The following is a 70,730-nucleotide window of genomic DNA, read 5'->3' on the forward strand; positions in this document are numbered from 1 at the left end:
ACTGATGCCTAGCCGCAGCTGACCCTAGCAAATCTGTTGACCAACACAGATAATGTTACTCCAGAGGAAGGCGAAAACTCTAGCACTTTTCAGCCAATTAAGTGCTATGAGAAAAATTCCTTCCTGACCCCATCCAGGCGATCGGTCGTAACAACCCTGGAGCACCTTTTTCTCGACTGGATCCGTCTTACCTAGAGAGGGAGGGTGGGAAACAAAAAACCAATACGTATGAACTCTTCACAAACCACATCCTCTTAAAACCCCTGCCCTGCTCAACGCTCCTCCTCTGTTTCCACCCCCAACCCGCCCACTTTTTTCCCCCTTTCCATTGTTCTTACCTGGGGGCTAGCTGGGAATGGGGTGGGGGAGGCTAAAAGGGCTGCACCTTACAGGGAAGGGGGCCTTGCATAACCCCATTTCATCCCTAAACGGGCTTCATCCCCCCTTATGTTCTAAACGCTTCCCTCTATAAATAAGGGCACACCCAATATTGTCACATTCTCTCAGGGTATGTCTAACCCAGACTTTCCTCTAGGGATTTCTGTCAAATTCTCTCAAGATTTGGCCTTATAAGTTTGTTTCTCCATCTAAACCAGCTGTTTTTTTGTCTAACCCAGACTTTCCTCCAGTGATTTCTGGTGGGACCTTCCAGTGGTGAAAACAAAACAACCTGACTACAGTATATTCCTTTACTAAATGGACACCCTTACTCTCAGTGCAACAGTTGTGTGACCAGTATAACATTCCCCAAGAGGAAATATTTCGATTTTGCAAATTTTGTAGCGATTTTTTTTGGTGAAGGGAAACGGGACAAATTCGGCCATCACTAGTGTACAATACCAGGTTCAGACTGGGGTGTGCAAGGCCTGCTGGGGCTGCTAATCCAAATGTCCCCATGGCCTGTCTGCTCACCACCCCTTCCCCTCCGCCATGCGTGCTTACTTTTACAGGGACTCTTTCAAGTTTTCAAACAGGGGTCGCTGACCCCATCTAAAAAACAAATGCTCTGTAAAGCTACACATTTATTATTACTGCTACTTTTTATTACTCCTCTGTCTATTCAGGCCTCTCCTATTCATATTCCAGCCTCTAATTCAAATCAGTGCATGGTTGCTAGTTTATTTTGGACCCTAGCAACCAGATTGCTGAAATTGCGAACTGGAGAGCTGCTGAAAAAAACGCGAAATCACTCAAAAACCACAAATAATAAAAAATGAAAACCAATTGTCTCCGAATATTACTCTCTACATCATACAGGTAGGGGATTCGTTATCTGGAAACCCGTTCTCCAGAAAGCTCTGAATTATGATAAGGCCCTCTCCCATAGACTTCATTTTATCCAAATAATCCAATTTTTAAAGAACAATTTGCTTTTTCTCTGTGATAATAAAACAGTCCCTTGTACTTTATCCCAACTAAGATATAATTAATCCTTATTGGAAACCAAACCAGCCTGTTGGGTTTATTTAATGTTTACATTTATATTGATTTTCTAGTAGACTTCGGGGCCACATTTACTAAGCTCGAGTGAAGGATTCAAAGTAAAAAAACTTCGAATTTCGAAGTTTTTTTTGGGTACTTCGACCATCGAATAGGCTACTTCGACTAGGACTTCGATTCGAACTAAAAATCGTTCGACTATTCGATAGTCGAAGTACTGTCTCTTTAAAAAAAAATTTGACTACCTACTTAACCACTTTAAACCTACCGAGTTACAATGTTAGCCTATGGGGACCTTCCCCATAAGTTTTCTAAGCTTTTTCTGATCGAAGAAAAATCGTTCAATAAGAAACAATAAGAATAACTTCTTAATTTGACCTGAGTTCTGAGAATATTTTGGCACGGGATTAGTGATCGGCGGTAGGATTTAAAGCGACATTGACATATTCTCGTGATAATGTGGATAACCCAGTAGAGCTTGCAAACTAAGGCCTTTATAACAGTGGCGTGGTTTTATCAGGAATTAACCTGCCTGTATTATTTTGGAAGGTGGGAGGAAACTGGGAAACCCATACAGACAAGGAGAGAACATATAGACTCCTTGTTAAAGAGTCTTTTGAAAATGACATTTTAAAGCAAGTTCAGGGGGCTTTGTGAGGATGCGGAGATTGGTGGAGACTCAGCATCTGGAGGGTTAACAGCTGGCCAAATTATACAGGACATGGAACGCTGATGGGCATTATGTAACTTTTGTCATTCAAATTCTCGTACATGATAGAAATAGGGATGTACTTAATATATAGGGATTTTTATTATAAAAATGCACTTACATTAATTCAAAACGTTAACATATCAGAAAACCAACAACCCCACCCATTCACCCTCCTGCCCCCAGAGTCCATCCCTCTGTCCATAGGCAATAGTCCAAACCACCAATTCACAAGGCCAAACTTGCAAAGTCTTGTTTTTGTCCATATGGCCTTTGTACCACCCCAACACAAAAACAATAACTAAACTCCCCCACCCTTCCAGAAATGCATGGAGAACAAAATAAATCATTTCCAGGACATATCTCTGCTCGTACATTGTGCTGGGCAATATCTCTGCCATCACCCTGAGGATAAAAGGAGAGCAGTATCAGAGTGTGGGAGACAATACCAATACCAATACCAATACAAACAGAGTGAACAGATGTCTAATAAAACAGCCAGAACACGACTTGAAGGGGGGCAACATGGTACATTTCTGTTCAGTGAGTTTGCAATTGATCCTAAGCATTCAGCTCACATTCAAAAGCAACAGTTATGACCCATGTGGCCCCCCCCTCAAGTCTCTGATTGGTTACTGCCTGGTAGCCAGGGTAACCAGTCAGTGTAAACCAAGAGAGTAGTAGTAGAGAGTAGTGTCCTGACTGACATGTTATACATCAAATCACTCCAGCCTTTATACATTACATTTGTGCCTAACTAGCTATATTAGAAACATTTTTTATTTTGCACAGCCTATCTATTTACCCAGTTTTTATTTTTACACTGAACAATTCAGTTAAGAGCTGCGGCTAACTGACCATACACGTCTCTAGTCACAGGGCAACTGACCAGAAAGTGATCCTGGGTCTCTTCCTCTTCACACTCCCAGGGGCAATTTTTGCTGCCAATACTAAGATAATTTAAGTTGCCCCAGACATAGAGTTTCCCTTGGAGTGAAAGCCAACAGTTGTCAAAGAACTTAGGGGGGAGTCTCTTGCCATTAAGATAGCGAAGGCTTTCCTGAAGGATGTCACACACACAGTCTCTCAAAGCGAGAGAAACAGCAAAATAGTCCCTGATCACCCTGTGATACAACTGTACTATCCGAAATCTCTTCATTCTACCGCCTTGAAACCATGTTCCTACAAAAGGCAATACCCAATTCCTGATACAGACTTCCCACAGGGAATCATTTCCTTGGGCCAAACCGCCAAAGTTAAACTTCAGGAAAAGTGACCCAAAGAAAGTCACTGGGCACAACATGCCCAAACCACCCTCCTTCCGCTACCTAATATATAGAGACAAGAGGAAAGTGTTGGAAGGGTTAATGTCTGCTCTCTCTCATTTCCCTACAGAAATAGGGATTGGAAGCACTAGATAGGTGCCTTTTATTCAAGGACAGAGACAAGTGACTGAAAAGACTCTGGGGGGTAGGTATGTGCCTCCCACAATTCTCTGAGACACAACAGATAAGGACAATAACAGGGGCAGTACTTTACTGGGCTCGCGGGCAGTATAGGAGCTGCAATTAATGAGTCTCTACCTTATAAAAAGGAGAGAAATATTTTAGCAGGAAGTAGGAAGCAGGAAGTTGTGTGTAGCTTGTGCAGTTTTTGAGAGAAGTGTGTGAGTGGAATATCTGTAATTTGCATTCAGTAAAATTGCTCAAAATGTGGTTGAAGCCCCATCAAGTTTCATCGAAATACTTTGTACACAGTGTTACACCCAAAAGGGGTTGGGCTAAAGGATGTTTTGGGCGTGGCTATCTTTTCCTTGGATAAACCTGATAAACAAACAGCGGCCATTTTCCCTTCTCTGCACCAGAATCGCATCTATGTCTCATTAACCTCCTCTCATCCAGCGCATATTAAGGGGCTACAGGTTTCCCTCCCCCAGCGCTCCTTTTTATTATTATTTTTTTCCTTTTTGCAGACCCGTCATTTCTGCCCACACCACAGAAAAGTAGGACAGATCAGATCTGGTCACATGTTCTGTTCGTCCTGTTCCTGTGCTGAGAGTGTTAGAAAGACTAAGCCACCATTTTACAGTGTGCTGTTATATGTTGCTGTGTTAACTCTTAGTAAAAGTTAATTGATTCAAAGAAATGGATTCCTGTTCTGACTCTGCTTGTCAAATTAGTATCTACATTACTGTGCAGACTTTCAGTCGAAGGCCCCTATCAACACACACTAGTTAAACTGTTTTTTGGGGGTCTGGAATAAACCAATACAGACACAGGGAACGTCTACAAACAGCTTGAACATAATGCTCACACTGACATCAATATATCTATGTCCATAAACCATAGAGATGACCATTGAACAAGGCCATAGACCCTAAATCTGTAAGGTGACCCACTGTACTATCTTGGGATGTAGTGTACACAAGGAAAGTCCATAAAAACACTGGCCTTCTTGTGGGCATGTTCGAAATGTATAGGCCAAGGAACCCCCTATCCCCCAAGTTGTGCCTTTACCATTCCATTAAAACACAGAGACATATTATGGCAAAATCGGTGGAGGTCACAGGCTTTATTTTACACTTAAAGAATCAAAGTTAAGGTACACCCTGACCCCAGTTGCGGCTCTTATTCTCCAAACATGGGCTCCCTGCCCAAACAATGTGCAACTCAAAAAAACATGGGATCAATGCCCAAAAAATTTCCAAACATGAAGTAGACCTAGAGCTGCACTGATGCCTAGCCGCAGCTGACCCCTGACCCTGTTGACCAACACAGATAATGGTACTCCAGAGGAAGGCGAAAACTCTAGCACTTTTCAGCCAATTAAGTGCTATGAGAAAAATTCCTTCCTGACCCCATCCAGGCGATCGGTCGTAACAGCCCTGGGGCACCTTTTTCTCGACTGGATCCGTCTTACCTAGAGAGGGAGGGTGGGAAACAAAAAACAAATACGTATGAACTCTTCACAAACCACATCCTCTTAAAACCCCTGCCCTGCTCAACGCTCCTCCTCTGTTTCCACCCCCAACCCACCCACTTTTTTTCCCCCTTTCCATTGTTCTTACCTGGGGGCTAACTGGGAATGGGGTGGAGGAGGCTAAAAGGGCTGCACCTTACGGGGAAGGGGGCCTTGCATAACCCCATTTCATCCCTAAATGGGCTTCATCCCCCCTTATGTTCTAAACACTTCCCTCTATAAATAAGGGCACACCCAATATTGTCACATTCTCTCAGGGTTTGTCTAACCCAGACTTTCCTCTAGGGATTTCTGTCAAATTCTCTCAAGATTTGGCCTTATAAGTTTGTTTCTCCATCTAAACCAGCTGTTTTTTTGTCTAACCCAGACTTTCCTCCAGTGATTGCTGGTGGGACCTTCCAGTGGTGAAAACAAAACAACCTGACTACAGTATATTCCTTTACTAAATGGACACCCTTACTCTCAGTGCAACAGTTGTGTGACCAGTATAACATTCCCCAAGAGGAAATATTTCGATTTTGCAAAGCTTGTAGCGATTTTTTTTGGTGAAGGGAAACGGGACAAATTCGGCCATCACTAGTGTACAATACCAGGTTCAGACTGGGGTGTGCAAGGCCTGCTGGGGCTGCTAATCCAAATGTCCCCATGGCCTGTCTGCTCTCCCCCCCCCCTTTACCTCCGCCATGCGTGCTTACTTTTACAGGGACTCTTTCAAGTTTTCAAACAGGGGTCGCTGACCCCATCTAAAAAACAAATGCTCTGTAAAGCTACACATTTATTATTACTGCTACTTTTTATTACTCCTCTGTCTATTCAGGCCTCTCCTATTCATATTCCAGCCTCTAATTCAAATCAATGCATGGTTGCTAGTTTATTTTGGACCCTAGCAACCAGATTGCTGAAATTGCGAACTGGAGAGCTGCTGAATAAAACGCGAAATCACTCAAAAACCACAAATAATAAAAAATGAAAACCAATTGTCTCCGAATATTACTCTCTACATCATACAAGTAGGGGATTCGTTATCTGGAAACCCGTTCTCCAGAAAGCTCTGAATTATGGAAAGGCCCTCTCCCATAGACTTCATTTTATGCAAATAATCCAATTTTTAAAGAACAATTTGCTTTTTCTCTGTGATAATAAAACAGTCCCTTGTACTTTATCCCAACTAAGATATAATTAATCCTTATTGGAAACCAAACCAGCCTGTTGGGTTTATTTAATGTTTACATTTACATTGATTTTCTAGTAGACTTCGGGGCACATTTACTAAGCTCGAGTGAAGGATTCAAAGTAAAAAAACGTAGAATTTCGAAGTTTTTTTTGAGTACTTCGACCATCGAATAAGCTACTTCGACTACGACTTCGATTCGAATTAAAAATCGTTCGACTATTCGATAGTCGAAGTACTGTCTCTTTAAAAAAAACTTCGACTACCTACTTCGCCACTTTAAACCTACCGAGCTACAATGTTAGCCTATGGGGACCTTCCCCATAAGTTTTCTAACCTTTTTCTGATCGAAGAAAAATCGTTCGATCGATCGATTAAAATCCTTCGAATCGTTCAATTCGAAGGATTTAATCGTTCGATCGAACGATTTTTCCTTCGATCGTTCGATCGTAGCATTTGCGGTAAATCCTTTGACTTATGTACATGCCCTATGTACATGCGGGGCCCTATGTGCATTCTGGGAGTCACAGTGCCATTTGATGCTGGAAGCCACTGTGCCATTGGGTGTCACAGTGCTACTTTAAGCTGGGAGTCACTGTGCCATTGGGAGTCACTGTGCCATGTGATGCTGGGAGTCACTGTGCCACTTGAAGCTGGGAGTCACTGTGCCATTGGGAGTCACCATGTCGTTTGATTCTGGGAGTCACAGTGCCATTTGATGCTGGGAGTCATATTCCAGTCTCTTATTCAAATCAGTGCATGGTTGCTAGGGTAATTTGGACCCTAGCAACCAGATTATAAACTGGAGAGCTGCTGAATAAAAAGCTAAATGACTCAAAAATTGCAAATAATAAAAAATGAAAACCAATTGCAAATTGTCAGAGAATATCACTCTCTACATCATACTAAAAGTTCACTTAAAGATGCGAAAAGGTGGCTTTAGACTTATACTATGATCCCTAGATGAAGGAAGACCTTTGCAGACATATTGGTATTTAAATTCCTATCCTACAGTGGAGAACTACTTGGGGGGACTAGGGGTGCCACTGTTACCCCATGGACCCTGGCAGGAGGACTATAGGACTGATAAAGAATTCAGTAAATTGCAATATCTGTAAGGAGGATGCTGGGTAATAAAGGGGTTACGGCCTGGTTAATATGGTCTCACCCAGGTCTGTAGGGCTTTAGTTCCATTTCTGCATACTCGGCCAAATAATAAATTGCAGTTTAATAATTTATAGGGAACAAGACAAATATGTGTAGAAGCAGACAGAAACCCCATAGGCTGACTCTGTATAGGTCAAGTTTTTCAGGGCAGGAACTTTAAGAGCTGCGGCTAACTGACCATACACGTCTCTAGTCACAGGGCAACTGACCAGAAAGTGATCCTGGGTCTCTTCCTCTTCACACTCCCAGGGGCAATTTTTGCTGCCAATACTAAGATAATTTAAGTTGCCCCAGACATAGAGTTTCCCTTGGAGTGAAAGCCAACAGTTGTCAAAGAACTTAGGGGGGAGTCTCTTGCCATTAAGATAGCGAAGGCTTTCCTGAAGGATGTCACACACACAGTCTCTCAAAGCGAGAGAAACAGCAAAATAGTCCCTGATCACCCTGTGATACAACTGTACTATCCGAAATCTCTTCATTCTACCGCCTTGAAACCATGTTCCTACAAAAGGCAATACCCAATTCCTGATACAGACTTCCCACAGGGAATCATTTCCTTGGGCCAAACCGCCAAAGTTAAACTTCAGGAAAAGTGACCCAAAGAAAGTCAGTGGGCACAACATGCCCAAACCACCCTCCTTCCGCTACCTAATATATAGAGACAAGAGGAAAGTGTTGGAAGGGTTACTGTCTGCTCTCTCTCATTTCCCTACAGAAATAGGGATTGGAAGCACTAGATAGGTGCCTTTTATTCAAGGACAGAGACAAGTTACTGAAAAGACTCTGGGGGGGGGTATGTGCCTCCCACAATTCTCTGAGACACAACAGATAAGGACAATAACAGGGGCAGTACTTTACTGGGCTCGCGGGCAGTATAGGAGCTGGAATTAATGAGTCTCTACCTTATAAAAAGGAGAGAAATATTTTAGCAGGAAGTAGGAAGCAGGAAGTTGTGTGTAGCTTGTGCAGTTTTTGAGAGAAGTGTGTGAGTGGAATATCTGTAATTTGCATTCAGTTAAATTGCCCAAATTGTGGTTGAAGCCCCATCAAGTTTCATCGAAATACTTTGTACACAGTGTTACACCCATAAAGGGTTGGGCTAAAGGATGTTTTGGGCGTGGCTATCTTTTCCTTGGATAAACCTGATAAACAAACAGCGGCCATTTTCCCTTCTCTGCACCAGAATCGCATCTATGTCTCATTAACCTCCTCTCATCCAGTGCATATTAAGGGGCTACAGGTTTCCCTTCCCCAGCGCTCCTTTTTATTTTTATTTTATTCTTTTCATTTCTGCCCACACCACAGAAAATTAGGACAGATCAGATCTGGTCACATGTTCTGTTCTTCCTGTTCCTGTGCTGAGAGTGTTAGAAAGACTAAGCCACCATTTTACAGTGTGCTGTTATATGTTGCTGTGTTAACTCTTAGTTAATTGATTCAAAGAAATGGATTCCTGTTCTGACTCTGCTTGTCAAATTAGTATCTACATTACTGTGCAGACTCAGGAAACTGAGGCTTTTTTTCCACCCAGTTTTTATTTTATATATATGTGTTTCTGTGTGTGTGTGTGTGTGTGTGTACACAGTGCTTGGTAAAGTTTTGTCATTATTTATATCGTCACAGTGGAGCTTTCAGTCGAAGGGCCCTATCAACACACACTAATTAAATTGTTTTTTGGGGGTCTGTAATAAACCAATACAGACACAGGGAGCGTCTACAAACAGCTTGAACAGAATGCTCACACTGACATCCATATATCTATGTCCATAAACCATAGAGCTGACCATTGAACAAGGCCATAGACCCTAAATCTGTAAGGTGACCCACTGTACTATCTTGGGATGTAGTTTACACAAGGAAAGTCCATAAAAACACTGGCCTTCTTGTGGACATGTTCGAAATGTATAGGCCAAGGAACCCCCTATCCCCCAAGTTGTGCCTTTACCATTCAATTAAAACACAGAGACATATTATGGCAAAATCGGTGGAGGTCACAGGCTTTATTTTACACATAAAGAATCAAAATTAAGGTACACCCTGACCCCAGATGCGGCTCTTATTCTCCAAACGTGGGCTCCCTGCCCAAAAAATGTGCAACTCAAAAAAACGTGGGCTCAATGCCCAAAAATTTTCCAAACATGAAGTAGAGATCACAGGGCCGGGCGCACTCAGTGACCGCCTTTTTGCCCACCCCCTGCTCCCTCAATGTGCATAAAAGGCACTAGCCCAGTCACTTGCATGCATCAGAGAAGACCGTGCAGTCCCAGTCTGATGCACACTTGTGACTCACTCAAGGTAGGCCTGCACTGTAACCAATTCGTAGACCTAGAGCTGCACTGATGCCTAGCCGCAGCTGACCCTAGCAAATCTGTTGACCAACACAGATAATGGTACTCCAGAGGAAGGCGAAAACTCTAGCACTTTTCAGCCAATTAAGTGCTATGAGAAAAATTCCTTCTTGACCCCATCCAGGCGATCGGTCGTAACAACCCTGGAGCACCTTTTTCTCGACTGGATCCGTCTTACCTAGAGAGGGAGGGTGGGAAACAAAAAACAAATATGTATGAACTCTTCACAAACCACATCCTCTTAAAACCCCTGCCCTGCTTCAACGCTCCTCCTCTGTTTCCACCCCCAACCCGCCCACTTTTTTCCCCCTTTCCATTGTTCTTACCTGGGGGCTAGCTGGGAATGGGGTGGAGGAGGCTAAAAGGGCTGCACCTTACGGGGAAGGGGGCCTTGCATAACCCCATTTCATCCCTAAATGGGCTTCATCCCCCCTTATGTTCTAAACGCTTCCCTCTATAAATAAGGGCACACCCAATATTGTCACATTCTCTCAGGGATTGTCTAACCCAGACTTTCCTCTAGGGATTTCTGTCAAATTCTCTCAAGATACGGCACAGATTTGGCCTTATAAGTTTGTTTCTCCATCTAAACCAGCTGTATTTTTGTTTAACCCAGACTTTCCTCCGGGGATTTCTGGTGGGACCTTCCAGGGATGGGAACAAAACAACCTGACTACAGTATATTCCCTTACTAAACGGACACCGTTATTCTCAGTGCAACAGTTGTGTGACCAGTATAACATTCGCCAAGAGGAAATATTTAGATTGATTCGAATACAACACTGCATTAAGTCACTATGAAACTTTTCCACGTCCAACCACTCATGAGCTAATGTGCCTCCTAGATCCTGTATGTTCCATATGTTCCATTTAACTCCTACAAAGGACTTGAGATTTGTCCAACCGTGGGAGGGAGACCTGCGAGTTAGCTTTGATCTTAATAACCGGTAAACAATATCATTTGAATCAGGAATAAATGCTTTATTTGGAGATTAATAATAATCTCTGCTGAGATTATTTATAACCATTAAATGCAAATGTATTGGTTTATTTTATGTCAAATTTTATTATCACGTCGATTAGGTTCATGGGGAGAAACTGCTGCCATTAAACACCTGAAATTGTAGCTGACAGTTTCATATTCTGTCAGTCACAATTACAGATGTAAGGTTTATTATCAGGAACGCTTGGGACATGGGGTTTTCTGTATAAGGGATTTTTCTGTAATTTGGATCTCTATAATTTAAATCTGCTTAAACATTAAATAAACAAAATAGGATTGTTTTTCCTTCAATAAGGATTAATTATATTTTAGTTGGGATCAAGTACTAGGTCCTAGGTCCCAGACCTGTTATTTAGAATGCTCTGGACCTGACGTTTTCCAGATAACGGATCTTTCTGTAATTTGGATCTTCATACCTTAAGTCAAATTCTCTCAAGATACGGCACAGATTTGGCCTTATAAATTTGTTTCTCCATCTAAACCAGCTGTATTTTTGTTTAACCCAGAGTTTCCTCCGGGGATTTCTGATGGGACCTTCCAGGGGTGGGAAACAAAACAACCTGACTACAGTATATTCCCTTACTAAACGGACACCCTTACTCTCAGTGCAACAATTGCGTGACCAGTATAACATTCCCCAAGAGGAAATATTTAGATTTCTTCAAATACAACACTGCATTAAGTCGCTATGAAACTTTTCCACGTCCAACAACTTATGAGCTAATGTGCCTCCTAGATCCTGTATGTTCCATATGTCAGTCACCTAATGATTGTAAAATGTATGTTATATTGAATAAACAGTATTTTAATTCTAGAAAATCAATTTTTTTTATAAATAAATTATTAATTGGTGGTGAAATTCTCAGAAAGAATGACTTCTGGCTAAGAACGATCAGTGCTTCTTGACTTTGGTCCGTGGTTTGATATATTGAGCCTTGGTCTTTCCTTGTGGCGATGGAGCTCCAACATCAGGGGTCAAAATCTAAGGGGAAAACACATAACACTGGATCAATATACACATGAGACAGTTTCTTTAATGGCCAGTGACTGAACTACCGGAGGAGCAGTGGGTGCAATTCTAGCAGGGCCCGCCCTGTGAGCCCGCCTGCAGTTTGTGCCGGCGAAAAACGTTGAAAAAAACGCTTCCGGATAGAGGCTGCAGTCTGCACCCGGGCCTGCCTCCCTCCTGTTACTGTTTATGCCAGTGTCTTTTAAAGCTGAAAATATTCTAGCACAGATGATATTAACACAATAGAGTGTATGCCACTTACCCTCAATTGTAATTTCACCCGGATTTCACTATTCTGTTCAGTTGATTCAAGGGGCAGTCAGTCCTGCAAGGTCATTTCCGAAGCAGCCAGAAGGCGAGATAGGCGCACAGTAATACTTCCGATGGGCTTATTGTGTTCATTGTGAACCTGTGAAAATACCGGTCATAAGTGGGTCAGAAAGCAAAGAAACACAACACAGCACCCTACATGGGTACAACAGCAGCCGCAAGAAAAGCCCATTTGTACTCACCTTAAGCTTCAGTTCCTCATTAAGTGGGTTCCTTATCAAGAACTGGAACCTCTTTTTCCACTCTGCTTCTCCGTTATTTATTCTGCTTTGTAAATAGAAATAAGATGTATTCAGAATGGAATCTGGCACGGCCATTTAATGAAACAGATATTTTCACAGGGTACAAGGAAGTGCCAATCAGCGCCTCCCCTTCCTCCATAAGTAACACATATTTGGACAGTTCTTCTAATACTTACTCCAATTTTCTTTACATTGTCTTCAACGCCAACCTGCACGACAGCTAGCGCTTTCAGATTGTCCTTCTTCACCTGTTGGACAAGAACAGATGTCGATCAATACTGGTGTATAATGGGAAAAAGGGAAACTTTCAACTTGGTGTTGGGAGATATTTTACACCTATTATATCTTAAATACTCGAGTAAGTTATTAAGATAATAACAGGCAGTAGGGACAGGAATGGCAGTTAGAGGGACTTTTAATCTGACTCACTTGTAGAACAGGCAGACCCCTTCCTTTTTCAATATAGGTGTACAGAACGGCTGAAGCAATCTCATTATCTCTTTTTGGCCGAGATTGTTCGTTTACTTTCAGCACCTGGAAAACCCAAAAAAAATTTGATGCACCAACAAAACATTCCAACGTATTTCCACGGCAGCCAGCGTAAAGGAACAGAGACTTTACCTCTTCCAGTTGGGTTGGGTCTGAAAGTAGCCTGAGACGTGTCACCTTGATATGAAGCTGGCCAGACTTTACGTTCTCCAAATCTATCCACTAAAATAGTAAAGTAAAAAAACATAGTCAGATGCCTCAGAAAGCTTTGTATTATTAGTATTACTATTATCATTATATATCAACATGACTGGCTACACTTACCTTGTCTATGAATCCTCTCTCTGGCACCTCTTTTATTCTAATTCTGCAACTAGATATGGGAAAGGAAAAATAGTTAGAAACTGTATCTACAGATTCTACAGCTGCTTATTGTTATTATAGGGTCACATATGGACATACTCACCTGCCCAATTGCTGGTTTATCTTAACACCTTTGTCAGAGATGAGATTAAATTCTATCTCCTGGTCTGGGAGGTCAGAATATAATATCTAAGGATAAAACGAGAAATGTGGTTATAATATCTAAGATGCAATCTACTGAATTTACTGTACAGATAAATATCTGGGTACGTGATGCGATACCTCAAAGGTCTCATTCCACTTTGGATTCAAGTTCTTGTGTATCACCCTTGTCTTTGCTGTTGTTCCTCCTCCGCATATCACAACATAAGGGTTCGATGATTTGGTTAAAATTTCCTTGGCAACAAGGTTTTTGGCTTCTATGACTCGGATATGAAGCGCATTCTAAAATAAAGTGAAAAACAAGTTAAACATTTTTCTAAGTCCCAAAAAACACTGGTGTTTTTTCTTATTTCTTTTTTATGGGTGATAGGCTGAAAAAGATTGAAAATTTTTTTTGAGGCTACCCTCCTTCCCCCTACATTTCCTAACTCATGGCACCTTAACTATACAGTGGGCACATGTGTAGGGCAAAATAAAAATTTTATTTGCTGTTTTGAAGGTTTCCCAGGCTTGTGTAGTGCTGCTACATATACCTCCATTGTAACTTCAATTTGGCGCCGTATGCAAATTAAGCATCGCTAGTGTAACTTTGCTTTGCTTGGCGAATTAACGCTAGCGCATCTTCACAACCTTACGCTTCCCCTGAGCGCAACTTCGGATTTCAGTGAATTTGCGTAGCGCTGTCAAAAATACGCCAGGCAAAGTGCGGCGAAGCGGACGCTGGCGCAACAACGAATCTTAGTGAATTTGCCCCCTTGACTCTCTACAGGGAAGCAGGAAGGCTATAAAATACAAACTAGGCCTTACCCAGGGTTCTAAAAACTGCAGCTTAGCCAAATCAAATCTGGCTGCAAGGGGATGGCTGAAATGCTGCGGCGCAATGATGATCTGTCCGATTTGGTTCACAAGCTCTTTTTCCGACAGCGTTCTGAAGGAGATGGGAGAAGGAAATATGTATGTTATTCCAATGTACAAATAAGCTAGATAGAGCAGGTAGGGAATTGGGAGAGGAATAAAGCGCAATAACGTTTTTGATTAAAGACAAAAGCAATAGCTGGGAAAGGAAGGGCAGAGTATGAGTACATATAAGTCAACTTACTGAAGTCCAGGAATATTCAGTAGGTGGGCAAATCCGGTCCATTGTAGTTCCAATACCTGCAATAAATGCACAGTCACATTGAAGAGTTCAGACTACAGAACTAGAAATATCGACGGTTTCCTAACTACATATGAATTCTACCTTCATCTTACCAGCTCCAAATCTTAACTTACTGGACGATGAGGGAAATAAACGATCAGTGCTCCAAATATGGGTGAGTCCTCCATCAGCGGTGCCAAAATTACCCGCAAGATTCCCTCCAGCTGCAAAAGAGAAAGTAATGTTTATATATATAATAAATGCAAAGGAAGCAGCTAACGTACGCGATATAAGACTGGTAGACTCACCTTTATAGATTTGATGCCGGCTATCGGGTTTTTTCCGTAAAACCAGCATCCACCTTTATGTCGGCATTATAACTGAAAAAAGGAGCAAAAGACAATTATGTAAGGAAGGGACATTTCAGAGTGGGCAAAGGAAATAGAAAAAAGATGGGTTTGAAATGTACCTGATATCGAGATCCAACATTATTTGCTTTTTTTCTGGATCCGCATGAGTTTTCCAAGACTTTACCTGTGGGGGCTGAGCATAAAGATTGGGGTGTTACAAGAAATCTATTTACAAGAAGAGGAATAACCCAAGTACAGAAAGAGATCATTACCTTCGTGCCAAAATCGATATTGATGAAACGGAACGAGGCAAGATAATTGCTTTTGGCGCGTATGTCAGGCTGAATCCTCTCTCGAATCATCTTTTCCACGTATTTGGAAAGAAGATGCCATATATCCTTAACAATCTGCCATTGAAACAAGTTGAAAAGGCAGAGGTTAGAGATTTAGACACGTACATACCCATGCAAGCCCAAATTTCCCATGTACAATCATCCAGTGACAAAGAATAAAGTGTAAATAAATCTATATATGTAAAACTTACCACATTCAGGGACTCGATTTTCTCAAAGTCTTCACGTGGAACCTTCAGGAACAGAGAGGAAGAAGCGTGTTACGGTTCATGTTCCATTATTGTATTTAAAAGTCTACATTTTTGCTCCATAATAAACCAAGTCTATTTTAAGTAGGGATGCACTGAATCCAGTATTCGATCGGGATTCGGCCAGGATTCGGCCTTTTTCAGCAGGATTTGGATTCAGCCGAATCCTTCTGCCGGGCAGAACCAAATGCGAATCTTAATTTGCATATGCAAATTAAACATGAATTGATAAATAATAAAAAGTAACAGTAACAATAAAATGATATTCTTCAATACAAACAATTGAAATGTCTACCCCTTTAAGCAGAGAACACGGGAGCCTTACTGTTTTTGGAGACTTTTTTTGTTCTTTGGGTTCATCCTCTGTCTTTTCAGTGGGACGGCGGTTTTTCTTCCAGATCCTGTAACGCTTCCATATCAGAATTCCTACTATAACATATCCTATTTTAATGCGTTGGTTTCCTAAAAAGAAGCCGACAGGGACAGGATATATATTAAATCTGCAAAAATGGGTCTAAAAAAAGTTTGGAGTTTTTCAAACATCATTAGAAAAAGGAGTTAAAAAGTTAAAAAAAAAAAAAGGGGAAAAAAATTTGAATCAATTTCACACTATACAGAAAAAGAAATCGGGAGCGAGCTCCTTCTTCTTCCTCTGCTAGCCTTGAAACGACTCGAAAGCAACTGGTAAACAACTACATCTGCCGATGTTCTCTTCGGCTCCAGCCGACTACAGCCGGCTGCAGCAGGGCGCGATCTGCCGGGGGGCCCTGCGGGGGTGCGGGTCCTGGTACAATCGCACCCCCTTCTCCCCCGGTAGTTAAGCCAATGGGCGTAACTTTAGAGGAAGCATCCGGCCTGAAACCCCCCGCTTGTGTGGCCCCACATGAAAGTCTGCCTGCTGTGCACTTTTCAGCCAATTAAGTGCTATGAGAAAAATTCCTTCCTGACCCCATCCAGGCCATCGGTTGTAACAACCCTGGAGCAACTTTTTCCTTTTTCTCGACTGGATCTGTCTTAGCTAGAGAGGGAGGATGGGAAACAAAAAACAAATACGTATGAACTCTTCACAAACCACATCCTCTTAAAACCCCTGCCCTGTTCAACGCTCCTCCTCTGTTTCCACCCCCAACCCGCCCACTTTTTCCCACTTTCCATTGTTCTTACCTGGGGGCTAACTGGGAATGGGGTGGGGGAGGCTAAAAGGGCTGCACCTTACGGGGAAGGGGGCCTTGCATAACCCAATTTCATCCCTAAACGGGCTTCATCCCCCCTTATGTTCTAAACGCTTCCCTCTATAAATAAGGGCACACCCAATATTGTCACATTCTCTCAGGGTTGTCTAACCCAGACTTTCCTCTGGGGATTTCTGTCAAATTCTCTCAAGATACGGCACAGATTTGGCCTTATAAGTTTGTTTCTCCATCTAAACCAGCTGTTTTTTTGTCTAACCCAGACTTTCCTCCAGTGATTTCTGGTGGGACCTTCCAGTGGTGAAAACAAAACAACCTGACTACAGTATATTCCCTTACTAAATGGACACCCTTACTCTCAGTGCCACAGTTGTGTGACCAGTATAACATTCCCCAAGAGGAAATATTTAGATTTCTTCAAGTACAATACTGCACTAAGTCTCTTATAAGCTAATTTGCCTTCGATACTAGATCCTGTATGACCATATGTTCCATTTAACTCCTATAAAGGATTTTAAATTTGTCCAACCATGGGAAGGAGACCTGCGAGTTAGCTTTGATCTTAATAACGGATAAGCAAGACAGACAGTAGATGTTCCATCATGAGAAGTCAGGCCAAAGGTCAGGGACAATGAGGGTGCAACCTAGAAGGTACTGACACATAGAGGGTGAGTTGTGGCCTTAGGTAGCAGCATTGATGTTTATGTTAAGTCCTCCTCTTCCTCGTTCGTCCTCTACAGACTGGTGGGAGCCTGTTGACATTCCAGTTGACATTCATGGGCATTGAAATGTTACAAGAACAAAATATCTTCTATTTGTAATACAAAAGTTCAATGTTGGCTTGCTTCATGGGCATCTTTGATGTCCTCTTCCTTCTCCTCTGCCCCAAAAGTACTTGCATGGCTCACAACTGATGCCAAAGGGTGACGAGAGGCTACATCAGGGTAGTTGAATGAATTATTCATGTAGGAGATAAAATGTAGTCTTCTAAGTTCCTCCTCCATTGTCATCCTCCTCAGATTGTGGGCAGATCATGAGTTACTTTACCGCATGCTACCTTCTTTTCAAAATACAAAAGTTCTGTGTTGGTATTAAATCCTCCCATTCTTCCTTCTTCATCCTCCTCCTCAGATCCTCAGCAGAATTAAACTTCTTCTTGAAATACAAAAGTACCATGTTGCTTTGCTTCATAGACATCTTTGATGTCCGTACGCATCTCCACACCACGAAAGTTGTTACTCCTCCAGAGGGCATAGAATATTTACTAAAAGTTTTCAATACATTTTTGTGGGATAACAAAAGAACCAGATTTAACTCTTATACTGCTTCCAGAAGCAATAGAAGGGAAGCCTAAAACCTTCACTATTACTATATAGAAGCCCAAAGAGGTCAACTCATACCACGGCACAGTGGGCATGTTCAAAATGTATTATGTTCTAAACGCTTTGCTCTACAATTAAGGACACACCCAAATATTGTCACATTCTCTCAAGATACGGCACATTTGGCCTTATAAGTTTGTTTCTCCATCTAAGCCAGCTGTATTTTTGTCTAACCCAGACTTTCCTCCAGGGATTTCTGGTGGGACCTTCCAGGGTTGGGAACAAAACAACCTGACTACAATATTTACCCTTACTAAATGGACACCCTTACTCTCAGTGCAACAATTGCGTGACCAGTATAACATTCCCCAAGAGGAAATATTTAGATTTCTTCAAATACAACACTGCATTAAGTCACTATGAAACTTTTCCACGTCCAACCACTTATGAGCTAATGTGCCTGTATGTTCCATATGTTCCATTTAACTCCTATAAAGGACTTGAGATCTGTCCAACCGTGGGAGGGAGACCTGCGCGTTAGCTTTGATCTTAATAACGGGTAAACAATATCATTTGAATCAGGAATAAATTCTTTATTTGGAATTTCTGTTGGCTCTAATTCATCAAATAGATTGTGTGGATTGTGTCTATGAGTTGGTAGACTGGCCAGTCACCTAATGATTGTAAAATGAACGCTCAGTGCTTCTTGACTTTGGTCCGTGGTTTGATATATTGAGCCTTGGTCTTTCCTTGGGGCGATGGAGCTCCAACATCAGGGGTCAAAATCTAAGGGGAAAACACATAACACTGGATCAATATAAACATATGAGACAATTTCTTTAATGGCCAGTGACTGAACTACCGGGGGAGTAGTGGGTGCAATTCTAGCAGGGCCCGCTCTGTGAGCCGCCTGCAGTTTGTGCCGGCGAAAAAACGTTGAAAAAAACGCTTCCGGATGGAGGCTGCAGTCTGCACCCGGGCCTGCCTCCCCCTGTTACGTTTATGCCAGTGTCTTTTAAAGCTGAAAATATTCTAGCACAGATGATATTAACACAATAGAGTGTATGCCACTTACCCTCAATTGTAATTTCACCCGGATTTCACTATTCTGTTCAGTTGATTCCAGGGGCAGCCAGTCCTGCAAGGTCATTTCCGAAGCAGCCAGAAGGCGAGATAGGCGCACAGTAATACTTCCGATGGGCTTATTGTGTTCATTGTGAACCTGTGAAAATACCGGTCATAAGTGGGTCAGAAAGCAAAGAAACACAACACAGCACCCTACATGGGTACAACAGCAGCCGTAAGAAAAGCCCATTTGTACTCACCTTAAGCTTCAGTTCCTCATTAAGTGGGTTCCTTATCAAGAACTGGAACCTCTTTTTCCACTCTGCTTCTCCGTTATTTATTCTGCTCTGTAAATAGAAATAAGACGTATTCAGAATGGAATCTGGCACGGCCATTTAATGAAACAGATATTTTCACAGGGTACAAGGAAGTGCCAATCAGCGCCTCCCATTCCTCCATAAGTAACACATAGTTCGACAGTTCTTCTAATACTTACTCCAATCTTCTTTACATTGTCTTCAACGCCAACCTGCACGACAGCTAACGCTTTCAGATTGTCCTTCTTCACCTGTTGGCCAAGAACAGATGTCGATCAATACTGGTGTATTATGGGAAATAGGGAAACTTTCAACTTGGTGTTGGGAGATATTTTACACCTATTATATCTTAAATACTCGAGATTAAAAAGGACCTCAAATTAAGATAATAACAGGCAGTAGGGACAGGAATGGCAGTTAGAGGGACTTTTAATCTGACTCACTTGTATAACAGGCAGACCCCTTCCTTTTTCAATATAGGTGTATAAAACGGCTGAAGCAATCTCATTTTCTCTTTTTGGCCGCGATTGTTCATTTACTTTCAGCACCTGGAAAACCAAAAAAAAATTAGATGCACCAACAAAACATTCCAACGTATTTCCACGGTAGCCAGCGTAAAGGAACAGAGACTTTACCTCTTCCAGTTGTGTTGGGTCTGAAAGTAGCCTGAGACGTGTCACCTTGATATGAAGCTGGCCAGACTTTACGTTCTCCAAATCTATCCACTAAAATAGTAAAGTAAAAAAAAACAGTCAGATGCCTCAGAAAGCTTTGTATTATTAGTATTACTATTATCATTATATATCAACATGACTGGCTACACTTACCTTGTCTATGAATCCTCTCTCTGGCACCTCTTTAATTCTAATTCTGCAACTAGATATGGAAAAGGAAAAATAGTTAGAAACTGTATCTACAGATTCTACAGCTGCTTATTGTTATTATAGGGTCACATATGGACATACTCACCTGCCCAATTGCTGGTTTATCTTAACACCTTTGTCAGAGATGAGATTAAATTCTATCTCCTGGTCTGGGAGGTCAGAATATAATATCTAAGGATAAAACGAGAAATGTGGTTATAATATCTAAGATGCAATCTACTGAATTTACTGTACAGATAAATATCTGGGTATGTGATGCGATACCTCAAAGGTCTCATTCCACTTTGGATTCAAGTTCTTGTGTATCACCCTTGTCTTTGCTGTTGTTCCTCCTCCGCATATCACAACATAAGGGTTCGACGATTTGGTTAAAATTTCCTTGGCAACAAGGTTTTTGGCTTCTATGACTCGGATACGAAGCGCATTCTAAAATAAAGTGAAAAAGGCAAAAATGTATAAGAAAAAAGAGCTTCAACGTAGACTCTCTTAGTTTTCAAAATTAAACGTTCACTCTTTAAAGGGGCAAAATCACTAAACGGCGAAGCGCCTAACGCCAGCGTGAATGCGCTAGCGTAGCGCAATTTCGTTAATTTGCCGATTCACTAACGGACGCTGGCGTAAATTCGCTAGTGTTACTTCGCACCCTTACGTCTGGCGAATTTGCACAACGGATGTAGCTACGCAAATTCACTGACGCGCAAATTTTACCCAGACTTCCTTCGCCACCTCAGACCAGGCGAAGTGCAATAGAGTAGATAGGGATTGCTTCAAAACAAGTTAAACATTTTTCTAAGTCCCAAAAAACGCTGGCGTTTTTTCTTTTTTTATGGGTGATAGGCTGAAAAAGATTGAAAAATTTTTTGGGGCTACCCTCCTTCCCCCCTACATTTCCTAACTCATGGCACCTTAACCATACAGTGGGCACATGTGTAGGGCAAAATAAAAATTTTATTTGCTGTTTTGAAGGTTTCCCAGGCTTGTGTAGTGCTGCTACATATACCTCCATTGTAACTTCAATTTGGTCGCCGTATGCAAATTAAGCATCGCTAGCGTAACTTTGCTTGGCGAATTAACGCTAGCGCATCTTCGCAACCTTACGTTTCCCCTGAGCGCAACTTCCGATTTTAGTGAAGTTGCGTAGCGCTGGCAAAAATACGCCTGACGAAGTGCGGCGAAGCGGACGCTGGCGCAACAACGAATCTTAGTGAATTTGCCCCTTTGACTCTCTACAGGGAAGCAGGAAGGCTATAAAATACAAACTAGGCCTTACCCTGGGTTCTAAAAACTGCAGCTTAGCCAAATCAAATCTGGCTGCAAGGGGATGGCTGAAATGCTGCGGCGCAACGATGATCTGTCCGATTTGGTTCATAAGCTCTTTTTCCGACAGCGTTCTGAAGGAGATGGGAGAAGGAAATATGTATGTTATTCCAATGTACAAATAAGCTAGATAGAGCAGGTAGAGAATTGGGAGAGGAATAAAGCGCAATAACGTTTTTGATTAAAGACAAAAGCAATAGCTGGGAAAGGAAGGGCAGAGTATGAGTACATATAAGTCAACTTACTGAAGTCCAGGAATATTCAGTAGGTGGGCAAATCCGGTCCATTGTAGTTCCAATACCTGCAATAAATGCACAGTCACATTGAAGAGTTCAGACTACAGAACTAGAAATATCTACGGTTTCCTAACTACATATGAATTCTACCTTCATCGAACCAGCTCCAAATCTTAACTTACCGGACGATGAGGGAAATAAACGGTCAGTGCTCCAAATATGGGTGAGTCCTCCATCAGCGGTGCCAAAATTACCCGCAAGATTCCCTCCAGCTGCAAAAGAGAAAGTAATGTTTATATATATAATAAATGCAAAGGAAGCAGCTAATGTACACGATATAAGACTGGTAGGCTCACCTTTATAGATTTGATGCCGGCTATGGGGGTTTTTTCCGTAAAACCGGCATCCACCTTTATGTCGGCATTATAACTGAAAAAAGGAGCAAAAGACAATTATGTAAGGAAGGGACATTTCAGAGTGGGCAAAGGAAATAGAAAAAAGATGGGTTTGAAATGTACCTGATATCGAGATCCAACATTATTTGCTTTTTTTCTGGATCCGCATGAGTTTTCCAAGACTTTATCTGTGGGGGCTGAGCATAAAGATTGGGGTGTTACAAGAAATCTATTTACAAGAAGAGGAATAACCCAAGTACAGAAAGAGATCATTACCTTCTTGCCAAAATCGATGTTGATGAAACGGAACGAGGCAAGATAATTGCTTTTGGCGCGTATGTCAGGCTGAATCCTCTCTCGAATCATCTTTTCCACGTATTTGGAAAGAAGATGCCATATGTCCTCAACAATCTGCCATTGAAACAAGTTGAGGTTAGAGATTTAGACACGTAAATACCCATGCACAGGACCGCCATCAGAAATCCCAGGGCCCCATACGATAACATTTCTTGGGCCCCCTGGGCTGCGCCCACCACAAGCCCCACCAACAAGTCCGCCCTCCCCACCCCACAGGTCCACCCCCCACTACACAGTAAAAAAAAAAAACATTGGTGGTTAGGGTTCCCACATGTTAATAAAAAAAATATTGGTGGTCAGGGCCCCCCATAAAAAAAACATTTGTTGTCAGGGCTCCCCATGAAAACCACATTTGTGGTCAGGGCCCCTCATTAAAAAACATTTGTGGTCAGGGCCACCCATTAAAAAATATTGATGGCTAGGAACCCACATGGTAAAAAAAAACTGTGGCCAGGGCCCCCCCAGAACATTATAAGAACATTGGTGGCCAGGGCCCCCCTTAAATGGATTATGAAAGTTTAAAAAAAAGTTTAAAAAAAAATTTGGTGCCCAGGGCCCCACCACACAACAGGGAGGGACCAGGGATGGTGATTGGATGAGCTGGAGGAGAAGTTCAAACCTCAACTATCCAATCCCTGAGCAGCTCAACCGGGACTTAAACTCAGTGACCAATAAGGGAAAGTAATGGACAGAAGATCCCTCCCCTTGTGCTCCCGCCCTGCCTTCCCGAAGTTGGTAGCTCTCAGAAAGCAGGGGGCCCAGCTAATCAAGAAAGTGTGGCGTGGACGGGGCCCCCCTTACCCTCGGGGGCCCCCTACAACTCTCGCCCTGTCCCCTCCTGATGGCAGCCCTGCCCATGCATGCCCAAATTTCCCATGTACAATCATCCAGTGACAAAGAATAAAGTGTAAATAAATATATATAACTTACAACATTCAGGGACTCGATTTTCTCAAAGTCTTCATGTGGAACCTGCAGGAACAGAGAGGAAGAAGCGTGTTACGGTTCATGTTCCATTATTGTATTTAAAAGTTCTCGGGCGAATCTTTCGCTAGGGATTTGGCCGAATCCAAAATAGTGGATTCGGCGCCTCCCTAATTTTAAGATAGGTTCGTTCGTTTATACATTAGCTTTTAGGAAGTCATAAGTGTCCTATTCTTAGCAACTTTTCAACTGGCCTTAATATGTTTAAAGTATAAGCAGTATCTTTTTTAGTCTCAAATGGGTTTAGCAGGATATATTCAGGCTAGATACTTGGTGAACTAAGCTAATGGAGTGTCCACCTATATTGAGAATATAATTATTTGAAAAATAATTGGAGGTGATGTCCCTTTTTTCAAATAATTATATCTTTTTTTAGTCTTATTGTAAGTTTCAAATTGGGGTCACGACCCTGGCAGCCTTTTTTCTTGAAATTGTTCTTTTTTTTACTTTAACTACCCCGTTAAACTAGACAAAGGGGGCTTCAATTTGTTTCTACAATTGAGGGATGACTGCTCATTACCCATAAGCTTTTATATGACCCACATCCCTCACTCATTAAAGGTGACATTAAAATTAGGTATGCACCGAATCCAGGATTCAGTTCGGGATTCGGCCTTTTTAAGCAGGATTCGGCCGAATCCTTCTGCCAGGCCGAACCGAATCCTAATTTGCACATGCAAATTAGAGGCAGGGAGGGGAATTGCGTGACTTTTGTCACAAATCAAGAAAGTAAAAAATGTTTTCCCCTTCCCACCCCTCATTTGCATATGCAAATTAGGGGTTGGATTTGCTTCTTTTAAGAAGGATTCGGTGCATTCCTAATTAAAATGAGTTGTTTGGGTCCAGAGTTGCCACCTGTCTGGTTTTGAGATGGACAGAGGCGTTTTCCGGGTCAAAACTGGAAAACCAAAGAAGGAAACTCCGACCAGACTCCCTTTGATTGTCATGGCAATCGGCCAATCGCTGATCTCCATGTCATAGCCCCATTAACAGTAACAATAAAATGATATTCTTCAATACAAACAATTGAAATGTCTACCCCTTTAAGCAGAGAACACGGGAGCCTTACTGTTTTCTGAGACTTTTTTTGTTCTTTGGGTTCATCCTCTGTCTTTTCAGTGGGACGGCGGTTTTTCTTCCAGATCCTGTAACGCTTCCATATCAGAATTCCTACTATCACATATCCAATCTTAATGCCTTGGTGTTCTAAAAAGAAGCCGACTAACAGGGACAGGATATATATTAACTCTGCCAAAATGGGTCTAAAAAAAGTTTTTAGTTTTTCAAACATCATTAAAAAAAAAGAGTTAAAAAGTTAAAGAAAAAAGGGAAAAAAATTGGAATCAATTTCACACTATACAGAAAAAGAAATCGGGAGCGAGCTCCTTCTTCTTCCTCTGCTAGCCTTGAAACGACTCGAAAGCAACTGGTAAACAACTACATCTCAGGACAGGCCAGCTGTAACGATGACCTCACAATGCTTAAAGTGATTATGTCAGCTGTCACTATGACATCACAATGCTTAGAATTGATTGTGCTGTCACTATGACATCACAATGCCTGATCTGATTATTATGAGATATGCCAGCTGTAACGATGACATCATAATAGGGGTTTGAAGGCCGTGTTTTACTTCTCATTTCAACCATCAAACAAGATTCTCTTTCCGTTATTTTCACTGCACTAAGACTGATAAAAAAAAATAACTGTTGATTGTGTAGTTGACTGTGGGGAACTTTTGCTTGGTTTTTATTTTGGAAATATTTTTTTTAATTGATATTGCTTTAATGTTTACATAAAACCTTACAATAAAAGAAACGAAAAACATAATTATAAATAAAGGGGTCGGCACTGAAGTTATACAAGTATCCGGAAACCCGTCATCCATAAAGTTCTGAATTACGGAAAGGACTTCTCCCATAGACTCCATTTTAATTTTAACTAATGTCAAAGGTTATTAAAAGTGGGCGGAGCCACCAACAGCCAATCAGATTTCACCCATTGTATTGTATTGTTTTAAATTTAAAATGCTGCCATTCTCACATTATTTAGGTCATGGACCCCCTAAACTTTGCAGAGTTCACTGGGTAACTGCAGTTCAAGGTTAGAAAAAGTAGCTTGAGAGACCCAGCAGAGCTCAAGATGGGAGAGTTTGCCTCAGCGCACAATGAGGTGGCAACAAATGATGGAAAAAGAATTAGCTAGTCTTACTGATAAGGAGGCAGACATTGAGGAGCGGTCTTGCCATGCAATGTATATATAGGGGAGTCCCAAAGGTGATGAAAACTGAGGAACTTGAGGCCTCGATCACCAAATTCCCCCACCCGCTTAGAAACTGAATGGAATATTGCATGAAAGCTCTTTGATAACTAACCCAATCTAAATAGATCACCCGCTAACCACCTATCATATATCTACCCTATATAAGAGAGGGCTGAAGAAGACTTTGAGTTCTGCCCCTCCCACTCTACCTGTTCAGCTAACAGGACCCCTTGCAGTGTTTATTCCTTCCAGTGGCATAACCAGTAGCGTTACTAGGTGGGGGCGGGCCCTGGTGCGGGCCGTGAAGCCCCCCCACCCCCTTCCGTGCCGATTTTCTCTTCGGCTACAGCCGGCTGCAGCAGGGCCCCTACGGGGGTGCGGGTCCTGGTACAATCGCACCCCCGTGCTCCCCCGGTAGTTACGCCACTGGGCGTAACTATAGAGGAAGCAGACCCAGCGGTTTCTGGGGGGTCTGGGAAATAGGGGGTCCGGGCCATGGGGTCTGTTTCCTCTATAGTAGTGTAACACCTATTTGGGCTGCATAGCACACAAATAGTTAAACTGTCCAGCTAGCAGTAGAAGCATGGGTTACACTGCGACTTACACAACAGGGTCAGGGCCTTCGCCATGTGGAAGTGTTCCCTCTATGGTGTAGTGCAACTACATCCCCCAGGCTACTGTGCATACAACAAAAGATGGGCGCCAGGAGGTTCTTGCAGTAAAACAGAAACGGTTTATTAACTATACACAAGGCAAGTGACCACAGGTTTAGTAGTCACGCAGGAGCTGAGGCAATAGCACATTTCTCACACAGAGCTGCAGGCATTAGGCATTTCTCACAGAGGAAAGGTCTCCATTAGGCATTGGCAGAATACACACTCATTCCCTCCTGGAAGTTGTCAGGAAAGCAGCTTCTACCCTACAGTCCCTCCTCACTGAGGTCCCTGACTGGAGGCAACACACAGAGCCTCTGGGAAGCTACTCCCTTACTGCAAATCCTTGTTGGAGCTTCAGCTGCTCTTTCTCTCTCACCTCTCTGCCTTTCTCTCCTAGAGAGACTATAACAAGTCTGCCCTAGTGCAACTATTCCTCATTCACGGGGTTACCTGGTCCCCGACTTCTTCTTCCAAAGCACATGGGCCTTTCTGGGCCTAGCTGTGCCCAGGCTCCCCTGAGCCCACCCAGCTGGATCACCATCCACAGGCCAAAGAGGAAGTGGCCACTCCCTACACACACTATATAGCAGTGTAGCAGGGGAGTGTCATTCTCTCCTGGCAGATCACTCTAAGAAAAAGGTGGGGGCCTTAAAGCTGCAGGGCAGATTAACCCATAGGGGCCCCTACAGTAGTGCTGTTCAACGAGTGGCCCATGGCACGCATCCGGCCTGAAACCCCCCCGCTTGTGTGGCCCCACATGAAAGTCTGCCTGCTGTGACTCCTTACCTTGTATAATCTTTAAAAGGTATCAGTACTGAGATTAACTTGCCCTTGCATTGTTCACACCTGTACTCCCCCCTGCATTGTTCACACCTGTACTCCCCCCTGCATTGTTCACACCTGTACTCCCCCCTGCATTGTTCACACCTGTACTCCCCCCTGCATTGTTCACACCTGTACTCCCCCCTGCATTGTTAAAGCCCTGTACTGTTCACATCTGAGACCCAGACTGGAACTGCCCACATTGTTCCCCTGTTCACACTCATACAAACTGCTGGAGGGGCACCAACATTGTGTCATTATATGTAGCAGAGTATGAACTGTTCATTTTAGAGTGGCCCTGATAGATTTGCCTGTCTCCTGCTGTATTCTGCCTGCCCTCTACTCCCTGTGTGTGCCATACTCTGCCTGCCCTATTCTCCCTGTGTGTGCCATACTCTGCCTGCCCTATTCTCCCTGTGTGTGCCATACTCTGCCTGCCCTATGGCACCTGTGGGACATGAGCCAAGTAGGAGTTTGTTCAGGGGGTTTGTAAACATTTGGAAAATGTTGTTAGGGGGCCCCAATCATGTGCTGGAGGTGCTGTGTTATCCATAGCAGAGGAGAAGGCATATCGATTTAAGGGTATGTTTTAACATGACTTCAATTTTTCACATGTGAGTGATCAGTGATATCCCTGCAGTGAGCACCAATGTGGGGGGGGGGGGGCTTGGCCTGGTCCTGCAGATAAGTAAATGCAATCGCTTGGGGGTGCCTAACTTTTGGCACCCCAAGTATAACAGGATTTTCCTTCTCCTTTAAATATTCACCTTACACAACCAAGGGTGCGACCAGGTGCACAAACCATATTGAGAGCAACAAAAATCTGCTATTCCGATGGCACTTTACACCTTCTACAATACAACGCATCGACCACCACCTATCATAAGTGTTGGAAAGGTAGTGATGCTACTGGCAGCCCGCTTCACAGGTGGTGGGAGTGTCCTCATGTAAATGAAATTTTGGGACTCTATATTAACCTTCTTATGCACAGACAAGGGACAAGCCCTGCTACATAACCCCTCCAGCAAATTCTACAACCTCACAATTGAAACGTTTATTTCAAATCTTTACTGCAGCCGCCACAATCGAAGAAATGGAATGTGCGTCCAAAACTTTTTTCGCCGGTGGCGAAACACGGATATTCGTCGCTAATTCACGCCAGGCGAATTTATTCGTCCATCACTATACATGACAATTAGCTGCTCGTCAGAGAATCATAGTTCAAATAATAAACATGTTTAATTCTAATACAAGGTGTATAGGGCGCTGTACAACAAAGTGGAGACTACGCCCGGTCTATTGACTCTTGTGTAGGTAGTGTCCCAATACGGCTTTCCACCATGCACTCCGTATTTTGCTTTTAACTTTTAGTATGATGTAGAGATGGATATTCTGAGACAATTTGCAATTGGTTTATATTTTTTTATTATTTGTGGTTTTTGAGTTATTTAGCTTTTTATTCAGCAGTTTGCAAGTACAGGTTTAGGGACCTGTTATCCAGAATGCGGTTTTCCTGATCTTTCGTAATTTGGATCTTCATACCTTGTCTATTAAAAAATCATATAAATAGTAAATAAACCCAATAGGCTGGTTTTGCTTTCAATAAGGATTAATTATATCTTAGTTGGGGTCAAGTACAAGCTACTGTTTTATTATTACACAGAAAAAGGAAATGATTCTTAAAAAAATTGGAATATTTGGATAAAACGGAGTCTATGGGAGACGGCCTTTTCCGTAATTCAGCTTTCTGGATAACAGATTTCCGGATAACGGATCCTAATGCTCAGCGTCTGTTTCTTTCCTTCTGATGTAGAAGTTGGGGTCAGACAGGTCTGATACATCTTTTTTTGGGGGAGGGGGCTCCATTTTCTTGCAGATGTATTAGAGATCACACAAATAACTGACACCAACTGAAACAAAACCTAAGTCAAAATAACTGACTTTGACACAAATCCTGATGATTTTGAGAGACTGAGCTCTAATACATAGGGATGGGCAAATTTGACCCGTTTCGTTTCGACAAAAATTCGCCGCCAGCGAAATGTCGCAGATGCCCATTAAAGTCTATGGGCGTCGAAAAAATGTTTTCATGCTACGATTTTTTTTGACACACAACGCCATACAAATCTATGGCCATCTATGGTCGTATTTCTAAAGTTTCTTATTTCAGTGACATAATGTGCACGATAGTCATGGGTGAATAAATTCGCCAGGCGTGAATTTCCGCGTTTCGCCGCTGGTGCATAAATTCGTGAAACTGCAGAGAAAATCTGCCGCGTCCACAAAATGTGGGCACACGTCAGAATAGTCGCACACATAAAAATTGACGCGCGTCAAAATTATTCGGACGCCCATTGACTTTAATGTATTTGGACAGAATAAAAAAAATTGTCGCGGACGTCTAAATTGACAAGCGCCCATTGACTACGATGCGTTTTACCAATATTTCACCGTTTTGTGAATTTTTCAATGTTTTGCAAATTTTGTAGCGAATTCTTTTTTTTGGTGAAGGGAAATGGGACAAATTCGGCCATCACTAGTGTACAATACCAGGTTCAGACTGGGGTGTGCAAGGCCTGCTGGGGCTGCTAATCCAAATGTCCCCATGGCCTGTCTGCTCACCCCCCTTCCCCTCCGCCATGCGTGCTTACTTTTACAGGGACTCTTTCAAGTTTTCAAACAGGGGTCGCTGAGCCCATCTAAAAAACAAATGCTCTGTAAAGCTACACATTTATTATTACTGCTACTTTTTATTACTCCTCTGTCTATTCAGGCCTCTCCTATTCATATTCCAGCCTCTAATTCAAATCAATGCATGGTTGTTAGTTTATTTTGGACCCTAGCAACCAGATTGCTGAAAATTGCGAACTGGAGAGCTGCTGAATAAAACGCGAAATTACTCAAAAACCACAAATAATAAAAAATGAAAACCAATTGTCTCCGAATATTACTCTCTACATCATACAGGTAGGGGATTCGTTATCTGGAAACCCGTTCTCCAGAAAGCTCTGAATTATGGAAAGGCCCTCTCCCATGGACATCATTTTATCCAAATAATCCAATTTTTAAAGAACAATTTGCTTTTTCTCTGTGATAATAAAACAGTCCCTTGTACTTTATCCCAACTAATATATAATTAATCCTTATTGGAAACCAAACCAGCCTGTTGGGTTTATTTAATGTTTACATTTACATTGATTTTCTAGTAGACTTCGGGGCACATTTACTAAGCTCGAGTGAAGGATTCAAAGTAAAAAAACTTCGAATTTCGAAGTTTTTTTTTGGGTACTTCGACCATCGAATAGGCTACTTCGACTAGGACTTCGATTCGAACTAAAAATCGTTCGACTATTCGATAGTCGAAGTACTGTCTCTTTAAAAAAAAATTTGACTACCTACTTCACCACTTTAAACCTACCGAGTTACAATGTTAGCCTATGGGGACCTTCCCCATAAGTTTTCTAAGCTTTTTCTGATTGAAGAAAAATCGTTCAAATCGTTCAATAAGAAACAATAAGAATAACTTCTTAATCTGACCTGAGTTCTGAGAATATTTTGGCACGGGATTAGTGATCGGCGGTGGGATTTAAAGCGACATTGACATATTCTTGTGATAATGTGGATAACCCAGTAGAGCTTGCAAACTAAGGCCTTTATAACAGTGGCGTGGTTTTATCAGGAATTAACCTGCCTGTATTATTTTGGAAGGTGGGAGGAAACTGGGAAACCCATACAGACAAGGAGAGAACATATAGACTCCCTGTTAAAGAGTCTTTTGAAAATGACATTTTAAAGCAAGTTCAGGGGGCTTTGTGAGGATGCGGAGATTGGTGGAGACTCAGCATCTGGAGGGTTAACAGCTGGCCAAATTATACAGGACATGGAACGCTGATGGGCATTATGTAACTTCTGTCATTCAAATTCTAGTACATGATAGAAATAGGGATGTACTTAATATATAGGGATTTTTATTATAAAAATGCACTTACATTAATTCAAAACGTTAACATATCAGAAAACCAACAACCCCACCCATTCACCCTCCTGCCCCCAGAGTCCATCCCTCTGTCCATAGGCAATAGTCCAAACCACCAATTCACAAGGCCAAACTTGCAAAGTCTTGTTTTTGTCCATATGGCCTTTGTACCACCCCAACACAAAAACAATATCTAAACTCCCCCACCCTTCCAGAAATGCATGGAGAACAAAATAAATCATTTCCAGGACATATCTCTGCTCGTACATTGTGCTGGGCAATATCTCTGCCATCACCCTGAGGATAAAAGGAGAGCAGTATCAGAGTGTGGGAGACAATACCAATACCAATACCAATACAAATACAAACAGAGTGAACAGATGTCTAATAAAACAGCCAGAACACGACTTGAAGGGGGGCAACATGGTACATTTCTGTTCAGTGAGTTTGCAATTGATCCTAAGCATTCAGCTCACATTCAAAAGCAACAGTTATGACCCATGTGGCCCCCCCCTCAAGTCTCTGATTGGTTACTGCCTGGTAGCCAGGGTAACCAGTCAGTGTAAACCAAGAGAGTAGTAGTAGAGAGTAGTGTCCTGACTGACATGTTATACATCAAATCACTCCAGCCTTTATACATTACATTTGTGCCTAACTAGCTATATTAGAAACATTTTTTATTTTGCACAGCCTATCTATTTACCCAGTTTTTATTTTTACACTGAACAATTCAGTTAAGAGCTGCAGCTAACTGACCATACACGTCTCTAGTCACAGGGCAACTGACCAGAAAGTGATCCTGGGTCTCTTCCTCTTCACACTCCCAGGGGCAATTTTTGCTGCCAATACTAAGATAATTTAAGTTGCCCCAGACATAGAGTTTCCCTTGGAGTGAAAGCCAACAGTTGTCAAAGAACTTAGGGGGGAGTCTCTTGCCATTAAGATAGCGAAGGCTTTCCTGAAGGATGTCACACACACAGTCTCTCAAAGCGAGAGGAACAGCAAAATAGTCCCTGATCACCCTGTGATACAACTGTACTATCCGAAATCTCTTCATTCTACCGCCTTGAAACCATGTTCCTACAAAAGGCAATACCCAATTCCTGATACAGACTTCCCACAGGGAATCATTTCCTTGGGCCAAACCGCCAAAGTTAAACTTCAGGAAAAGTGACCCAAAGAAAGTCACTGGGCACAACATGCCCAAACCACCCTCCTTCCGCTACCTAATATATAGAGACAAGAGGAAAGTGTTGGAAGGGTTAATGTCTGCTCTCTCTCATTTCCCTACAGAAATAGGGATTGGAAGCACTAGATAGGTGCCTTTTATTCAAGGACAGAGACAAGTGACTGAAAAGAGTCTGGGGGGTAGGTATGTGCCTCCCACAATTCTCTGAGACACAACAGATAAGGACAATAACAGGGGCAGTACTTTACTGGGCTCGCGGGCAGTATAGGAGCTGGAATTAATGAGTCTCTACCTTATAAAAAGGAGAGAAATATTTTAGCAGGAAGTAGGAAGCAGGAAGTTGTGTGTAGCTTGTGCAGTTTTTGAGAGAAGTTTGTGAGTGGAATATCTGTAATTTGCATTCAGTAAAATTGCTCAAATTGTGGTTGAAGCCCCATCAAATTTCATCGAAATACTTTGTACACAGTGTTACAACCAAAAAGGGTTGGGCTAAAGGATGTTTTTGGCGTGGCTATCTTTTCCTTGGATAAACCTGATAAACAAACAGCGGCCATTTTCCCTTCTCTGCACCAGAATCGCATCTATGTCTCATTAACCTCCTCTCATCCAGCGCATATTAAGGGGCTACAGGTTTCCCTCCCCCAGCGCTCCTTTTTATTATTATTTTTTTCCTTTTTGCAGACCCGTCATTTCTGCCCACACCACAGAAAAGTAGGACAGATCAGATCTGGTCACATGTTCTGTTCGTCCTGTTCCTGTGCTGAGAGTGTTAGAAAGACTAAGCCACCATTTTACAGTGTGCTGTTATATGTTGCTGTGTTAACTCTTAGTAAAAGTTAATTGATTCAAAGAAATGGATTCCTGTTCTGACTCTGCTTGTCAAATTAGTATCTACATTACTGTGCAGACTTTCAGTCGAAGGCCCCTATCAACACACACTAATTAAACTGTTTTTTGGGGGTCTGGAATAAACCAATACAGACACAGGGAACGTCTACAAACAGCTTGAACATAATGCTCACACTGACATCCATATATCTATGTCCATAAACCATAGAGATGACCATTGAACAAGGCCATAGACCCTAAATCTGTAAGGTGACCCACTGTACTATCTTGGGATGTAGTGTACACAAGGAAAGTCCATTAAAACACTGGCCTTCTTGTGGGCATGTTCGAAATGTATAGGCCAAGGAACCCCCTATCCCCCAAGTTGTGCCTTTACCATTCAATTAAAACACAGAGACATATTATGGCAAAATCGGTGGAGGTCACAGGCTTTATTTTACACTTAAAGAATCAAAGTTAAGGTACACCCTGACCCCAGCTCCAAACGTGGGCTCCCTGCCCAAAAAATGTGCAACTCAAAAAAACATGGGCTCAATGCCCAAAAGATTTCCAAACATGAAGTAGAGATCAAAGGGTTGGGCGCACTCAGTGACCGCCTTTTTGCCCACCCCCTGCTCCCTCAATGTGCATAAAAGGCACTAGCCCAGTCACTTGCATGCATCAGAGAAGACCGTGCAGTCCCAGTCTGATGCACACTTGTGACTCACTCAAGGTAGGCCTGCACTGTAACCAATTCGTAGACCTAGAGCTGCACTGATGCCTAGCCGCAGCTGACCCTAGCAAATCTGTTGACCAACACAGATAATGGTACTCCAGAGGAAGGCGAAAACTCTAGCACTTTTCAGCCAATTAAGTGCTATGAGAAAAATTCCTTCTTGACCCCATCCAGGCGATCAGTCGTAACAACCCTGGAGCACCTTTTTCTCGACTGGATCCGTCTTACCTAGAGAGGGAGGGTGGGAACCAAAAAACAAATACGTATGAACTCTTCACAAACCACATCCTCTTAAAACCCCTGCCCTGCTCAACGCTCCTCCTCTGTTTCCACCCCCAACCTGCCTACTTTTTTCCCCCTTTCCATTGTTCTTACCTGGGGGCTAGCTGGGAATGGGGTGGGGGAGGCTAAAAGGGCTGCACCTTATGGGGAAGGGGGCCTTGCATAACCCCATTTCATCCCTAAACGGTCTTCATCCCCCCTTATGTTCTAAACGCTTCCCTCTATAAATAACGGCACACCCAATATTGTCACATTCTCTCAGGGATTGTCTAACCCAGACTTTCCTCTAGGGATTTCTGTCAAATTCTCTCAAGATTTGGCCTTATAAGTTTGTTTCTCCATCTAAACCAGCTGTTTTTTTGTCTAACCCAGACTTTCCTCCAGTGATTTCTGGTGTGACCTTCCAGTGGTAAAAACAAAACAACCTGACTACAGCATATTCCTTTACTAAATGGACACCCTTACTCTCAGTGCAACAGTTGTGTGACCAGTATAACATTCCCCAAGAGGAAATATTTCGATTTTGCAAAGTTTGTAGCGATTTTTTTTTGGTGAAGGGAAACGGGACAAATTCGACCATCACTAGTATACAATACCAGGTTCAGACTGGGGTGTGCAAGGCCTGCTGGGGCTGCTAATCCAAATGTCCCCATGGCCTGTCTGCTCACCCCCCCCTTTACCTCCGCCATGCGTGCTTACTTTTACAGGGACTCTTTCAAGTTTTCAAACAGGGGTCGCTGACCCCATCTAAAAACAAATGCTCTGTAAAGCTACACATTTATTATTACTGCTACTTTTTATTACTCCGCTGTCTATTCAGGCCTCTCCTATTCATATTCCAGTCTCTAATTCAAATCAATGCATGGTTGCTAGTTTATTTTGGACCCTAGCAACCAGATTGCTGAAATTGCGAACTGGAGAGCTGCTGAATAAAATGCAAAATCACTCAAAAACCACAAATAATAAAAAATGAAAACCAATTGTCTCCGAATATTACTCTCTACATCATACAGGTAGGGGATTCGTTATCTGGAAACCCGTTCTCCAGAAAGCTCTGAATTATGGAAAGGCCCTCTCCCATAGACTTCATTTTATCCAATTCCAAATAATCCAATTTTTAAAGAACAATTTGCTTTTTCTCTGTGATAATAAAACAGTCCCTTGTACTTTATTCCAACTAATATATAATTAATCCTTATTGGAAACCAAACCAGCCTGTTGGGTTTATTTAATGTTTACATTTACATTGATTTTCTAGTAGACTTCGGGGCACATTTACTAAGCTCGAGTGAAGGATTCAAAGTAAAAAAACGTTGAATTTCGAAGGTTTTTTTTGGGTACTTCGACCATCGAATAGGCTACTTCGACTACGACTTCAATTCGAACTAAAAATCGTTTGACTATTCGATAGTCGAAGTACCGTCTCTTTAAAAAGAACTTTGACTACCTACTTCGCCACTTTAAACCTACCGAGCTACAATGTTAGCCTATGGGGACCTTCCCCATAAGTTTTCTAAGCTTTTTCTTAGAAAAATCGATCGATCGATTAAAATCCTTCGAATCGTTCAATTCGAAGGATTTTTCCTTCGATCGTTCGATAGTAGCATTTGCTGTAAATCCTTCGACTTATGTACATGCCCTATGTACATGCGGGGCCCTATGTGCATTCTGGGAGTCACTGTGCCATTTGATGCTGGAAGCCACTGTGCCATTGGGTGTCACAGTGCTACTTTAAGCTGGGAGTCACTGTGCCATTGGGAGTCACTGTGCCGTGTGATGCTGGGAGTTACTGTGCCACTTGAAGCTGGGAGTCACTGTGCCATTGGGAGTCACCATGCCGTTTGATTCTGAGAGTCACAGTGCCATTTGATGCTGGGAGTCATATTCCAGTCTCTTATTCAAATCAGTGCATGGTTGCTAGGGTAATTTGGACCCTAGAAACCAGATTATAAACTGGAGAGCTGCTGAATTAAAAGCTAAATGACTCAAAAATTGCAAATAATAAAAAATGAAAACCAATTGCAAATTGTCACAGAATATCACTCTCTACATCATACTAAAAGTTCACTTAAAGATGCGAAAAGGTGGCTTTAGACTTATACTTTGATCCCTCGATGAAGGAAGACCTTTGCAGACATATTGGTATTTAAATTCCTATCCTACAGTGGAGAACTACTTGGGGGGACTAGGGGTGCCACTGTTACCCCATGGACCCTGGCAGGAGGACTATCGGACTGATAAAGAATTCAGTAAATTGCAATATCTGTAAGGAGGATGCTGGGTAATAAGGGGGTTACGGCCTGGTTAATATGGTCTCACCCAGGTCTGTAGGGCTTTAGTTCCGTTTCTGCATACTCGGCCAAATAATAAATTGCAGTTTAATAATGTATAGGGAACAAGACAAATATGTGTAGAAACAGACAGAAACCCCATAGGCTGACTCTGTATAGGTCAAGTTTTTCAGGGCGGGAACTTTAAGAGCTGCGGCTAACTGACCATACACGTCTCTAGTCACAGGGCAACTGACCAGAAAGTGATCCTGGGTCTCTTCCTCTTCACACTCGCAGGGGCAATTTTTGCTGCCAATACTAAGATAATTTAAGTTACCCCGGACATAGAGTTTCCCTTGGAGTGAAAGCCAACAGTTGTCAAAGAACTTAGGGGGGAGTCTCTTGCCATTAAGATAGCGAAGGCTTTCCTGAAGGATGTCACACACACAGTCTCTCAAAGCGAGAGGAACAGCAAAATAGTCCCTGATCACCCTGTGATACAACTGTACTATCCGAAATCTCTTCATTCTACCGCCTTGAAACCATGTTCCTACAAAAGGCAATACCCAATTCCTGATACAGACTTCCCACAGGGAATCATTTCCTTGGGCCAAACCGCCAAAGTTAAACTTCAGGAAAAGTGACCCAAAGAAAGTCACTGGGCACAACATGCCCAAACCACCCTCCTTCCGCTACCTAATATATAGAGACAGAGACAAGAGGAAAGTGTTGGAAGGGTTACTGTCTGCTCTCTCTCATTTCCCTACAGAAATAGGGATTGGAAGCACTAGATAGGTGCCTTTTATTCAAGGACAGAGACAAGTTACTGAAAAGACTCTGGGGGGGGTATGTGCCTCCCACAATTCTCTGAGACACAACAGATAAGGACAATAACAGGGGCAGTACTTTACTGGGCTCGCGGGCAGTATAGGAGCTGCAATTAATGAGTCTCTACCTTATAAAAAGGAGAGAAATATTTTAGCAGGAAGTAGGAAGCAGGAAGTTGTGTGTAGCTTGTGCAGTTTTTGAGAGAAGTGTGTGAGTGGAATATCTGTAATTTGCATTCGGTTAAATTGCCCAAATTGTGGTTGAAGCCCCATCAAGTTTCATCGAAATACTTTGTACACAGTGTTACACCCATAAAGGGTTGGGCTAAAGGATGTTTTGGGCGTGGCTATCTTTTCCTTGGATAAACCTGATAAACAAACAGCGGCCATTTTCCCTTCTCTGCACCAGAATCGCATCTATGTCTCATTAACCTCCTCTCATCCAGCGCATATTAAGGGGCTACAGGTTTCCCTTCCCCAGCGCTCCTTTTTATTATTATTTTATTCTTTTCATTTCTGCCCACACCACAGAAAATTAGGACAGATCAGATCTGGTCACATGTTCTGTTCTTCCTGTTCCTGTGCTGAGAGTGTTAGAAAGACTAAGCCACCATTTTACAGTGTGCTGTTATATGTTGCTGTGTTAACTCTTAGTTAATTGATTCAAAGAAATGGATTCCTGTTCTGACTCTGCTTGTCAAATTAGTATCTACATTACTGTGCAGACTCAGGAAACTGAGGCTTTTTTTCCACCCAGTTTTTATTTTATATATATGTGTGTGTGTGTGTACACAGTGCTTGGTAAAGTTTTGTCATTATTTATATCGTCACAGTGGAGCTTTCAGTCGAAGGGCCCTATCAACACACACTAATTAAATTGTTTTTTGGGGGTCTGTAATAAACCAATACAGACACAGGGAGCGTCTACAAACAGCTTGAACAGAATGCTCACACTGACATCCATATATCTATGTCCATAAACCATAGAGCTGACCATTGAACAAGGCCATAGACCCTAAATCTGTAAGGTGACCCACTACTATCTTGGGATGTAGTGTACACAAGGAAAGTCCATAAAAACACTGGCCTTCTTGTGGACATGTTCGAAATGTATAGGCCAAGGAACCCCCTATCCCCCAAGTTGTGCCTTTACCATTCAATTAAAACACAGAGACATATTATGGCAAAATCGGTGGAGGTCACAGGCTTTATTTTACACGTAAAGAATCAAAATTAAGGTACACCCTGACCCCAGATGCGGCTCTTATTCTCCAAACGTGGGCTCCCTGCCCAAAAAATGTGCAACTCAAAAAAACGTGGGCTCAATGCCCAAAAATTTTCCAAACATGAAGTAGAGATCACAGGGCCGGGCGCACTCAGTGACCGCCTTTTTGCCCACCCCTGCACTGTAACCAATTCGTAGACCTAGAGCTGCACTGATGCCTAGCCGCAGCTGACCCTAGCAAATCTGTTGACCAACACAGATAATGGTACTCCAGAGGAAGGCGAAAACTCTAGCACTTTTCAGCCAATTAAGTGCTATGAGAAAAATTCCTTCTTGACCCCATCCAGGCGATCGGTCGTAACAACCCTGGAGCACCTTTTTCTCGACTGGATCCGTCTTACCTAGAGAGGGAGGGTGGGAAACAAAAAACAAATATGTATGAACTCTTCACAAACCACATCCTCTTAAAACCCCTGCCCTGTTCAACGCTCCTCCTCTGTTTCCACCCCCAACCCGCCCACTTTTTTCCCCCTTTCCATTGTTCTTACCTGGGGGCTAGCTGGGAATGGGGTGGAGGAGGCTAAAAGGGCTGCACCTTACGGGGAAGGGGGCCTTGCATAACCCCATTTCATCCCTAAACGGGCTTCATCCCCCCTTATGTTCTAAACGCTTCCCTCTATAAATAAGGGCACACCCAATATTGTCACATTCTCTCAGGGTTTGTCTAACCCAGACTTTCCTCTAGGGATTTCTGTCAAATTCTCTCAAGATACGGCACAGATTTGGCCTTATAAGTTTGTTTCTCCATCTAAACCAGCTGTATTTTTGTTTAACCCAGACTTTCCTCCGGGGATTTCTGGTGTGACCTTCCAGTGGTGAAAACAAAACAACCTGACTACAGTATATTCCCTTACTAAACGGACACCCTTACTCTCAGTGCAACAATTGCGTGACCAGTATAACATTCCCCAAGAGGAAATATTTAGATTTCTTCAAATACAACACTGCATTAAGTCGCTATGAAACTTTTCCACGTCCAACAACTTATGAGCTAATGTGCCTCCTAGATCCTGTATGTTCCATATGTCAGTCACCTAATGATTGTAAAATGTATGTTATATTGAATAAACAGTATTTTAATTCTAGAAAATCAATTTTTTTTTATAAATAAATTATTAATTGGTGGTGAAATTCTCAGAAAGAATGACTTCTGGCTAAGAACGATCAGTGCTTCTTGACTTTGGTCCGTGGTTTGATATATTGAGCCTTGGTCTTTCCTTGTGGCGATGGAGCTCCAACATCAGGGGTCAAAATCTAAGGGGAAAACACATAACACTGGATCAATATACACATGAGACAGTTTCTTTAATGGCCAGTGACTGAACTACCGGGGGAGCAGTGGGTGCAATTCTAGCAGGGCTCGCCCTGTGAGCCCGCCTGCAGTTTGTGCCGGCGAAAAACGTTGAAAAAAACGCTTCCGGATAGAGGCTGCAGTCTGCACCCGGGCCTGCCTCCCCCCTGTTACTGTTTATGCCAGTGTCTTTTAAAGCTGAAAATATTCTAGCACAGATGATATTAATACAATAGAGTGTATGCCACTTACCCTCAATTGTAATTTCACCCGGATTTCACTATTCTGTTCAGTTGATTCAAGGGGCAGCCAGTCCTGCAAGGTCATTTCCGAAGCAGCCAGAAGGCGAGATAGGCGCACAGTAATACTTCCGATGGGCTTATTGTGTTCATTGTGAACCTGTGAAAATACCGGTCATAAGTGGGTCAGAAAGCAAAGAAACACAACACAGCACCCTACATGGGTACAACAGCAGCCGCAAGAAAAGCCCATTTGTACTTACCTTAAGCTTCAGTTCCTCATTAAGTGGGTTCCTTATCAAGAACTGGAACCTCTTTTTCCACTCTGCTTCTCCGTTATTTATTCTGCTTTGTAAATAGAAATAAGATGTATTCAGAATGGAATCTGGCACGGCCATTTAATGAAACAGATATTTTCACAGGGTACAAGGAAGTGCCAATCAGCGCCTCCCCTTCCTCCATAAGTAACACATATTTGGACAGTTCTTCTAATACTTACTCCAATTTTCTTTACATTGTCTTCAACGCCAACCTGCACGACAGCTAGCGCTTTCAGATTGTCCTTCTTCACCTGTTGGACAAGAACAGATGTCGATCAATACTGGTGTATAATGGGAAAAAGGGAAACTTTCAACTTGGTGTTGGGAGATATTTTACACCTATTATATCTTAAATACTCGAGTAAGTTATTAAGATAATAACAGGCAGTAGGGACAGGAATGGCAGTTAGAGGGACTTTTAATCTGACTCACTTGTAGAACAGGCAGACCCCTTCCTTTTTCAATATAGGTGTACAGAACGGCTGAAGCAATCTCATTATCTCTTTTTGGCCGAGATTGTTCGTTTACTTTCAGCACCTGGAAAACCCAAAAAAAATTTGATGCACCAACAAAACATTCCAACGTATTTCCACGGCAGCCAGCGTAAAGGAACAGAGACTTTACCTCTTCCAGTTGGGTTGGGTCTGAAAGTAGCCTGAGACGTGTCACCTTGATATGAAGCTGGCCAGACTTTACGTTCTCCAAATCTATCCACTAAAATAGTAAAGTAAAAAAACATAGTCAGATGCCTCAGAAAGCTTTGTATTATTAGTATTACTATTATCATTATATATCAACATGACTGGCTACACTTACCTTGTCTATGAATCCTCTCTCTGGCACCTCTTTTATTCTAATTCTGCAACTAGATATGGGAAAGGAAAAATAGTTAGAAACTGTATCTACAGATTCTACAGCTGCTTATTGTTATGATAGGGTCACATATGGACATACTCACCTGCCCAATTGCTGGTTTATCTAAACACCTTTGTCAGAGATGAGATTAAATTCTATCTCCTGGTCTGGGAGGTCAGAATATAATATCTAAGGATAAAACGAGAAATGTGGTTATAATATCTAAGATGCAATCTACTGAATTTACTGTACAGATAAATATCTGGGTACGTGATGCGATACCTCAAAGGTCTCATTCCACTTTGGATTCAAGTTCTTGTGTATCACCCTTGTCTTTGCTGTTGTTCCTCCTCCGCATATCACAACATAAGGGTTCGATGATTTGGTTAAAATTTCCTTGGCAACAAGGTTTTTGGCTTCTATGACTCGGATATGAAGCGCATTCTAAAATAAAGTGAAAAACAAGTTAAACATTTTTCTAAGTCCCAAAAAACACTGGTGTTTTTTCTTATTTCTTTTTTTATGGGTGATAGGCTGAAAAAGATTGAAAATTTTTTTTGAGGCTACCCTCCTTCCCCCCTACATTTCCTAACTCATGGCACCTTAACTATACAGTGGGCACATGTGTAGGGCAAAATAAAAATTTTATTTGCTGTTTTGAAGGTTTCCCAGGCTTGTGTAGTGCTGCTACATATACCTCCATTGTAACTTCAATTTGGCGCCGTATGCAAATTAAGCATCGCTAGTGTAACTTTGCTTTGCTTGGCGAATTAACGCTAGCGCATCTTCACAACCTTACGCTTCCCCTTAGCGCAACTTCGGATTTCAGTGAATTTGCGTAGCGCTGTCAAAAATACGCCAGGCAAAGTGCGGCGAAGCGGACGCTGGCGCAACAACGAATCTTAGTGAATTTGCCCCCTTGACTCTCTACAGGGAAGCAGGAAGGCTATAAAATACAAACTAGGCCTTACCCAGGGTTCTAAAAACTGCAGCTTAGCCAAATCAAATCTGGCTGCAAGGGGATGGCTGAAATGCTGCGGCGCAATGATGATCTGTCCGATTTGGTTCACAAGCTCTTTTTCCGACAGCGTTCTGAAGGAGATGGGAGAAGGAAATATGTATGTTATTCCAATGTACAAATAAGCTAGATAGAGCAGGTAGGGAATTGGGAGAGGAATAAAGCGCAATAACGTTTTTGATTAAAGACAAAAGCAATAGCTGGGAAAGGAAGGGCAGAGTATGAATACATATAAGTCAACTTACTGAAGTCCAGGAATATTCAGTAGGTGGGCAAATCCGGTCCATTGTAGTTCCAATACCTGCAATAAATGCACAGTCACATTGAAGAGTTCAGACTACAGAACTAGAAATATCGACGGTTTCCTAACTACATATGAATTCTACCTTCATCTTACCAGCTCCAAATCTTAACTTACTGGACGATGAGGGAAATAAACGATCAGTGCTCCAAATATGGGTGAGTCCTCCATCAGCGGTGCCAAAATTAACCGCAAGATTCCCTCCAGCTGCAAAAGAGAAAGTAATGTTTATATATATAATAAATGCAAAGGAAGCAGCTAACGTACGCGATATAAGACTGGTAGGCTCACCTTTATAGATTTGATGCCGGCTATCGGGTTTTTTCCGTAAAACCAGCATCCACCTTTATGTCGGCATTATAACTGAAAAAAGGAGCAAAAGACAATTATGTAAGGAAGGGACATTTCAGAGTGGGCAAAGGAATTAGAAAAAAGGGGGGTTTGAAATGTACCTGATATCGAGATCCAACATTATTTGCTTTTTTTCTGGATCCGCATGAGTTTTCCAAGACTTTACCTGTGGGGGCTGAGCATAAAGATTGGGGTGTTACAAGAAATCTATTTACAAGAAGAGGAATAACCCAAGTACAGAAAGAGATCATTACCTTCGTGCCAAAATCGATATTGATGAAACGGAACGAGGCAAGATAATTGCTTTTGGCGCGTATGTCAGGCTGAATCCTCTCTCGAATCATCTTTTCCACGTATTTGGAAAGAAGATGCCATATATCCTTAACAATCTGCCATTGAAACAAGTTGAAAAGGCAGAGGTTAGAGATTTAGACACGCACATACCCATGCAAGCCCAAATTTCCCATGTACAATCATCCAGTGACAAAGAATAAAGTGTAAATAAATATATATATGTAAAACTTACCACATTCAGGGACTCGATTTTCTCAAAGTCTTCACGTGGAACCTTCAGGAACAGAGAGGAAGAAGCGTGTTACGGTTCATGTTCCATTATTGTATTTAAAAGTCTACATTTTTGCTCCATAATAAACCAAGTCTATTTTAAGTAGGGATGCACTGAATCCAGTATTCGATCGGGATTCGGCCAGGATTCGGCCTTTTTCAGCAGGATTTGGATTCAGCTGAATCCTTCTGCCGGGCAGAACCAAATGCGAATCTTAATTTGCATATGCAAATTAAACATGAATTGATAAATAATAAAAAGTAACAGTAACAATAAAATGATATTCTTCAATACAAACAATTGAAATGTCTACCCCTTTAAGCAGAGAACACGGGAACCTTACTGTTTTTGGAGACTTTTTTTGTTCTTTGGGTTCATCCTCTGTCTTTTCAGTGGGACGGCGGTTTTTCTTCCAGATCCTGTAACGCTTCCATATCAGAATTCCTACTATAACATATCCTATTTTAATGCGTTGGTTTCCTAAAAAGAAGCCGACAGGGACAGGATATATATTAAATCTGCAAAAATGGGTCTAAAAAAAGTTTGGAGTTTTTCAAACATCATTAGAAAAAGGAGTTAAAAAGTTAAAAAAAAAAAAAAGGGGAAAAAAAATTGAATCAATTTCACACTATACAGAAAAAGAAATCGGGAGCGAGCTCCTTCTTCTTCCTCTGCTAGCCTTGAAACGACTCGAAAGCAACTGGTAAACAACTACATCTGCCGATGTTCTCTTCGGCTCCAGCCGACTACAGTCGGCTGCAGCAGGGCGCGATCTGCCGGGGGGCCCTGCGGGGGTGCGGGTCCTGGTACAATCGCACCCCCTTCTTCCCCGGTAGTTAAGCCAATGGGCGTAACTTTAGAGGAAGCATCCGGCCTGAAACCCCCCGCTTGTGTGGCCCCACATGAAAGTCTGCCTGCTGTGCACTTTTCAGCCAATTAAGTGCTATGAGAAAAATTCCTTCCTGACCCCATCCAGGCCATCGGTTGTAACAACCCTGGAGCAACTTTTTCCTTTTTCTCGACTGGATCTGTCTTACCTAGAGAGGGAGGATGGGAAACAAAAAACAAATACGTATGAACTCTTCACAAACCACATCCTCTTAAAACCCCTGCCCTGTTCAACGCTCCTCCTCTGTTTCCACCCCCAACCCGCCCACTTTTTCCCACTTTCCATTGTTCTTACCTGGGGGCTAACTGGGAATGGGGTGGGGGAGGCTAAAAGGGCTGCACCTTACGGGGAAGGGGGCCTTGCATAACCCAATTTCATCCCTAAACGGGCTTCATCCCCCCTTATGTTCTAAACGCTTCCCTCTATAAATAAGGGCACACCCAATATTGTCACATTCTCTCAGGGTTGTCTAACCCAGACTTTCCTCTGGGGATTTCTGTCAAATTCTCTCAAGATACGGCACAGATTTGGCCTTATAAGTTTGTTTCTCCATCTAAACCAGCTGTTTTTTTGTCTAACCCAGACTTTCCTCCAGTGATTTCTGGTGGGACCTTCCAGTGGTGAAAACAAAACAACCTGACTACAGTATATTCCCTTACTAAATGGACACCCTTACTCTCAGTGCCACAGTTGTGTGACCAGTATAACATTCCCCAAGAGGAAATATTTAGATTTCTTCAAGTACAATACTGCACTAAGTCTCTTATAAGCTAATTTGCCTTCGATACTAGATCCTGTATGACCATATGTTCCATTTAACTCCTATAAAGGATTTTAAATTTGTCCAACCATGGGAAGGAGACCTGCGAGTTAGCTTTGATCTTAATAACGGATAAGCAAGACAGACAGTAGATGTTCCATCATGAGAAGTCAGGCCAAAGGTCAGGGACAATGAGGGTGCAACCTAGAAGGTACTGACACATAGAGGGTGAGTTGTGGCCTTAGGTAGCAGCATTGATGTTTATGTTAAGTCCTCCTCTTCCTCGTTCGTCCTCTACAGACTGGTGGGAGCCTGTTGACATTCCAGTTGACATTCATGGGCATTGAAATGTTACAAGAACAAAATATCTTCTATTTGTAATACAAAAGTTCAATGTTGGCTTGCTTCATGGGCATCTTTGATGTCCTCTTCCTTCTCCTCTGCCCCAAAAGTACTTGCATGGCTCACAACTGATGCCAAAGGGTGACGAGAGGCTACATCAGGGTAGTTGAATGAATTATTCATGTAGGAGATAAAATGTAGTCTTCTAAGTTCCTCCTCCATTGTCATCCTCCTCAGATTGTGGGCAGATCATGAGTTACTTTACCGCATGCTACCTTCTTTTCTAAATAGAAAAGTTCTGTGTTGGTATTAAATCCTCCCATTCTTCCTTCTTCATCCTCCTCCTCAGATCCTCAGCAGAATTAAACTTCTTCTTGAAATACAAAAGTACCATGTTGCTTTGCTTCATAGACATCTTTGATGTCCGTACGCATCTCCACACCACGAAAGTTGTTACTCCTCCAGAGGGCATAGAATATTTACTAAAAGTTTTCAATACATTTTTGTGGGATAACAAAAGAACCAGATTTAACTCTTATACTGCTTCCAGAAGCAATAGAAGGGAAGCCTAAAACCTTCACTATTACTATATAGAAGCCCAAAGAGGTCAACTCATACCACGGCACAGTGGGCATGTTCAAAATGTATTATGTTCTAAACGCTTTGCTCTACAATTAAGGACACACCCAAATATTGTCACATTCTCTCAAGATACGGCACATTTGGCCTTATAAGTTTGTTTCTCCATCTAAGCCAGCTGTATTTTTGTCTAACCCAGACTTTCCTCCAGGGATTTCTGGTGGGACCTTCCAGGGTTGGGAACAAAACAACCTGACTACAATATTTACCCTTACTAAATGGACACCCTTACTCTCAGTGCAACAATTGCGTGACCAGTATAACATTCCCCAAGAGGAAATATTTAGATTTCTTCAAATACAACACTGCATTAAGTCACTATGAAACTTTTCCACGTCCAACCACTTATGAGCTAATGTGCCTGTATGTTCCATATGTTCCATTTAACTCCTATAAAGGACTTGAGATCTGTCCAACCGTGGGAGGGAGACCTGCGCGTTAGCTTTGATCTTAATAACGGGTAAACAATATCATTTGAATCAGGAATAAATTCTTTATTTGGAATTTCTGTTGGCTCTAATTCATCAAATAGATTGTGTGGATTGTGTCTATGAGTTGGTAGACTGGCCAGTCACCTAATGATTGTAAAATGAACGCTCAGTGCTTCTTGACTTTGGTCCGTGGTTTGATATATTGAGCCTTGGTCTTTCCTTGGGGCGATGGAGCTCCAACATCAGGGGTCAAAATCTAAGGGGAAAACACATAACACTGGATCAATATAAACATATGAGACAATTTCTTTAATGGCCAGTGACTGAACTACCAGGGGAGTAGTGGGTGCAATTCTAGCAGGGCCCGCTCTGTGAGCCGCCTGCAGTTTGTGCCGGCGAAAAAACGTTGAAAAAAACGCTTCCGGATGGAGGCTGCAGTCTGCACCCGGGCCTGCCTCCCCCTGTTACGTTTATGCCAGTGTCTCTTAAAGCTGAAAATATTCTAGCACAGATGATATTAACACAATAGAGTGTATGCCACTTACCCTCAATTGTAATTTCACCCGGATTTCACTATTCTGTTCAGTTGATTCCAGGGGCAGCCAGTCCTGCAAGGTCATTTCCGAAGCAGCCAGAAGGCGAGATAGGCGCACAGTAATACTTCCGATGGGCTTATTGTGTTCATTGTGAACCTGTGAAAATACCGGTCATAAGTGGGTCAGAAAGCAAAGAAACACAACACAGCACCCTACATGGGTACAACAGCAGCCGTAAGAAAAGCCCATTTGTACTTACCTTAAGCTTCAGTTCCTCATTAAGTGGGTTCCTTATCAAGAACTGGAACCTCTTTTTCCACTCTGCTTCTCCGTTATTTATTCTGCTCTGTAAATAGAAATAAGACGTATTCAGAATGGAATCTGGCACGGCCATTTAATGAAACAGATATTTTCACAGGGTACAAGGAAGTGCCAATCAGCGCCTCCCATTCCTCCATAAGTAACACATAGTTCGACAGTTCTTCTAATACTTACTCCAAACTTCTTTACATTGTCTTCAACGCCAACCTGTACGACAGCTAACGCTTTCAGATTGTCCTTCTTCACCTGTTGGCCAAGAACAGATGTCGATCAATACTGGTGTATTATGGGAAATAGGGAAACTTTCAACTTGGTGTTGGGAGATATTTTACACCTATTATATCTTAAATACTCGAGATTAAAAAGGACCTCAAATTAAGATAATAACAGGCAGTAGGGACAGGAATGGCAGTTAGAGGGACTTTTAATCTGACTCACTTGTATAACAGGCAGACCCCTTCCTTTTTCAATATAGGTGTATAAAACGGCTGAAGCAATCTCATTTTCTCTTTTTGGCCGCGATTGTTCATTTACTTTCAGCACCTGGAAAACCAAAAAAAAATTAGATGCACCAACAAAACATTCCAACGTATTTCCACGGTAGCCAGCGTAAAGGAACAGAGACTTTACCTCTTCCAGTTGTGTTGGGTCTGAAAGTAGCCTGAGACGTGTCACCTTGATATGAAGCTGGCCAGACTTTACGTTCTCCAAATCTATCCACTAAAATAGTAAAGTAAAAAAAACAGTCAGATGCCTCAGAAAGCTTTGTATTATTAGTATTACTATTATCATTATATATCAACATGACTGGCTACACTTACCTTGTCTATGAATCCTCTCTCTGGCACCTCTTTAATTCTAATTCTGCAACTAGATATGGAAAAGGAAAAATAGTTAGAAACTGTATCTACAGATTCTACAGCTGCTTATTGTTATTATAGGGTCACATATGGACATACTCACCTGCCCAATTGCTGGTTTATCTTAACACCTTTGTCAGAGATGAGATTAAATTCTATCTCCTGGTCTGGGAGGTCAGAATATAATATCTAAGGATAAAACGAGAAATGTGGTTATAATATCTAAGATGCAATCTACTGAATTTACTGTACAGATAAATATCTGGGTATGTGATGCGATACCTCAAAGGTCTCATTCCACTTTGGATTCAAGTTCTTGTGTATCACCCTTGTCTTTGCTGTTGTTCCTCCTCCGCATATCACAACATAAGGGTTCGACGATTTGGTTAAAATTTCCTTGGCAACAAGGTTTTTGGCTTCTATGACTCGGATACGAAGCGCATTCTAAAATAAAGTGAAAAAGGCAAAAATGTATAAGAAAAAAGAGCTTCAACGTAGACTCTCTTAGTTTTCAAAATTAAACGTTCACTCTTTAAAGGGGCAAAATCACTAAACGGCGAAGCGCCTAACGCCAGCGTGAATGCGCTAGCGTAGCGCAATTTCGTTAATTTGCCGATTCACTAACGGACGCTGGCGTAAATTCGCTAGTGTTACTTCGCACCCTTACGTCTGGCGAATTTGCACAACGGATGTAGCTACGCAAATTCACTGACGCGCAAATTTTACCCAGACTTCCTTCGCCACCTCAGACCAGGCGAAGTGCAATAGAGTAGATAGGGATTGCTTCAAAACAAGTTAAACATTTTTCTAAGTCCCAAAAAACGCTGGCGTTTTTTCTTTTTTTATGGGTGATAGGCTGAAAAAGATTGAAAAATTTTTTGGGGCTACCCTCCTTCCCCCCTACATTTCCTAACTCATGGCACCTTAACCATACAGTGGGCACATGTGTAGGGCAAAATAAAAATTTTATTTGCTGTTTTGAAGGTTTCCCAGGCTTGTGTAGTGCTGCTACATATACCTCCATTGTAACTTCAATTTGGTCGCCGTATGCAAATTAAGCATCGCTAGCGTAACTTTGCTTGGCGAATTAACGCTAGCGCATCTTCGCAACCTTACGTTTCCCCTGAGCGCAACTTCCGATTTTAGTGAAGTTGCGTAGCGCTGGCAAAAATACGCCTGACTAAGTGCGGCGAAGCGGACGCTGGCGCAACAACGAATCTTAGTGAATTTGCCCCTTTGACTCTCTACAGGGAAGCAGGAAGGCTATAAAATACAAACTAGGCCTTACCCTGGGTTCTAAAAACTGCAGCTTAGCCAAATCAAATCTGGCTGCAAGGGGATGGCTGAAATGCTGCGGCGCAACGATGATCTGTCCGATTTGGTTCATAAGCTCTTTTTCCGACAGCGTTCTGAAGGAGATGGGAGAAGGAAATATGTATGTTATTCCAATGTACAAATAAGCTAGATAGAGCAGGTAGAGAATTGGGAGAGGAATAAAGCGCAATAACGTTTTTGATTAAAGACAAAAGCAATAGCTGGGAAAGGAAGGGCAGAGTATGAGTACATATAAGTCAACTTACTGAAGTCCAGGAATATTCAGTAGGTGGGCAAATCCGGTCCATTGTAGTTCCAATACCTGCAATAAATGCACAGTCACATTGAAGAGTTCAGACTACAGAACTAGAAATATCTACGGTTTCCTAACTACATATGAATTCTACCTTCATCGAACCAGCTCCAAATCTTAACTTACCGGACGATGAGGGAAATAAACGGTCAGTGCTCCAAATATGGGTGAGTCCTCCATCAGCGGTGCCAAAATTACCCGCAAGATTCCCTCCAGCTGCAAAAGAGAAAGTAATGTTTATATATATAATAAATGCAAAGGAAGCAGCTAATGTACACGATATAAGACTGGTAGGCTCACCTTTATAGATTTGATGCCGGCTATGGGGGTTTTTTCCGTAAAACCGGCATCCACCTTTATGTCGGCATTATAACTGAAAAAAGGAGCAAAAGACAATTATGTAAGGAAGGGACATTTCAGAGTGGGCAAAGGAAATAGAAAAAAGATGGGTTTGAAATGTACCTGATATCGAGATCCAACATTATTTGCTTTTTTTCTGGATCCGCATGAGTTTTCCAAGACTTTATCTGTGGGGGCTGAGCATAAAGATTGGGGTGTTACAAGAAATCTATTTACAAGAAGAGGAATAACCCAAGTACAGAAAGAGATCATTACCTTCTTGCCAAAATCGATGTTGATGAAACGGAACGAGGCAAGATAATTGCTTTTGGCGCGTATGTCAGGCTGAATCCTCTCTCGAATCATCTTTTCCACGTATTTGGAAAGAAGATGCCATATGTCCTCAACAATCTGCCATTGAAACAAGTTGAGGTTAGAGATTTAGACACGTAAATACCCATGCACAGGACCGCCATCAGAAATCCCAGGGCCCCATACGATAACATTTCTTGGGCCCCCTGGGCTGCGCCCACCACAAGCCCCACCAACAAGTCCGCCCTCCCCACCCCACAGGTCCACCCCCCACTACACAGTAAAAAAAAAAAAACATTGGTGGTTAGGGTTCCCACATGTTAATAAAAAAAATATTGGTGGTCAGGGCCCCCCATAAAAAAAACATTTGTTGTCAGGGCTCCCCATGAAAACCACATTTGTGGTCAGGGCCCCTCATTAAAAAACATTTGTGGTCAGGGCCACCCATTAAAAAATATTGATGGCTAGGAACCCACATGGTAAAAAAAACTGTGGCCAGGGCCCCCCCAGAACATTATAAGAACATTGGTGGCCAGGGCCCCCCTTAAATGGATTATGAAAGTTTAAAAAAAAGTTTAAAAAAAAATTTGGTGCCCAGGGCCCCACCACACAACAGGGAGGGACCAGGGATGGTGATTGGATGAGCTGGAGGAGAAGTTCAAACCTCAACTATCCAATCCCTGAGCAGCTCAACCGGGACTTAAACTCAGTGACCAATAAGGGAAAGTAATGGACAGAAGATCCCTCCCCTTGTGCTCCCGCCCTGCCTTCCCGAAGTTGGTAGCTCTCAGAAAGCAGGGGGCCCAGCTAATCAAGAAAGTGTGGCGTGGACGGGGCCCCCCTTACCCTCGGGGGCCCCCTACAACTCTCGCCCTGTCCCCTCCTGATGGCAGCCCTGCCCATGCATGCCCAAATTTCCCATGTACAATCATCCAGTGACAAAGAATAAAGTGTAAATAAATATATATAACTTACAACATTCAGGGACTCGATTTTCTCAAAGTCTTCATGTGGAACCTGCAGGAACAGAGAGGAAGAAGCGTGTTACGGTTCATGTTCCATTATTGTATTTAAAAGTTCTCGGGCGAATCTTTCGCTAGGGATTTGGCCGAATCCAAAATAGTGGATTCGGCGCCTCCCTAATTTTAAGATAGGTTCGTTCGTTTATACATTAGCTTTTAGGAAGTCATAAGTGTCCTATTCTTAGCAACTTTTCAACTGGCCTTAATATGTTTAAAGTATAAGCAGTATCTTTTTTAGTCTCAAATGGGTTTAGCAGGATATATTCAGGCTAGATACTTGGTGAACTAAGCTAATGGAGTGTCCACCTATATTGAGAATATAATTATTTGAAAAATAATTGGAGGTGATGTCCCTTTTTTCAAATAATTATATCTTTTTTTAGTCTTATTGTAAGTTTCAAATTGGGGTCACGACCCTGGCAGCCTTTTTTCTTGAAATTGTTCTTTTTTTTACTTTAACTACCCCGTTAAACTAGACAAAGGGGGCTTCAATTTGTTTCTACAATTGAGGGATGACTGCTCATTACCCATAAGCTTTTATATGACCCACATCCCTCACTCATTAAAGGTGACATTAAAATTAGGTATGCACCGAATCCAGGATTCAGTTCGGGATTCGGCCTTTTTAAGCAGGATTCGGCCGAATCCTTCTGCCAGGCCGAACCGAATCCTAATTTGCACATGCAAATTAGAGGCAGGGAGGGGAATTGCGTGACTTTTGTCACAAATCAAGAAAGTAAAAAATGTTTTCCCCTTCCCACCCCTCATTTGCATATGCAAATTAGGGGTTGGATTTGCTTCTTTTAAGAAGGATTCGGTGCATTCCTAATTAAAATGAGTTGTTTGGGTCCAGAGTTGCCACCTGTCTGGTTTTGAGATGGACAGAGGCGTTTTCCGGGTCAAAACTGGAAAACCAAAGAAGGAAACTCCGACCAGACTCCCTTTGATTGTCATGGCAATCGGCCAATCGCTGATCTCCATGTCATAGCCCCATTAACAGTAACAATAAAATGATATTCTTCAATACAAACAATTGAAATGTCTACCCCTTTAAGCAGAGAACACGGGAGCCTTACTGTTTTCTGAGACTTTTTTTGTTCTTTGGGTTCATCCTCTGTCTTTTCAGTGGGACGGCGGTTTTTCTTCCAGATCCTGTAACGCTTCCATATCAGAATTCCTACTATCACATATCCAATCTTAATGCCTTGGTGTTCTAAAAAGAAGCCGACTAACAGGGACAGGATATATATTAACTCTGCCAAAATGGGTCTAAAAAAAGTTTTGAGTTTTTCAAACATCATTAAAAAAAAAGAGTTAAAAAGTTAAAGAAAAAAGGGAAAAAAATTGGAATCAATTTCACACTATACAGAAAAAGAAATCGGGAGCGAGCTCCTTCTTCTTCCTCTGCTAGCCTTGAAACGACTCGAAAGCAACTGGTAAACAACTACATCTCAGGACAGGCCAGCTGTAACGATGACCTCACAATGCTTAAAGTGATTATGTCAGCTGTCACTATGACATCACAATGCTTAGAATTGATTGTGCTGTCACTATGACATCACAATGCCTGATCTGATTATTATGAGATATGCCAGCTGTAACGATGACATCATAATAGGGGTTTGAAGGCCGTGTTTTACTTCTCATTTCAACCATCAAACAAGATTCTCTTTCCGTTATTTTCACTGCACTAAGACTGATAAAAAAAAATAACTGTTGATTGTGTAGTTGACTGTGGGGAACTTTTGCTTGGTTTTTATTTTGGAAATATTTTTTTTAATTGATATTGCTTTAATGTTTACATAAAACCTTACAATAAAAGAAACGAAAAACATAATTATAAATAAAGGGGTCGGCACTGAAGTTATACAAGTATCCGGAAACCCGTCATCCATAAAGTTCTGAATTACGGAAAGGACTTCTCCCATAGACTCCATTTTAATTTTAACTAATGTCAAAGGTTATTAAAAGTGGGCGGAGCCACCAACAGCCAATCAGATTTCACCCATTGTATTGTATTGTTTTAAATTTAAAATGCTGCCATTCTCACATTATTTAGGTCATGGACCCCCTAAACTTTGCAGAGTTCACTGGGTAACTGCAGTTCAAGGTTAGAAAAAGTAGCTTGAGAGACCCAGCAGAGCTCAAGATGGGAGAGTTTGCCTCAGCGCACAATGAGGTGGCAACAAATGATGGAAAAAGAATTAGCTAGTCTTACTGATAAGGAGGCAGACATTGAGGAGCGGTCTTGCCATGCAATGTATATATAGGGGAGTCCCAAAGGTGATGAAAACTGAGGAACTTGAGGCCTCGATCACCAAATTCCCCCACCCGCTTAGAAACTGAATGGAATATTGCATGAAAGCTCTTTGATAACTAACCCAATCTAAATAGATCACCCGCTAACCACCTATCATATATCTACCCTATATAAGAGAGGGCTGAAGAAGACTTTGAGTTCTGCCCCTCCCACTCTACCTGTTCAGCTAACAGGACCCCTTGCAGTGTTTATTCCTTCCAGTGGCATAACCAGTAGCGTTACTAGGTGGGGGCGGGCCCTGGTGCGGGCCGTGAAGCCCCCCCACCCCCTTCCGTGCCGATTTTCTCTTCGGCTACAGCCGGCTGCAGCAGGGCCCCTACGGGGGTGCGGGTCCTGGTACAATCGCACCCCCGTGCTCCCCCGGTAGTTACGCCACTGGGCGTAACTATAGAGGAAGCAGACCCAGCGGTTTCTGGGGGGTCTGGGAAATAGGGGGTCCGGGCCATGGGGTCTGTTTCCTCTATAGTAGTGTAACACCTATTTGGGCTGCATAGCACACAAATAGTTAAACTGTCCAGCTAGCAGTAGAAGCATGGGTTACAGTGCGACTTACACAACAGGGTCAGGGCCTTCGCCATGTGGAAGTGTTCCCTCTATGGTGTAGTGCAACTACATCCCCCAGGCTACTGTGCATACAACAAAAGATGGGCGCCAGGAGGTTCTTGCAGTAAAACAGAAACGGTTTATTAACTATACACAAGGCAAGTGACCACGGGTTAAGTAGTCACGCAGGAGCTGAGGCAATAGCACATTTCTCACACAGAGCTGCAGGCATTAGGCATTTCTCACAGAGGAAAGGTCTCCATTAGGCATTGGCAGAATACACACTCATTCCCTCCTGGAAGTTGTCAGGAAAGCAGCTTCTACCCTACAGTCCCTCCTCACTGAGGTCCCTGACTGGAGGCAACACACAGAGCCTCTGGGAAGCTACTCCCTTACTGCAAATCCTTGTTGGAGCTTCAGCTGCTCTTTCTCTCTCACCTCTCTGCCTTTCTCTCCTAGAGAGACTATAACAAGTCTGCCCTAGTGCAACTATTCCTCATTCACGGGGTTACCTGGTCCCCGACTTCTTCTTCCAAAGCACATGGGCCTTTCTGGGCCTAGCTGTGCCCAGGCTCCCCTGAGCCCACCCAGCTGGATCACCATCCACAGGCCAAAGAGGAAGTGGCCACTCCCTACACACACTATATAGCAGTGTAGCAGGGGAGTGTCATTCTCTCCTGGCAGATCACTCTAAGAAAAAGGTGGGGGCCTTAAAGCTGCAGGGCAGATTAACCCATAGGGGCCCCTACAGTAGTGCTGTTCAACGAGTGGCCCATGGCACGCATCCGGCCTGAAACCCCCCGCTTGTGTGGCCCCACATGAAAGTCTGCCTGCTGTGACTCCTTACCTTGTATAATCTTTAAAAGGTATCAGTACTGAGATTAACTTGCCCTTGCATTGTTCACACCTGTACTCCCCCCTGCATTGTTCACACCTGTACTCCCCCCTGCATTGTTCACACCTGTACTCCCCCCTGCATTGTTCACACCTGTACTCCCCCCTGCATTGTTCACACCTGTACTCCCCCCTGCATTGTTAAAGCCCTGTACTGTTCACATCTGAGACCCAGACTGGAACTGCCCACATTGTTCCCCTGTTCACACTCATACAAACTGCTGGAGGGGCACCAACATTGTGTCATTATATGTAGCAGAGTATGAACTGTTCATCTTAGAGTGGCCCTGATAGATTTGCCTGTCTCCTGCTGTATTCTGCCTGCCCTCTACTCCCTGTGTGTGCCATACTCTGCCTGCCCTATTCTCCCTGTGTGTGCCATACTCTGCCTGCCCTATTCTCCCTGTGTGTGCCATACTCTGCCTGCCCTATTCTCCCTGTGTGTGCCATACTCTGCCTGCCCTATGGCACCTGTGGGACATGAGCCCTAACTTTTGGCACCCCAAGTATAAGAGGATTTTCCTTCTCCTTTAAATATTCACCTTACACAACCAAGGGTGCCACCAGGTGCACAAACCATATTGAGAGCAACAAAAATCTGCTATTCCGATGGCACTTTACACCTTCTACAATACAACGCATCGACCACCACCTATCATAAGTGTTGGAAAGGTAGTGATGCTACTGGCAGCCCGCTTCACAGGTGGTGGGAGTGTCCTCATGTAAATGAAATTTTGGGACTCTATATTAACCTTCTTATGCACAGACAAGGGACAAGCCCTGCTACATAACCCCTCCAGCAAATTCTACAACCTCACAATTGAAACGTTTATTTCAAATCTTTACTGCAGCCGCCACAATCGAAGAAATGGAATGTGCGTCCAAAACTTTTTTCGCCGGTGGCGAAACACGGATATTCGTCGCTAATTCACGCCAGGCGAATTTATTCGTCCATCACTATACATGACAATTAGCTGCTCGTCAGAGAATCATAGTTAAAATAATAAACATGTTTAATTCTAATACAAGGTGTATAGGGCGCTGTACAACAAAGTGGAGACTACGCCCGGTCTATTGACTCTTGTGTAGGTAGTGTCCCAATACGGCTTTCCACCATGCACTCCGTATTTTGCTTTTAACTTTTAGTATGATGTAGAGAGGGATATTCTGAGACAATTTGCAATTGGTTTACATTTTTTATTATTTGTGGTTTTTGAGTTATTTAGCTTTTTATTCAGCAGTTTGCAAGTACAGGTTTAGGGACCTGTTATCCAGAATGCGGTTTTCCTGATCTTTCGTAATTTGGATCTTCATACCTTGTCTATTAAAAAATCATATAAATAGTAAATAAACCCAATAGGCTGGTTTTGCTTTCAATAAGGATGAATTATATCTTAGTTGGGATCAAGTACAAGCTACTGTTTTATTATTACACAGAAAAAGGAAATGATTCTTAAAAAAATTGGAATATTTGGATAAAACGGAGTCTATGGGAGACGGCCTTTTCCGTAATTCAGCTTTCTGGATAACAGATTTCCGGATAACGGATCCTAATGCTCAGCGTCTGTTTCTTTCCTTCTGATGTAGAAGTTGGGGTCAGACAGGTCTGATACATCTTTTTTTGGGGGAGGGGGCTCCATTTTCTTGCAGATGTATTAGAGATCACACAAATAACTGACACCAACTGAAACAAAACCTAAGTCAAAATAATTGACTTTGACACAAATCCTGATGATTTTGAGAGACTGAGCTCTAATACATAGGGATGGGCAAATTTGACCCATTTCGTTTCGACAAAAATTCGCCGCCAGCGAAATGTCGCAGATGCCCATTAAAGTCTATGGGCGTCGAAAAAATGTTTTCACGCTACGATTTTTTTTGACACACAACGCCATACAAATCTATGGCCATCTATGGTCGTATTTCTAAAGTTTCTTATTTCAGTGACATAATGTGCACGATAGTGATGGGTGAATAAATTCGCCAGGCGTGAATTTCCGCGTTTCGCCGCTGTTGCATAAATTCGTGAAACTGCAGAGAAAATCTGCCGCGTCCACAAAATGTGGGCACACGTCAGAATAGTCGCACACATAAAAATTGACGCGCGTCAAAATTATTCGGACGCCCATTGACTTTAATGCATTTGGACAGAATAAAAAAAATTGTCGCGGACGTCTAAATTGACAAGCGCCCATTGACTACGATGCGTTTTACCAATATTTCACCGTTTTGTGAATTTTTCAATGTTTTGCAAATTTTGTAGCGAATTCTTTTTTTTGGTGAAGGGAAATGGGACAAATTCGGCCATCACTAGTGTACAATGCCAGGTTCAGACTGGGGTGTGCAAGGCCTGCTGGGGCTGCTAATCCAAATGTCCCCATGGCCTGTCTGCTCACCCCCCTTCCCCTCCGCCATGCGTGCTTACTTTTACAGGGACTCTTTCAAGTTTTCAAACAGGGGTCGCTGAGCCCATCTAAAAAACAAATGCTCTGTAAAGCTACACATTTATTATTACTGCTACTTTTTATTACTTCTCTGTCTATTCAGGCCTCTCCTATTCATATTCCAGCCTCTAATTCAAATCAATGCATGGTTGTTAGTTTATTTTGGACCCTAGCAACCAGATTGCTGAAAATTGCGAACTGGAGAGCTGCTGAATAAAACGTGAAATTACTCAAAACCCACAAATAATAAAAAATGAAAACCAATTGTCTCCGAATATTACTCTCTACATCATACAGGTAGGGGATTCGTTATCTGGAAACCCGTTCTCCAGAAAGCTCTGAATTATGGAAAGGCCCTCTCCCATGGACATCATTTTATCCAAATAATCCAATTTTTAAAGAACAATTTGCTTTTTCTCTGTGATAATAAAACAGTCCCTTGTACTTTATCCCAACTAATATATAATTAATCCTTATTGGAAACCAAACCAGCCTGTTGGGTTTATTTAATGTTTACATTTACATTGATTTTCTAGTAGACTTCGGGGCACATTTACTAAGCTCGAGTGAAGGATTCAAAGTAAAAAAACTTCGAATTTCGAAGTTTTTTTTGGGTACTTCGACCATCGAATAGGCTACTTCGACTAGGACTTCGATTCGAACTAAAAATCGTTCGACTATTCGATAGTCGAAGTACTGTCTCTTTAAAAAAAAATTTGACTACCTACTTCACCACTTTAAACCTACCGAGTTACAATGTTAGCCTATGGGGACCTTCCCCATAAGTTTTCTAAGCTTTTTCTGATTGAAGAAAAATCGTTCAAATCGTTCAATAAGAAACAATAAGAATAACTTCTTAATCTGACCTGAGTTCTGAGAATATTTTGGCACGGGATTAGTGATTGGCGGTGGGATTTAAAGCGACATTGACATATTCTTGTGATAATGTGGATAACCCAGTAGAGCTTGCAAACTAAGGCCTTTATAACAGTGGCGTGGTTTTATCAGGAATTAACCTGCCTGTATTATTTTGGAAGGTGGGAGGAAACTGGGAAACCCATACAGACAAGGAGAGAACATATAGACTCCTTGTTAAAGAGTCTTTTGAAAATGACATTTTAAAGCAAGTTCAGGGGGCTTTGTGAGGATGCGGAGATTGGTGGAGACTCAGCATCTGGAGGGTTAACAGCTGGCCAAATTATACAGGACATGGAACGCTGATGGGCATTATGTAACTTCTGTCATTCAAATTCTAGTACATGATAGAAATAGGGATGTACTTAATATATAGGGATTTTTATTATAAAAATGCACTTACATTAATTCAAAACGTTAACATATCAGAAAACCAACAACCCCACCCATTCACCCTCCTGCCCCCAGAGTCCATCCCTCTGTCCATAGGCAATAGTCCAAACCACCAATTCACAAGGCCAAACTTGCAAAGTCTTGTTTTTGTCCATATGGCCTTTGTACCACCCCAACACAAAAACAATAACTAAACTCCCCCACCCTTCCAGAAATGCACGGAGAACAAACTAAATCATTTCCAGGACATATCTCTGCTCGTACATTGTGCTGGGCAATATCTCTGCCATCACCCTGAGGATAAAAGGAGAGCAGTATCAGAGTGTGGGAGACAATACCAATACCAATACAAATACAAACAGAGTGAACTGATGTCTAATAAAACAGCCAGAACACGACTTGAAGGGGGGCAACATGGTACATTTCTGTTCAGTGAGTTTGCAATTGATCCTAAGCATTCAGCTCACATTCAAAAGCAACAGTTTTGACCCATGTGGCCCCCCCCCTCAAGTCTCTGATTGGTTACTGCCTGGTAGCCAGGGTAACCAGTCAGTGTAAACCAAGAGAGTAGTAGTAGAGAGTAGTGTCCTGACTGACATGTTATACATCAAATCACTCCAGCCTTTATACATTACATTTGTGCCTAACTAGCTATATTAGAAACATTTTTTATTTTGCACAGCCTATCTATTTACCCAGTTTTTATTTTTACACTGAACAATTCAGTTAAGAGCTGCAGCTAACTGACCATACACGTCTCTAGTCACAGGGCAACTGACCAGAAAGTGATCCTGGGTCTCTTCCTCTTCACACTCCCAGGGGCAATTTTTGCTGCCAATACTAAGATAATTTAAGTTGCCCCAGACACAGAGTTTCCCTTGGAGTGAAAGCCAACAGTTGTCAAAGAACTTAGGGGGGAGTCTCTTGCCATTAAGATAGCGAAGGCTTTCCTGAAGGATGTCACACACACAGTCTCTCAAAGCGAGAGGAACAGCAAAATAGTCCCTGATCACCCTGTGATACAACTGTACTATCCGAAATCTCTTCATTCTACCGCCTTGAAACCATGTTCCTACAAAAGGCAATACCCAATTCCTGATACAGACTTCCCACAGGGAATCATTTCCTTGGGCCAAACCGCCAAAGTTAAACTTCAGGAAAAGTGACCCAAAGAAAGTCACTGGGCACAACATGCCCAAACCACCCTCCTTCCGCTACCTAATATATAGAGACAAGAGGAAAGTGTTGGAACGGTTAATGTCTGCTCTCTCTCATTTCCCTACAGAAATAGGGATTGGAAGCACTAGATAGGTGCCTTTTATTCAAGGACAGAGACAAGTGACTGAAAAGACTCTGGGGGGTAGGTATGTGCCTCCCACAATTCTCTGAGACACAACAGATAAGGACAATAACAGGGGCAGTACTTTACTGGGCTCGCGGGCAGTATAGGAGCTGGAATTAATGAGTCTCTACCTTATAAAAAGGAGAGAAATATTTTAGCAGGAAGCAGGAAGTTGTGTGTAGCTTGTGCAGTTTTTGAGAGAAGTTTGTGAGTGGAATATCTGTAATTTGCATTCAGTAAAATTGCTCAAATTGTGGTTGAAGCCCCATCAAATTTCATCGAAATACTTTGTACACAGTGTTACAACCAAAAAGGGTTGGGCTAAAGGATGTTTTGGGCGTGGCTATCTTTTCCTTGGATAAACCTGATAAACAAACAGCGGCCATTTTCCCTTCTCTGCACCAGAATCGCATCTATGTCTCATTAACCTCCTCTCATCCAGCGCATATTAAGGGGCTACAGGTTTCCCTCCCCCAGCGCTCCTATTTATTATTATTTTTTACCTTTTTGCAGACCCGTCATTTCTGCCCACACCACAGAAAAGTAGGACAGATCAGATCTGGTCACATGTTCTGTTCGTCCTGTTCCTGTGCTGAGAGTGTTAGAAAGACTAAGCCACCATTTTACAGTGTGCTGTTATATGTTGCTGTGTTAACTCTTAGTAAAAGTTAATTGATTCAAAGAAATGGATTCCTGTTCTGACTCTGCTTGTCAAATTAGTATCTACATTACTGTGCAGACTTTCAGTCGAAGGCCCCTATCAACACACACTAATTAAACTGTTTTTTGGGGGTCTGGAATAAACCAATACAGACACAGGGAACGTCTACAAACAGCTTGAACATAATGCTCACACTGACATCCATATATCTATGTCCATAAACCATAGAGATGACCATTGAACAGGGCCATAGACCCTAAATCTGTAAGGTGACCCACTGTACTATCTTGGGATGTAGTGTACACAAGGAAAGTCCATAAAAACACTGGCCTTCTTGTGGGCATGTTCGAAATGTATAGGCCAAGGAACCCCCTATCCCCCAAGTTGTGCCTTTACCATTCCATTAAAACACAGAGACATATTGTGGCAAAATCGGTGGAGGTCACAGGCTTTATTTTACACTTAAAGAATCAAAGTTAAGGTACACCCTGACCCCAGTTGCGGCTCTTATTCTCCAAACATGGGCTCCCTGCCCAAACAATGTGCAACTCAAAAAAACATGGGATCAATGCCCAAAAAATTTCCAAACATGAAGTAGACCTAGAGCTGCACTGATGCCTAGCCGCAGCTGACCCTGACCCTGTTGACCAACACAGATAATGGTACTCCAGAGGAAGGCGAAAACTCTAGCACTTTTCAGCCAATTAAGTGCTATGAGAAAAATTCCTTCCTGACCCCATCCAGGCGATCGGTCGTAACAACCCTGGGGCACCTTTTTCTCGACTGGATCCGTCTTACCTAGAGAGGGAGGGTGGGAAACAAAAAACAAATACGTATGAACTCTTCACAAACCACATCCTCTTAAAACCCCTGCCCTGCTCAACGCTCCTCCTCTGTTTCCACCCCCAACCCACCCACTTTTTTTCCCCCTTTCCATTGTTCTTACCTGGGGGCTAACTGGGAATGGGGTGGAGGAGGCTAAAAGGGCTGCACCTTACGGGGAAGGGGGCCTTGCATAACCCCATTTCATCCCTAAATGGGCTTCATCCCCCCCTTATGTTCTAAACACTTCCCTCTATAAATAAGGGCACACCCAATATTGTCACATTCTCTCAGGGTTTGTCTAACCCAGACTTTCCTCTAGGGATTTCTGTCAAATTCTCTCAAGATTTGGCCTTATAAGTTTGTTTCTCCATCTAAACCAGCTGTTTTTTTGTCTAACCCAGACTTTCCTCCAGTGATTGCTGGTGGGACCTTCCAGTGGTGAAAAAAAACAACCTGACTACAGTATATTCCTTTACTAAATGGACACCCTTACTCTCAGTGCAACAGTTGTGTGACCAGTATAACATTCCCCAAGAGGAAATATTTCGATTTTGCAAAGTTTGTAGCGATTTTTTTTGGTGAAGGGAAACGGGACAAATTCGGCCATCACTAGTGTACAATACCAGGTTCAGACTGGGGTGTGCAAGGCCTGCTGGGGCTGCTAATCCAAATGTCCCCATGGCCTGTCTGCTCTCCCCCCCCCCTTTACCTCCGCCATGCGTGCTTACTTTTACAGGGACTCTTTCAAGTTTTCAAACAGGGGTCGCTGACCCCATCTAAAAAACAAATGCTCTGTAAAGCTACACATTTATTATTTCTGCTACTTTTTATTACTCCTCTGTCTATTCAGGCCTCTCCTATTCATATTCCAGCCTCTAATTCAAATCAATGCATGGTTGCTAGTTTATTTTGGACCCTAGCAACCAGATTGCTGAAATTGCGAACTGGAGAGCTGCTGAATAAAACGCGAAATCACTCAAAAACCACAAATAATAAAAAATGAAAACCAATTGTCTCCGAATATTACTTTCTACATCATACAAGTAGGGGATTCGTTATCTGGAAACCCGTTCTCCAGAAAGCTCTGAATTATGGAAAGGCCCTCTCCCATAGACTTCATTTTATGCAAATAATCCAATTTTTAAAGAACAATTTGCTTTTTCTCTGTGATAATAAAACAGTCCCTTGTACTTTATCCCAACTAAGATATAATTAATCCTTATTGGAAACCAAACCAGCCTGTTGGGTTTATTTAATGTTTACATTTACATTGATTTTCTAGTAGACTTCGGGGCACATTTACTAAGCTCGAGTGAAGGATTCAAAGTAAAAAAACGTAGAATTTCGAAGTTTTTTTTGAGTACTTCGACCATCGAATAAGCTACTTCGACTACGACTTCGATTCGAATTAAAAATCGTTAGACTATTCGATAGTCGAAGTACTGTCTCTTTAAAAAAAACTTCGACTACCTACTTCGCCACTTTAAACCTACCGAGCTACAATGTTAGCCTATGGGGACCTTCCCTATAAGTTTTCTAACCTTTTTCTGATCGAAGAAAAATCGTTCGATCGATCGATTAAAATCCTTCGAATCGTTCAATTCGAAGGATTTAATCGTTCGATCGAACGATTTTTCCTTCGATCGTTCGATCGTAGCATTTGCGGTAAATCCTTCGACTTATGTACATGCCCTATGTACATGCGGGGCCCTATGTGCATTCTGGGAGTCACAGTGCCATTTGATGCTGGAAGCCACTGTGCCATTGGGTGTCACAGTGCTACTTTAAGCTGGGAGTCACTGTGCCATTGGGAGTCACTGTGCCATGTGATGCTGGGAGTCACTGTGCCACTTGAAGCTGGGAGTCACTGTGCCATTGGGAGTCACCATGTCGTTTGATTCTGGGAGTCACGGTGCCATTTGATGCTGGGAGTCATATTCCAGTCTCTTATTCAAATCAGTGCATGGTTGCTAGGGTAATTTGGACCCTAGCAACCAGATTATAAACTGGAGAGCTGCTGAATAAAAAGCTAAATGACTCAAAAATTGCAAATAATAAAAAATGAAAACCAATTGCAAATTGTCAGAGAATATCACTCTCTACATCATACTAAAAGTTCACTTAAAGATGCGAAAAGGTGGCTTTAGACTTATACTATGATCCCTAGATGAAGGAAGACCTTTGCAGACATATTGGTATTTAAATTCCTATCCTACAGTGGAGAACTACTTGGGGGGACTAGGGGTGCCACTGTTACCCCATGGACCCTGGCAGGAGGACTATAGGACTGATAAAGAATTCAGTAAATTGCAATATCTGTAAGGAGGATGCTGGGTAATAAAGGGGTTACAGCCTGGTTAATATGGTCTCACCCAGGTCTGTAGGGCTTTAGTTCCATTTCTGCATACTCGGCCAAATAATAAATTGCAGTTTAATAATTTATAGGGAACAAGACAAATATGTGTAGAAGCAGACAGAAACCCCATAGGCTGACTCTGTATAGGTCAAGTTTTTCAGGGCAGGAACTTTAAGAGCTGCGGCTAACTGACTATTATCTATTATTATTATGACTTGGGGCAGCTGGGAAATTGACAATGTCTAGCCCCATGTCAGATTTCAAAACTGAGTATAAAAAAAATCTGTTTGCTCTTTTGAGAAATGGATTATGCTCAGTGTTGTTTTGCATACAGTTTATTTTTGATACCTTTCTAACTCTAAAAGTAAGCTGTCATCTGAATAAGTTTTCACATTGCCAGAAAACAATGAGAAATATTTTAAAAAGACAGTACTTCGACTATCGAATGGTCGAATAGTGGAACGATTTTAAGTTCGAATCGTTTGAATCGAAGGTCGAAGTAGCCAATTCGATGGTCGAAGTAGCCCAAAAAAACGTTCGAAATTCGAAGTATTTTTTCTTCTATTCCTTCACTCGAGCTAAGTAAATGTGCCCCCAAGTCTACTAGAAAATGTTACTGGCTCTTTAAATTTGGGGGGCCCCACCAAAGTTGCTCCAATTGGGCCCCGCAGTTGGTAAGACCAGCCCTGCCCCCCTGGGACTGTCCACACAAATCACTCTGCACGCTTAATTTTACCCACAGCCAGCGCTTCCCAACTGCCTCCCCCAGTCTCCGGGCTGACTCTGATTGACGTCACGGACGCCGCCGCGATGTGACGTCGCCGCCGCGATGTGACGTCGCCGACGCAACGCGACGTCACGTCGCCACTCGGCAGGGTGCTTTGTGAGGACGAGTCGAATGCGCGGGAGCTGAGCGATGAAAAAGAAATAGGTGAGGACCTGCCCTTTTCTCTCCCCAACCTGATCTCAGCCTGCTCCTTCCTGATTCACGAGGTCCCCCATCCCTGGCCCCTTCATGTCAAGACCCTGCCTCACATTAGTAGTACACTCCATCTACTTCCAAATCTGCCAATAAACTATCCCAACCACTTCCACACTGGGGCACCTAAGCAATTACATTCCATAAATTCATTCCCCCTTTATTATAGTGGTCATTCTATATATATATATATATATATATATATATATATATATATATATATATATATATATATATATATATATATATATATATATATATATATATATTTGTCTGTTGGGGGATGCTACCCTAAACTAAATTACTTGCCCCCCCCCCTGGAAAATTTTCTGCGGACGCCCATGTGTATATATATATATATATATATATATATATATATATATATATATATATGTGTGTGTACACAGTGCTTGGTAAAGTTTTGTCATTATTCATATCGTTACAGTGGAGCTTTCAGTCGAAGGGCCCTATCAACCCACACACACTAGTTAAATTGCCTGTTTTTTGGGGGTCTGGAATAAACCAATACAGACATAGGGAGCGTCTACAAACAGCTTGAACAGAATGCTCACACTGACATCCATATATCTATGTCCATAAACCATAGAGCTGACCATTGAACAGGGCCATAGACCCTAAATCTGTAAGGTGACCCACTGTACTATCTTGGGATGTAGTGTACACAAGGAAAGTCCATAAAAACACTGGCCTTCTTGTGGGCATGTTCGAAATGTATAGGCCAAGGAACCCCCTATCCCCCAAGTTGTGCCTTTACCATTCAATTAAAACACAGAGACATATTATGGCAAAATCAGTGGAGGGCACAGGCTTTATTTTACACGTAAAGAATCAAAGTTAAGGTACACCCTGACCCCAGATGCGGCTCTTATTCTCCAATCGTGGGCTCCCTGCCCAAAAAATGTGCAACTCAAAAAAACGTGGGCTCAATGCCCAAAAATTTTCCAAACATGAAGTAGAGATCACAGGGCCGGGCGCACTTAGTGACCGCCTTTTTGCCCACCCCCTGCTCCCTGAATGTGCATAAAAGGCACTAGCCCAGTCACTTGCATGCATCAGAGAAGACCGTGCAGTCCCAGTCTGATGCACACTTGTGACTCACTCAAGGTAGGCTTGCACTGTAACCAATTCGTAGACCTAGAGCTGCACTGATGCCTAGCCGCAGCTGACCCTAGCAAATCTGTTGACCAACACAGATAATGGTACTCCAAAGGAAGGTGAAAACTCTAGCACTTTTCAGCCAATTAAGTGCTATGAGAAAAATTCCTTCCTGACCCCATCCAGGCGATCGGTCGTAACAACCCTGGAGCACCTTTTTCTCGACTGGATCCGTCTTACCTAGAGAGGGAGGGTGGGAAACAAAAAACAAATACGTATGAACTCTTCACAAACCACATCCTCTTAAAACCCCTGCCCTGCTCAACGCTCCTCCTCTGTTTCCACCCCCAACCCGCACACTTTTTTCCCCCTTTCCATTGTTCTTACCTGGGGGCTAGCTGGGAATGGGGTGGGGGAGGCTAAAAGGGCTGCACCTTACGTGGAAGGGGGCCTTGCATAACTCCATTTCATCCCTAAACGGGCTTCATCCCCCCTTATGTTCTAAACGCTTCCCTCTATAAATAAGGGCACACCCAATATTGTCACATTCTCTCAGGGTTTGTCTAACCCAGACTTTCCACTTGGAATTTCTTGCTTCATGGGCATCTTTGATGTCCGCATCCTTCTCCTCTGCCCCAAAAGTACTTGCATGGCTCACAGCTTAAACTGATGCCAAAGGGTGACGAGAAGCTACATCAGGGTAGTTGAATGAATTATTCATGTAGGAGATAAAATCTAGTCTTCTAAGTTCCTCCTCCTCAGATTGTGGGCAGATCATGAGTTACCTTACCGCATGCTACCTTCTTTTCAAAAGTTCTGTGTTGGTATTAAATCCTCCCATTCCTCCTTCTTCATCCTCCATCTCAGAGCCTCAGCAGAGTTTACTTTCTTCATAGACATCTTAGATGTCCGTACGCATCTCCACACCATGAAAGTTGTTACTCCTCCAGAAGGCATAGAATATTTACTAAAAGTTTTCAATACATTTTTGTGGGATAACAAAAGAATCAGATTTAACTCTTCTACTACTTCCAGGAGCAATAGAAGGGAAGCCTAAAACCTTCACTATTACCATATAGAAGCCCAACTTAGTCAACTCATACCATGGCACAGAGGTGCCGAAGCCAGGATTCCCTGGACAGTGGGCATGTTCAAAATGTATTATGGTCTAAACGATTCGCTATACAATTAAGGACACACCCAAATATTGTCACATTCTCTCAAGATACAGCACAGATTTGGCCTTATAAGTTTGTTTCTCCATCTAAACCAGCTGTTTTTTGGTCTAACCCAGACTTTCCTCCGGGGATTTCTGGTGGGACCTTCCAGTGGTGGGAACAAAACAACCTGACTACAATATTTACCCTTCCTAAACGGACACCCTTACTCTCAGTGCAACAATTGCGTGACCAGTATAACATTCCCCAAGAGGAAATATTTAGATTCCTTCAAATAAAACACTGCATTAAGTCACTATGAAACTTTTCCACGTCCAACCACTTATGAGCTAATGTGCCTCCTAGATCCTGTATGTTCCATTTAACTCCTATAAAGGACTTGAGATTTGTCCAACCGTGGGAGGGAGACCTGCGCGTTAGCTTTGATCTTAATAACGGGTAAACAATATCATTTGAATCAGGAATAAATTCTTTATTTGGAATTTCTGTTGGCTCTAATTCATCAAATAGATTGTGTGGATTGTGTCTATGAGTTGGTAGACTGGCCAGTCACCTAATGATTGTAAAATGAACGCTCAGTGCTTCTTGACTTTGGTCCGTGGTTTGATATATTGAGCCTTGGTCTTTCCTTGGGGCGATGGAGCTCCAACATCAGGGGTCAAAATCTAAGGGGAAAACACATAACACTGGATCAATATACACATGAGACCATTTCTTTAATGGCCATTGACTGAACTACCGGGGGAGTAGTGGGTGCAATTCTAGCAGGGCCCGCTCTGTGAGCCGCCTGCAGTTTGTGCCGGCGAAAAAACGTTTGAAAAAAACGCTTCCTGATGGGGGCTACAGTCTGTACCCGGGCCTGCCTCCCCCTGTTACTGTTTATGCCAGTGTCTTTTAAAGCTGAAAATATTCTAGCACAGATGATATTAACACAATAGAGTGTATGCCACTTACCCTCAATTGTAATTTCACCCGGATTTCACTATTCTGTTCAGTTGATTCCAGGGGCAGCCAGTCCTGCAAGGTCATTTCCGAAGCAGCCAGAAGGCGAGATAGGCGCACGGTAATACTTCCGATGGGCTTATTGTGTTCATTGTGAACCTGTGAAAATACCGGTCATAAGTGGGTCAGAAAGCAAAGAAACACAACACAGCACCCTACATGGGTACAACAGCAGCCGTAAGAAAAGCCCATTTGTACTCACCTTAAGCTTCAGTTCCTCATTAAGTGGGTTCCTTATCAAGAACTGGAACCTCTTTTTCCACTCTGCTTCTCCGTTATTTATTCTGCTCTGTTAATAGAAATAAGATGTATTCAGAATGGAATCTGGCACGGCCATTTAATGAAACAGATATTTTCACAGGGTACAAGGAAGTGTCAATCAGCGCCTCCCCTTCCTCCATAAGTAACACATATTTGGACAGTTATTCTAATACTTACTCCAAACTTCTTTACATTGTCTTCAACGCCAACCTGCACGACAGCTAACGCTTTCAGATTGTCCTTCTTCATCTGTTGGACAAGAAAAGATGTCGATCAATAATGGTGTATAATGGGAAAAAGGGAAACTTTCAACTTGGTGTTGGGAGATATTTTACACCTATTATATCTTAAATACTCGAGATTAAAAAGGACCTCAAATTAAGATAATAACAGGCAGTAGGGACAGGAATGGCAGTTAGAGGGACTTTTAATCTGACTCACTTGTAGAACAGGCAGACCCCTTCCTTTTTCAATATAGGTGTACAGAACGGCTGAAGCAATCTCATTATCTCTTTTTGGCCGAGATTGTTCGTTTACTTTCAGCACCTGGAAAACCAAAAAAAAATTTGATGCACCAACAAAACATTCCAACGTATTTCCACGGCAGCCAGCGTAAAGGAACAGAGACTTTACCTCTTCCAGTTGGGTTGGGTCTGAAAGTAGCCTGAGACGTGTCACCTTGATATGAAGCTGGCCAGACTTTACGTTCTCCAAATCTATCCACTAAAATAGTAAAGTAAAAAAACATAGTCAGATGCCTCAGAAAGCTTTGTATTATTAGTATTACTATTATTATCATTATATATCAACATGACTGGCTACACTTACCTTGTCTATGAATCCTCTCTCTGGCACCTCTTTAATTCTAATTCTGCAACTAGATATGGGAAAGGAAAAATAGTTAGAAACTGTATCTACAGATTCTACAGCTGCTTATTGTTATTATAGGGTCACATATGGACATACTCACCTGCCCAATTGCTGGTTTATCTTAACGCCTTTGTCAGACATGAGATTAAATTCTATCTCCTGGTCTGGGAGGTCAGAATATAATATCTAAGGATAAAACGAGAAATGTGGTTATAATATCTAAGATGCAATCTACTGAACTTACTGTACAGATAAATATCTGGGTATGTGATGCGATACCTCAAAGGTCTCATTCCACTTTGGATTCAAGTTCTTGTGTATCACCCTTGTCTTTGCTGTTGTTCCTCCTCCGCATATCACAACATAAGGGTTCGACGATTTGGTTAAAATTTCCTTGGCAACAAGGTTTTTGGCTTCTATGACTCGGATACGAAGCGCATTCTAAAATAAAGTGAAAAAGGTAATGTATAAGAGAAAAGAGCTTCAACGTAGACTCTCTTAGTTTTCAAAATTAAACTTTCACTCTTTGACTCTCTACAGGGAAGCAGGAAGGCTATAAAATACAAACTAGGCCTTACCCAGGGTTCTAAAAACTGCAGCTTAGCCAAATCAAATCTGGCTGCAAGGGGATGGCTGAAATGCTGCGGCGCAACGATGATCTGTCCGATTTGGTTCACAAGCTCTCTTTCCGACAGCGTTCTGAAGGAGACGGGAGAAGGAAATATGTATGTTATTCCAATGTACAAATAAGCTAGATAGAGCAGGTAGAGAATTGGGAGAGGAATAAAGCGCAATAACGTTTTTGATTAAAGACAAAAGCAATAGCTGGGAAAGGAAGGGCAGAGTATGAGTACATATAAGTCAACTTACTGAAGTCCAGGAATATTCAGTAGGTGGGCAAATCCGGTCCAT

At 42.4% G+C, this 70,730-nt stretch overlaps 3 protein-coding genes and 3 long non-coding RNA genes across 11 annotated transcripts in view; all 6 read right to left on the reverse strand.

The window, feature by feature from the left end:
* Window positions 1-12,012: 12,012 nt before the first annotated feature.
* Window positions 12,013-13,741, reverse strand: LOC121402839. The gene is made up of 5 exons (XR_005966808.1): window positions 13,533-13,741; window positions 13,212-13,439; window positions 13,020-13,109; window positions 12,339-12,932; window positions 12,013-12,235 (listed from the first exon to the last, which is right to left on the reverse strand). It is a non-coding gene; the product is annotated as an uncharacterized LOC121402839 (long non-coding RNA).
* Window positions 13,742-14,148: 407 nt separating this feature from the next.
* Window positions 14,149-22,744, reverse strand: LOC121402918 (extended synaptotagmin-1-like). Of its 5 annotated transcripts, none has more exons than XM_041589792.1 (17): window positions 22,504-22,737; window positions 22,351-22,424; window positions 22,189-22,261; window positions 22,015-22,104; window positions 21,842-21,897; window positions 21,550-21,670; window positions 20,544-20,705; window positions 20,365-20,450; window positions 20,223-20,271; window positions 19,839-20,120; window positions 19,575-19,646; window positions 19,339-19,425; window positions 19,089-19,235; window positions 15,827-18,799; window positions 15,445-15,486; window positions 15,020-15,307; window positions 14,149-14,930 (listed from the first exon to the last, which is right to left on the reverse strand). In XM_041589792.1, the coding sequence occupies exons 1-14, from the start codon at window positions 22,591-22,593 to the stop codon at window positions 18,710-18,712; spliced, it is 1,479 nt and encodes a 492-aa protein (XP_041445726.1). In that variant the 5' UTR covers window positions 22,594-22,737; the 3' UTR covers window positions 14,149-14,930; window positions 15,020-15,307; window positions 15,445-15,486; window positions 15,827-18,709. The 5 variants fall into 5 exon arrangements, with proteins under 5 accessions (XP_041445726.1, XP_041445729.1, XP_041445724.1 ...); XM_041589795.1 differs by having other exon boundaries at window positions 14,149-15,307; window positions 19,839-19,943; window positions 20,031-20,120; window positions 22,504-22,735; XM_041589790.1 differs by having other exon boundaries at window positions 14,149-15,307.
* A 16,079-nt stretch (window positions 22,745-38,823) lies between these two features.
* Window positions 38,824-41,910, reverse strand: LOC121402919. The gene is made up of 5 exons (XR_005966860.1): window positions 41,689-41,910; window positions 41,368-41,595; window positions 41,176-41,265; window positions 40,495-41,088; window positions 38,824-40,391 (listed from the first exon to the last, which is right to left on the reverse strand). It is a non-coding gene; the product is annotated as an uncharacterized LOC121402919 (long non-coding RNA).
* A 396-nt stretch (window positions 41,911-42,306) lies between these two features.
* On the reverse strand, window positions 42,307-44,250 carry LOC121402921. The gene is made up of 4 exons (XR_005966861.1): window positions 43,985-44,250; window positions 43,603-43,644; window positions 43,178-43,465; window positions 42,307-43,088 (listed from the first exon to the last, which is right to left on the reverse strand). It is a non-coding gene; the product is annotated as an uncharacterized LOC121402921 (long non-coding RNA).
* Window positions 44,251-44,316: 66 nt separating this feature from the next.
* Window positions 44,317-50,903, reverse strand: LOC121402920 (extended synaptotagmin-1-like). 2 transcript variants are annotated; one of them, XM_041589797.1, is made up of 14 exons: window positions 50,662-50,902; window positions 50,509-50,582; window positions 50,347-50,419; window positions 50,173-50,262; window positions 50,000-50,055; window positions 49,708-49,828; window positions 48,702-48,863; window positions 48,523-48,608; window positions 48,381-48,429; window positions 48,190-48,279; window positions 47,734-48,102; window positions 47,498-47,584; window positions 47,248-47,394; window positions 44,317-46,958 (listed from the first exon to the last, which is right to left on the reverse strand). In XM_041589797.1, the coding sequence occupies exons 1-11, from the start codon at window positions 50,749-50,751 to the stop codon at window positions 47,935-47,937; spliced, it is 1,059 nt and encodes a 352-aa protein (XP_041445731.1). In that variant the 5' UTR covers window positions 50,752-50,902; the 3' UTR covers window positions 44,317-46,958; window positions 47,248-47,394; window positions 47,498-47,584; window positions 47,734-47,934. The 2 variants fall into 2 exon arrangements, with proteins under 2 accessions (XP_041445731.1, XP_041445730.1); XM_041589796.1 differs by having other exon boundaries at window positions 47,734-48,279; window positions 50,662-50,903.
* A 14,990-nt stretch (window positions 50,904-65,893) lies between these two features.
* Window positions 65,894-70,730, reverse strand: part of LOC121402922 (extended synaptotagmin-1-like) — a 6,639-nt gene continuing 1,802 nt past the window's right edge. The window contains exons 6-15 of the mRNA XM_041589798.1: window positions 70,689-70,730; window positions 70,397-70,517; window positions 70,098-70,259; window positions 69,919-70,004; window positions 69,777-69,825; window positions 69,390-69,671; window positions 69,126-69,197; window positions 68,890-68,976; window positions 68,640-68,786; window positions 65,894-68,350 (exon numbers count right to left, since the gene is read on the reverse strand). The exon at window positions 70,689-70,730 is cut by the window's right edge and continues 14 nt beyond it. Of these exons, the coding sequence (XP_041445732.1) occupies window positions 68,261-68,350; window positions 68,640-68,786; window positions 68,890-68,976; window positions 69,126-69,197; window positions 69,390-69,671; window positions 69,777-69,825; window positions 69,919-70,004; window positions 70,098-70,259; window positions 70,397-70,517; window positions 70,689-70,730 (1,138 nt within the window). The 3' untranslated portion in view covers window positions 65,894-68,260. The remainder of the gene's footprint in view (window positions 68,351-68,639; window positions 68,787-68,889; window positions 68,977-69,125; window positions 69,198-69,389; window positions 69,672-69,776; window positions 69,826-69,918; window positions 70,005-70,097; window positions 70,260-70,396; window positions 70,518-70,688) is intronic.

The sequence above is a fragment of the Xenopus laevis genome, chromosome 4L, assembly GCF_017654675.1.
Source record: "Xenopus laevis strain J_2021 chromosome 4L, Xenopus_laevis_v10.1, whole genome shotgun sequence".
Taxonomy (NCBI): Eukaryota; Metazoa; Chordata; class Amphibia; order Anura; family Pipidae; genus Xenopus; species Xenopus laevis.

Excerpts from the sequence above, each read along its gene's own strand:
- LOC121402920 (XM_041589796.1), bottom strand. The coding sequence starts at position 50,751 with ATGATTCGAGAGAGGATTCAGCCTGACATACGCGCCAAAAGCAATTAT. Across the intron at positions 50,056-50,172 it reads TTTATTTCCCTCATCGTCCG|GTATTGGAACTACAATGGAC; the intron begins GTAAGTTAAGAT and ends CATTTATTGCAG. Across the intron at positions 48,864-49,707 it reads TGCAGTTTTTAGAACCCAGG|AATGCGCTTCGTATCCGAGT; the intron begins GTAAGGCCTAGT and ends ACTTTATTTTAG.
- LOC121402918 (XM_041589792.1), bottom strand. The coding sequence starts at position 22,593 with ATGATTCGAGAGAGGATTCAGCCTGACATACGCGCCAAAAGCAATTAT. Across the intron at positions 22,425-22,503 it reads ACATCGATTTTGGCAAGAAG|CCCCCACAGATAAAGTCTTG; the intron begins GTAATGATCTCT and ends CTTTATGCTCAG. Across the intron at positions 21,898-22,014 it reads TTTATTTCCCTCATCGTCCG|GTATTGGAACTACAATGGAC; the intron begins GTAAGTTAAGAT and ends CATTTATTGCAG.